Source organism: Oncorhynchus clarkii, chromosome 27 (genome assembly GCF_045791955.1).
Source record: "Oncorhynchus clarkii lewisi isolate Uvic-CL-2024 chromosome 27, UVic_Ocla_1.0, whole genome shotgun sequence".
Taxonomy (NCBI): Eukaryota; Metazoa; Chordata; class Actinopteri; order Salmoniformes; family Salmonidae; genus Oncorhynchus; species Oncorhynchus clarkii.
In genome coordinates this window covers 29441283-29502230 of record NC_092173.1, presented here as the reverse complement: position 1 = coordinate 29502230, position 60948 = coordinate 29441283, and the positions used below count along the sequence as shown (strand labels likewise).

Sequence of the window (60948 nt, the reverse complement as noted above, 5' to 3'; positions counted from 1 at the left end):
CACCACAATTCGTGAGGCTAAAACCAGGTATTGGACTATCGACTCCGTAATGAATTTACTCCCTCGCGGAAACGTAGGATCAAATCAGGATAAAAACTGAAGTTGTTTGACCTGTTTAAAAGGGGCTTATCCTTGATACAGCCTGTTTCTTGAGTGTGTTGTGGCAGCTGCACTGCTATGATTACAATTGAGCTCTAGTCTATCCAGTTGACTGGGGTATAATCTAACAACAGTGGCTATTGGCTCTCTCCTTTCTGTAATCTTCCCCCTCTCCCTACTCAATTCATTTCGCCCCACTACTCACCCTCTCCAAGCAGCTTTCCATCATCCATATTATTACTGTCTGCACTCTCCTCCTTTTTCTCATGCCTGTTCTTTCCATCACTTTCATAATGAAAGGTGTAATCTCTCCCCTCACCTGTCTATTCTACTGCATTCACACTCCATGATGTCCTATCAACATTCCTCCTTTACCTCCCTCTCATCCTGTAGTGAGTGACATGTGGGGGGGAGAATGTAGCGGTTGAAGGGCTGTTGTCTTGCATGGAGGGAAGATGAAATGTATACTCGTTTAGTTATTTTCTTCTGCAGAGCGTGGTGTAAAAGTTCTCTCTAAGGCAGATCCAATGAATGAGTGCTTGACTTCTCAAAGCTAAACTTCTCTTTACCTGTTGTTTAAAGATCATTAAAATAGGTCAGACTCCTCGTAGTCAGCCCTGTAGACAGGACACACCACAGGAGGTTGGTGGCACCTTAATTTAGGAGGACACGCTCATGGTAATTACTGGAATGGTATCCAGGTGTTTGATGCCATTCCATTTGCGCCGTTATGGACATTATTATGAGCCGTCCTCCACTGACACACAAATAGCCCTTTACTTACTGTAGGTAGCTGTCATTCACATTTTAAATAGCTGTGAATGTGGTGAGTGCAGGCATGGATTACAACTGTCAGAACCACTAACACGAGGTTGGCTGGATGGTACCTCGTCTTCCCAGAGCTGTGGTGTGGTCACAACACACTGGCCTGTGAATGGACCTGGGGGCTTGTCAATTAACTAAAGCAGAAAATCACATCTACTGAAGTAGTGTTAGTATGGACTGGGGAGAGAAGGACCATTGCCCTTTTCAACAACATTACAATACATTGTTGCTGCGACATCAATGACAACCATATGAAGAATGGAAAGAAAGTAGACTTTATTGAAAGACAAATGAGCAGCTCACTGCCGTTCCACGTCCACCGTGTGGTAGAGGGTATTGTGTGAAGGTAATTCCTCTGAAAGGACATGTATGGAGTTGTAGGAGGGTTGTTTTTCTGTTCAGTGTCTGGCTGACAACATCAGTAGACCCATGAGTCATTCTTTTAGCACCACTTCAACACTCTTATGATCGCTAAATACTGCACTATTTAAACACCTGCCCCTCAAACACATATTGGACTATAAATTGTGCCTTCCTGTATTATACTTATGATCAAATATTTTACAGAGCCATTTACTTTATGTTCCTGGCACTGAAGAAAGAACCTGCACGTAAGCATTTAGTTGGATGGTGTATCCCGTACATACCACTAATACAAATGGACACTTGGGTGTGTTATAAGGGACTTGGTAGTTTGCTGCAGGCACCTGAAGTCAATACTGCCATCTGCTGGTTATAAAAACTAGTGAACTGTTTCTTTCCTTGCCGGTAAAAGTTAGACATTTTCTGGAAACAATCAAATCACACATGACCCGAGCAGCCTTTCCCATTTATGGAAATTTGTTTTACAAACCAGGAGTGTGAGAAGAATGCATAGTCAGCCACGCATCTAGGAGGCTCGTCAAAGACCTCATGAGCAAATACAAAACACAAATTAGAGGAAACAAATGGAAAAGGAACAACAGTTAGTCCATTAATGACAGCGCATACTTCTGACACACACCTACAAAACAAAAGAGGGCATGACAAGAATCATATGGAACGGAAACACGCTCTCGAACACACAATTCAGACATTCAGGGGCAAGATGAGAACAGAGCCATGTGAAAGAACAGTGTACCAAATGTCTCTGGTTATTGGCACACACAGACCCAGAGTAGAAACATGCACATGTCAGGGATCAATTAAAAAATATATTAATTATACAGGGAGCTCCAAGTACTGGGACAGTGACATGTTGTTTTGGCAGTCTCCCCATTTTAGGGGACTAAAAGTATTGGGACAAATGCACTTAGGTGTAGTAAAAAGTTCAGTATTTGGCCCCATATTCATAGCACGTAATGATTACGTTGAGATTATAACTATAAATGTGTTTGATGCATTTGCTGTTTGTTTTGGTTGTGTATCAGATTATTTTGTACCCAATAGAAATTAATGGTAAATGTATTGACATTTTAAAGTCAATAAGAATAGAATGTTTAACATCATGAATTATGACAAGTGAGACAGACAGAGGAATACAGGTGCAACTTAAAAATGTGGTTGTGAAACCCCTCTCTTAAGGTACAGTAAGCATGTTATGAACCTAATTCTTATTTCTAGCATTAGTGTGACCTGTGGATATTTGACTGAATGGCTGCAGTGATGCTTACATGTGCTGGGAAGGCTCTTTGTGCTCATATCATGTGAGTGGGGAAAGGTCAGTAGGTAAGGTCGTCTCTATGGTTACACAAGACTGAATGTAAACAAGGAGATGAACATTGTCATTTTGAAACTGTGAGAACAATCAGAAAATAACAGGAAAACCAGCTAAATAGAGTCGAAAGAAGTAGACAGCAAGCATCTTTCTGTTTAAGGCAAGGCATCAAAAAACTGTAGTCAACTTGTAAACACACATATACTGCATAAAGTATGGGGATAGACAACACAGGGTCTCCTTATCGTGTAGCATTTCACACACGTACACAAGAGAATTCCATCTATTCCCAAAGTGAACACCGGACAGAGTCTCATCGGTAACACGTGGATTCTGAGGCAGGGAAAGAAGAGATGCAACTGGAGGTCGGAGAAGGTCTATAGAAAAGTGCCGAAAGAGTCACACAATACTGTATGTCAAAGGGGAAACCTTGGGGTTCAGAGGTTCACCCTCCAATCTCCCAAAAAACAGTTTAAACTCCCATGACTGGGTAGAAAAATGCAACAATGTTACATCTTATGAAGACATTTATACGATTTCATATAATTGTCTTGTTAAGTTTGTAAACTTTTTATGCATTTTCTCTTAGAATATTTACACAAAGTTGCCATCTGATGTGAGACAATGCTCCCATAGTTATTCCTTGTGTAGTTTAAAATGGCGGATGATTCTGGTCAGTCTGGGTGGTATGAGGGAGTGGGTCAAAAGGTTCTTACTATCACCCACTTTACAGAACATCCACACAAAGAGAACACTGTAAAGACTGCTGTATGAGTCAGTTTCAAGCCTTCTAGTGTTAGTCAAGGCCGGCCGGCCAGCCAGTCACAGAGGTTAGGTTAGACCTGGCTGTAGGGATGACCTGTGAGCTTGCTGACCTGGGGTGGAGGGGACCAGGCTTGGTCCTGAGTGCAAAGCGGACCCGACCAGCACTGTGTGTGGTTCTGAATGCCTGCGGTCCAACTGTGGTTTAATGAGATCCAGAAACAAGGGCTGATCTGACCTTTGCTCCTCTTCCTCATCACTATTGTGCATCTATACCGGTCAGTTGAAGTTGTCACGCAAGGCAAGGCAGGTCCCCTATCCACCACGCTCAAACCTTCAACCCAATTCTTAAGACCTCCCTGCACTCAACAGGCCTCTACTACCTCTACTCTACTGCCCCCTTGACACACAAACCAGAGAAATGATTAGCATTGTTAGACTAAAATGTTCTCCCACTGTACCTGCTCCAGTAAGCTATGCTCTTGTAAAGAAGCTTATTTAGGAGACAATAAGAGAGGGCAAGAAAAGGAGAGCGAAAGGGCTCCTAAGAAATCATTTTCAATGACACTGCTTCTTTTTAAACACCTTTAAAAGGTGATTTCCTGTCTACCAACCCCTCTTCCTGTGTCGTGCACCCCTGAAAACAACCCAACCCCCATCCCAAAACAGGGTGCTTTTGGGACAATTTGCTTTCGTTTTAGACAGGATGGAGGGACTGGAGGTGTGAGAGATGAGTACCTGGTCCCTCTCCTGTTTCTTGGGGGTCTCTTTGTGCCATTGGTCCAACGTGGGGCGTAGACCCATCTCTCTCTAGGGTTTAATCTGGGGTCGTAGGTCAAGGGACAACGTTTAACCGTTTAGCATGTAGACCACTAGTTCGTAGGTACACATCATAATGGCGGTGTTAGGGATCTGGCGCACCAGGTGGGTGGTGAGGCCGCGGTACAGTGCCCGGTAGCCCTCTTCCTTGGGCACCGTGGTCAGAGTCTGGAAGAAGGAACGGTACTTGGTGCCTTCCTCCCGTAGCCGGGTCCTGATCACTTCTGTAAAGATGGGAAAAGGAGAGGAGCACGCTCATTTCCTGGTACATTTAAAATTAAAATAATTTCCCAGTACTAGATTCCATACTGGAACCAATACTAACTACAGGTTCTAACTAGTCTAAGGACTACAAAACACATGACGGACTATAAACCCCCCCATCACTCCCACCCTCCTGCTCCCAGGATGCAGTGCCCTCACCGTGGGGGTAAGCGATGGATGTGGCACAGGTCTTGGAGGTGGCAGCGGCGAGCATCATCCCCACAAAGTCTGAGGCATCCTTGGACGACTCCTCCTCCTCGTCCATGTGCTGCGTGGCCTTGGCCTCCAGGATGCGCCGCTTGATGCTCTCGTAGATGACAAAGTGGATCACAGTCTCTGAGATTCCAGCGTAGGACGCTGACATTCCCCGGTAGAACCCTCGCAGGCCTTCTGTCTGGTATACCCGCCGCAAACACTCAAACGCATTCATGGGCTTCTCCCCGTGGTTCCTATGAAAGGCAGGCGGAAAAGGATTTACTAATGGTACAGACGAAAAAAGGCGCTGTACACCGACACCACATCCTAAATCCACCTCTAGCCACTACTGACTCAGACCTGTGTGTTTACCTGGAGTCCAGCTGCATGCGAGTCTTGATGAGCCAGATAGGGTTGGTAGCTGTGATGGCTGTGAACCCTGAGAGGAAGGACAAGAGCTCTGATGATTCAGACAAACACCACCAACACCAGGAGTGTCTGTCTACCAAGCTGTAGAACAAAACTGTCCAAATCTTCTCTGGGCCATCAGCCCTAAAGGGAATTTAAAACCATCAGAAATGAAGAACTGTTAACCTGGTCAACACGTTTTTAAGAGAGAGACGAGCTCATGAACATACCACAGTATGACAAGGCCTAGGATATCTGTGTTATGACAGCATGTTAGTGTGTGTAAAGGTTACACTTCCATAATTTCAGTGTTCGACTGCTTTAGCCGGGCAGTCATGTTGACACTGATCTCAGGGTTATTCCTAGCTCTGCCGATGCCACTTGGCTACACAACCCTCTGTAGCACATATCTACGATGTACCAATGAGCTCTCTGTATCACAACTCTCTCTAATGGCAAACAGGCTTCTTTTCTCACCAGCCTATCAACACACCAGTCTCATACCAGAGCCAGTCTATTCCCCTCCCTGAGCTCCTGCATCACAGAGAGAAAGAAGCCTGTTGTGGCTAATACTGGTTCTACAGGTAGCTGCACCTCATGGAGTTGCCACTAGAGGGAGTATTTGGGCAGACCTTGATTTGACTGGTGGAAGGACCGAGCCATGCTGCTCAGAGGGAAAGGGTGTTAACGTAAACCTGTCAAAAACACCTGGAGGGATCTGGATCACGTTCCTCCCCGGTCCTCTATTACAGAAACACGCAGTGCTCTTTAAAAGCCCAGCTTGCTTGACTGACCTAAATTCTAAAAGGGAAGAAGCCAGGAGTCTAGGCTACATAACATATTGCTCCTAGGATCACTGACACTGGGCAGAAATAATCATTTAGAGAATGTATTTCCTCATCTAGAAAAGGCCAGTGTGTGTGTGTGTGTGTAATACTGTACAAGTTGGAGTTTTACAATATAATTTTATGATAATAGGCAGAATCTACCACACTTTTGCTGGAGGCAAAACTGGAGAAAAAGGGAAAAGGTCTCTGCATACTTCATCAGGACATCTCATGTCACCAACATGTATGAAACCAGCTCGCGTCTAGGAAGGCTGTTTAGTCGATCTTCCAGAAAAAGGTTTTACCATCTCTAGTACTGCTTACATCAGCCTGCCAGGGAGTTGCTCTGCCTGCATCAGCATGATATGCCAGGTTTAACATGGGGTTGTCACTTTGAAGCAGAGGTGCATACTGGCCAGGGGGAAACAGATGATTCAGTGTGTGTACAGGAGGCCTAGGGAAGTGTCTAGGTTTGAGCTCTTGCATTATATTAGGCCTAACTGAGACTTGTCTTGAAAAAGGCTTTGTAGACAGAACCTCAACAATAAATAGACTTTATTCTACTCCCTTGCCTTTGAAAAATCAACAATGTCCTAACAAAATGCAGATGGAAAGACAGAGGGACGCCTCGTGTCAAACTAGTTTAGCCACTATGCTAGAGAATTAGGTCATATGAGGAGCTGTCACAGGAACCAACAGGCTGAGAGCTGCTGGGCAGATATACTGTAGCATGAGACTAGAATATAGAAACCTAACCCTAGAATAGGAAGGTATGGTAGGGGACCTCTACAGAACTAGTCAGTCTGGGTTTGACTGGACTTACCACCACTGACCCGGTCAGGTGCAGCTCTCTGGCATGTCTGACCAACACCTTAGAAGTGGTCACATCACATGACTCTCCAGGTTAGCTTATCATCCAAAATGACTAGCTACAGTTTACTGAATACTCACAGAAAAATGGATGATTGAAAAGTATACCTACCAATGAAAAATCTAAAAAAAAAAAAAAAAGACTACATGGTATAGTGTTAGAAAGTGGGTGTGGTTACCTGCCAAGCCAGCAGACACCATGTGGACCTGTGTAGAGTCCGGCTGAAACACTCCATTCATTCTCTCTTTTGCACTGGAGTATGCAGCAAAATAGATGGCTCTGGAGGAGACAGAGTGAGAACATGATACATACTTTACAGCACAGGAATCACCATCTTCACCGTCCCTGGTGGGGAAACCCTTGTCCTGCCAAGGAACTTACAGAATACATGTATTCATACCGAACCGCTCGGTATTGGGGACTTCGGTTCGGTCCGCACTGTGAACCCGAATGAATACATGAAAAATATATAAACATAAAAACCACTAGGTCTATATGCTATGTCTATGCTGTGTTGTATGCCTGGAGTAAATCTGTTTCAGGCTATTCTGTTGAAACATAGAGCCTATCCGCACATTGTAATCAAATTTGAGTCTTAATATGCCGCATTTAAAAGTCGTTTTTTGAGGCGGAGCCGGGAACTAGTTCTGTACGATGGCGAGTGGTAGGGTCGATAAACCAGGAGGATTCTCCAACGTTTAAAATCTACAGTTTGGGAAAATGTTGGTTTCTCAATAGATTACAACAGCAATGGACAGAGAGTTGTGGATAACACACTAAAAATGTGCCCACTGATCAACAATAGCTTATGCAGCTGCCAACATCTCAAACTTTCACGACATAACTTCAGTATTCCTACAACCGGAGCAAGACGGAAATGCAAAATAACAACTTTGTCTCCCCTCTGCATTCAAGTAGCTATTCGTAGTCGATTCTGACCGGGCAACATAAATGACAAGAGTGATCGGTATGTTAATGGCGGTGGATATGAGCCATTCTCGGTGGTTGAGAAGAATAGTAGGTTTCAGCACCTCGTGAAAGTTCTCCAGCCACAATCTACACACAATACCCCAAAATTACAAAGCAAAAGGTTTAGAAATTTGCGCAAATTTAATACAAATAAAAAATGGAAATATCACATTTACATAAGTATTCAGACCCTTTACTCACCTTAGTCAGCGATTACAGCCTCAAGTCTTCTTGGGTATGATGCTACAAGCTTGACACACCTGTATTTGGGGAGTTTCTCCCATTCTTCTCTGCAGATCTTCTCAAACTCTGTCAGGTTGGGTGGGGAGCGTTGCTGCACAGTTATTTTCAGGTCTGTCCAGAGATGTTCGATCGGGTTCAAGTCCAGGCTGTGGCTGGACCACTCAAGGACATTCAGAGACTTGTCCCGAAGCCACTCCTGCGTTGTCTTGGCTGTGTGCTTAGGGTCGTTGTCCTGTCGGAAGGTGAACCTTTGACCCAGTCGGGGGTCCTCAGTACTCTGGAGCAGGTTTTCATCAAGGATCTCTGTACTTTGTTCCGTTCATCTTTCCTTTGATCCTGACTAGTCTCCCAGTCCTAGACTCTAGAAAACATCCCCACAGCATTATGCTGCCACCACCATGCTTCACAGTAGGGATGGTGCCAGGTTTCCTCCAGATGTGACACTTGGCATTCAGGCCAAAGAGTTCAAGCTTGGTTTCATCAGACCAGAGAATCTTGCTTCTCATGCTCTGAGAGTCTTTAGGTGCCTTTTGGCAAACCAAGTGGGATGTCATGTGCCTTTTACTAAGCAGTACCTTATGTCTGGCCACTCTACCATAAAGGCCTTATTGGTGGAGTGCTGCAGAGATGGTTGTCTTTCTGGAAGGTTCTCCCATCTCCACAGAGGAACTCTGGAGCTCTGTCAGAGTGACCATCGGATTCTTGGTCACTTCCCTGACCAAGACCCTTCTCCCCCGATTACTCAGTTTGGCTGGGCGGACATTCCATTCAAGAATGGAGGTGTTTTGGTATCCTTCCCCAGATCTGTGCCTCAACACAATCCTGTCTCAGATCTTTACAGACAAAGCCTTCGACATAATGGCTTGGTTTTTGCTGTGACATGCACTGTCAACCTTGGGACCCTATATAGACAGGTGTGTGACTTTCCAAATCATGTCCAATCAATTGAATTTACCAAAGGTGGACTTCAATCAAGTTGTAGAAACAACTCAACGATGATCAATGGAAACAGGATGCACCTGAGCTCAATTTCAAATCTCATTGCAAAGGGTCTGAATACTTACGTAAATAAGATATGTTTAACATTTTTAATAAATTAGCAAACATTCCTAAATAGCTTTTTTGCTTTGTCATTATGGGGTGTAGATTGATAAAAAAAATATATATCCTCATCAATTTTAGAATAAGGCTGTAATGCTACAAAAGTCAAGGGGTCTGAATACTTTCCAAATTCACGGTAAGAAGCCAAAGCTGAAGTTGTCAATGAATTGGCCAACACACCCTGTGTTGTGCTTACTACTGATGGATGGACCTCCAGGGTTACAGCGAGATACTTCACAGCGACAGCCCATCACATTTCCACGGACTGAGAGATGAGAAGTACGTGCTACAGAGTCACACAAGTGCCCATATTTTTCTGTTTGTAAGAAAGTATTATAGCATAGGCCTATACTATGTCTTTCAAGCGCACATTGAGTAATCGTGTTTTCATTTAAGAAAATCCAGTGTTATTTTTGATGGTGCTCTCATCGGGCATTATGACTCATGATCATATATAGAATCAGGAATACCAAGACTTTAGATTTTCTTAAACAAAAAAAGCTTATATAACTTTTTTAAAAGCTGGGGTTAGGTTTAGAGTTAAGTTTAAGGTTACGTTTTTGGGTTAAGGTAAGAGTACGGGTTAGGGAAAATAGTACTTTGAATGGAACTGAAATGTCTGTCCCTACAAGGTTAGCTGTATAAGACTGTGTGTGTGTGTCTAGCCTAGGCTATATACACACACACACACACACACTACTTGACCAACATTTTGTGGACACCTGCTCGGCAAACATCTCATTCCAAAATCATGGTCATTAATATGGAGTCCAATGGCGGTGAGCTTTACACCACTCCAGCCGACGCTTGGCATTGCGCATGGTGATCTGAGGATTGTGTTTGGCTGCCATGGAAACACATTTCATGAAGCTCCCGATGAACTGTTCTTCCAGAGGCAGTTTGGATTAAAAATATATATATAATAAAATCGGTAGCGAGTGTTGCAACTAAGGACAGTCGATGAGTTTGTGTGGCCTATCACTTTGCTGCTGAGCCGCTGTTGCTCCTAGACATTTCCACTTCACAATAACAGCACTTACAGTTGACGGGGCAGCTCTAGAAGGGTAAGAAATATTACAAACTGACTTGATGGAAAGGTGGCATCGTATGACGGTGCTACGTTGAAAGTCACTGAGCTCTTCAGTAAGGCCATTCTACTGACAATGTTTGTCTATGGAAATTGGATGACTGTGTGCTCGATTTTATACAACTGTCAGCAACGAGTGTGACTGAAATAGCTGAATCCACATATTTGAAGTGGTGTCTACATACCTTTGACCATGTAGTGCATTTCGTGTTACATCAATTTGACTTGTCTACCCTCGTCTACGTGTCTACCCTGACAGTGTCAACAAAGCACTCCACATACACTTAGCACAAGCTCTTGTTAGACATAGCATTAGCTAGCCTCTACCATTAGCTACCACTTAACCGCATCATCATCAGCAGGCCAGGGGCTAATTAGCATTAGTAGCAATTTAGCAACAAATCTTTTTTCTCACTCCTACAGATGGTTAGCTCACTGGCTGGCTACAGTACAGTGCCACTGAGCCCTGATCATAGTAGCTGTGATCGGCTTCTCTCTCACTCAGAAACCCTAGTTTGGTTGTTCTCTCCTTTATCCTCCACAGTGACCGACAGTGTTATGTAACAGCATTAAGACTGTGGGATGGACAGCCTGATGCAGTGCATTAGTGCTGTTTGTCCAGTCTAACACGGAACCCAAACTGGCTGCACGGTGCGCCATCGTGTATAAATTTATTTTGTCCCCCCACACACCACAACAATACGCAGGTTAAAATATCAAAACAAACTCTGAACCAATTACATTCATTTGGGGACAGGTAAAAAGCCAATTTAGCTAGTTAGCTTGCTGTTGCCAGCTAATTTGTCCTGAGATAAACATTGAGTTGTTATTTTACCTGAAATGCACAAGGTCCTCTACTTTGACAATTAATTCACACAAAACCGTCAACCGAATCGTTTCTAGTGATCTCTCCTCCTAGGCCTTTTCTTCTCTTGACTTTATATTGCGATTGGCAACCATCATAAATTACGTGCATTACCGCCACCGACCTCATTCGTCTTTCAGTCACCCACGTGGGTATAAATAATGAGATGGCACGTGGGTACCTGCTTCTATTTTTAGCCCTTGGCAACACAGACGCTGGTTGGCGCGAGAGTAGTGTGGGTGTAATAATTTAATAAAATAGGATTTTGACATTTATTTTGCGATGCGAGCGTAGTCAGCCTGTAACAGATGGACAAGGAATGAGATAATCACTACGACAGTGACTGATTCACAACTCCTCTCTGTAAAAGTACAACTGTAAGATGTAAAAAGGACCCACGTCAACTTGACACAGTAACCTCCCGGAACCATTTGACTATTAACCATGACAACAAAGTGACCCCTCAGACATTCCTACACAACAACTGAGAACGCAGACTCCAGTGCTAACATCCACTGTGTGTGTGTGTGTGTGTCCGCAGTTGGCCTCCAGTGGGTCAATGTCAGAATGTTAATAATAGCTCCTTCCACGTAGGATAGGCTAGATTAGGGGTGTCAAGGGAGGGGATATTACTGGAAACATTTGGAGTTTACCAGTAAACTACCAGATTTTTGGTATCTTCCAAGGATTTTTTGTGATCTATCACAGGTCATCTAGTGGCCGTTTTGCGCACTTCAGATTAACACAGGTGTAATAGTCTCTGGGCCTCTGAGTGGCCTTATCACATGTAAAGCATATGAACAAACTTAATGAGATGATTTAAAAATAAAATAGCTCTAAAACATTCTAAATATAAACCATCAACTTAGTGAATTCCATTGATGTTTGAAGGTAGACTTTTGACGTAGATGCAGAAAGTAAACAGTGGCTCAATTTCTGCAACAACTAAGTGTTGAAGCGTGAGGATGAACTTTTTCAGCTGTTTTGGTACCCTGGCTACCATGCTGTGAACAGCGTGAAACAAACCCATGCGGAGATACCATGTGTGACAGAGCGAAGTGTTGCATCTCGCTCATCTCAAAATCTCTGGCGCTGCTTGTGGAATCGGAATTTCACAGTCTTCCTTCAATATGAGGGTTTCAGCATGAAATATCTTTAATATTTTATTTTTATTCTGTCAATATGTATTCGTTGTCAATGTATTGTCATCAAACTGGTGGCAGTTGTGAAAAAAGTCCATCGCTGGAAGAGTTGCAGAGTCAATTGTAAATCATGCCATTGTTGGTTAGATGTTTTTTTTTTCTTCAATAATTAGGCAATTTTTTCTTGAAACATATGGTCTATCTACTAGAAACTCGTGGACACAAATATAATAGATATAATTAATTATGAATTAGGGCTGTCTATCAAAAAAAATAAACAAATATTGGTCAACCAAGATTAGTCTTTTCTTTCGACCAATCAATTGGTCGACATTTTTAAAATGTGTATTTTTCCATATTAGTTTCAATAAAGACATCTAAACTCAGCAAAAAAAGAAACGTCCTCTCACTGTCCACTGCATTTATTTTCAGCAAACTTAACGTGTGTAAATATTTGTATGAACATAAGATTCAACAACTGAGACAAACTGAACAGGTTCCACAGACATGTGACTAACAAATGGAATAATGTGTCCCTGAACAAAGGGGGGGGAGGGCCACTGGCCACCAGCTGCACTAAGTACTGCGGTGAATCACCTCCTCATGGACTGCACCAGATTTGCCCGTTCTTGCTGTGAGATGTTGCCCCACTCTTCCACCAAGGTAGCTGCAAGTTCCCGGACATTTCTGGGGGGCATGGCCCTAGCCCTCACCCTCCGATCCAACAGGTCCCAGACGTGCTCAATGGGATTGAGATCCGGGCTCTTGGCTGGCCATGGCAGAACACTGACATTCATGTCTTGTAGGAAATCACACACAGAACGAGCAGTATGGCTGGTGGCATTGTCATTGTGGAGGGTCATGGGGAAGGGTACCACATGAGGGAGGAGGATGCCTTGCCTGTAACACACAGCATTGAGATTGCCTGCAATGACAACAAGCTCAGTTTGACAATGCTGTGACACATCGCCCCAGACCATTACAGACCCTCCACCTCCAAATCAATCCCGCTCCAGAGTACAGGCCTCGGCGTAACGCTCATTCCTTCGACGATAAACGCAAATCCGACCATCAGAGCACTTTTTAACAGTCCCGTCTGGTCCAGCGACGGTGGGTTTATGCCCATAGGCAACGTTGTTGCCGGTGATGTCTGGTGAGGACCTGCCTTAAAACAGGCAAACAGCCTTTCTCAGCCTATTGCAGACAGTCTGAGCACTGATGGAGGGATTGTGAGTAACTCGGGCAGTTGTTGCCATCCTGTACCTGTCCCGCAGGTGTGATGTTCGGATGTACCGATGCTGTGCAGGTGTTGTTACACGTGGTCTTCTGCCGCGAGGACGATAAGCCTATAGCGTGGTCTTAGGCGTCTCAGCACAGACATTGCAATTTATTGCCCTGGCCACAGGCCCTCATGCCTCCTTGCAGCATGCCTAAGGCACGTTCATGCAGATGAGCAGGGACCCTGGGCATCTTTCTTTTGGTGTTTTTAAGAGTCAGTAGAAAGGCCTCTTTAGTGTCCTAAGTTGTCATAACTGTGACCTTAAGCTGTTAGTGTCTTAACGACTGTTCCACAGGTGCATGTTCATTAATTGTTTTATGGTTCATTAAACAAGCATGGGAAACAGTGTTTAACCTTTTTGGGATAGGGGGCAGCATTTTCACTTTTGGATGAATAGTGTGCCCAGAGTGAACTACCTCCTACTCTGTCCCAGATGCTAATATATGCATGTTATTATTAGTATTGGATAGAAAACACTCTGAAGTTTCTAAAACTGTTTGAATGATGTATGTGATGTATGGCAGGCGAAAACCTGAGAAAAATCCAACCAGGAAGTGGGACATCTGAGGTTTGTAGTTTTTCAAAGCTTGGCCTCCCGAATACACATTGAGATATGGATAAAGTTGCACTTCCTACGGCTTCCACTAGATGTCAACCGCCTTTAGAAACGTGAAAAAGGATTCTACTATAAAGGAGAGGCTCATGAGACCTCTGAGTCAGTGGTCTGGCAGAGTGCCTCGCTCCCGACAGAGTTACCTCTCGCTCCAGTGCTTTTCTGAAGACAAAGGAATTCTCCGGTTGGAACATTATTGATGTTTTATGTTAAAAACATCCTAAAGATTCATTCATTGTTTGAAACATTGTTTGACATGTTTCTAAAGGACTGTAACGGAACTTTGAGTTTTTGTCTGGATGAAGTGCCTGCGCCTCATGGAGATGGATTACTGGGCTGAACACGCTAACAACAAGTGGCTATTTGGACATAAATTACAGACTTTATGGAACAAATCAGTCATTTATTGTCGACCTGAGATTCCTGGGAGTGCATTCTGATGAAGATCAAAGGTAAGTGAATATTTATGGTGTTATTTCTAACTTTGTGGACTCCAAAATGGCGGATATTCCTCTGGCTGTTTTGGGTTCTGAGCGGCGTTCTCAGATTATGCTTTTTTGAAATCTGACACAGCGGTTGCATTAAGGAGAAGTATATCTTTAATTCTGTGAATAACACTTGTATCTTTTATCAATGTTTATTATGAGTATTTCTGCAAATCACCAGATGTTTTGGAATCAAAACATTACTGCACGTAAGGCGCCAATGTAAACAGATTTTTGGATATAAATATGCATATTATCGAACAAAACATACATGTATTGTGTAACATGATGTCCTAGAAGTGTCATCTGATGAAGATCAAAGGTTAGTGATTCATTTGACCTATATTTCTGCTTTTTGTGACTCCTATCTTTGGCTGGAAAAATGGCTGTGTTTTTTTGACTTGGCTCTGACCTAACAATCATATGTGGTGCTTACGCTGTAAAGCATTTTTGAAATCGGACACGATGGGTAGATTAACCTCTTGAAACTACCCCTCCCGGATCCGGGAGAATTGTCATCAACTGACACTAATTAGCATAACGCAACTGACAAAAAATCTTACTAGAAAATAATCATATTCATGAAATCACAAGTGAAATACAGTGAAACACAGCTTAGCCTTTTGTTAATCACCCTGTCATCTCAAGCAAGACAAGCATTTGTGTAAGTTTATCGATAGCCTAGCATAGCATTATGTCCAGCTAGCAGCAGGAAGCTTGGTCACGAAAATCAGAAAAGCAATCAAATTAAATAATTTACCTTTGATGAGCTTCGGATGTTTTCACTCACGAGACTCCCAGTTAGACAGCAAATGTTCCTTTTGTTCCATAAAGATTATTTTTATAGCCGAAATACCTCCGTTTCTTGTCCACGTTTCGTTGAGAAATCCACTGGAAATTGCAGTCACGACAACGCCGTAAAAAACTCTAAATTAGATCCATAATAATCGACAGAAACATGGCAAATGTTTTTTATAATCAATCCTCAAGGTGTTTTTCAAATATCTATTCGATAATATATCAACCGGGACAATTGGCTTTTTAGTAGGAGCGAGAGGAACAATGGCCGCATTTGTCTATTACACACAAATCACTCTGAGAGCCACCACCTAACCACTGACGCAATGTTGTCGTTCATGCTTATTTTTCAAAATAAAAGCCTGAAACTATGTCTAGTGGCTGTAGACACATTAGGGAAGCCATAGAAAAAGGAATCTGGTTGATATCCCTTTCAATGGGCAATAGGGATGCATAGGAACACAGGGGTTTCAAAATAAGAGTCACTTCCTGATTGGATTTTTCTCAGGCTTTCGCCTGCAATATCAGTTCTGTTATACTCAGACAATATTTTGACAGTTTTGGAAACTTTAGTGTTTTCTATCCTAAGCTGTCAATTATATGCATATTCTAGCATCTGGTCCTGAGAAATAGCCTGTTTACTTTGGGAACGTTATTTTTCCAAAAATGAAAATAGTGCCCCCTAGACTTAAGAGGTTTTAACAAGATGTTTCTTTCATATTGGACATGTTAATGTGTAAAAGTTACATTTCGCGCACTGCCTTTTCAGCGGAATGTTGTCGAGGGGTTCCGCTAGGTTAAACCCTTTACAATGAAGATCTGTATTTTAATGAATTATCTTTGAAAGACAAGGAAAATGGAAGTTTCTTTTTTTGCTGAGTTTATATATACACTGAACTTCTGATGCTTTGAGCATACTGTTTGAATAAATAATAAGACAAATGACTCAAGAGGGAGCTAGCGATCAACCAGAGGAAAAATAACCTGCTCTTGACCCTCCTCCTCCTGGCCGCGGCAAAATAATCTGCCATTATGCTCCTGAAGATGCCTGTAATAGGCTACTCCAGGGGTTGGCATCCTTTTCCATTTGGAGTGCCAATTAATATGATCATGTCTACCGATCTGCGTGCCAGTTATGATTTTCATATGCACATGTTCGTGGAACAGTTTCATTTAATTTATAATACAAAGTATACCTCAAAATAATTGTCATGTAGTTAATTTGAATTATTTCTAAATGAAAATTATACAAATCTAAAAGTGACTTCTATGCCATAGCCTAGTTCGCTAGCACAAGTTGGCAATGACCTAACATGCCAGTCAGGTCAGACACAGCTGTGGGGTATTTGTTCAAGGGATGAGAAGTAAATCAGGTATTTTATGACGTTTCCACTGGATCAGGTTTATAGGCCTACATTTGCTCACAGGCCAGGTAGCCTATATGCTTAATCAGGTGCGTGTCCTTCCTCAACATTGACAGGAGCTCTCCAAACAAAAGACAATGAATAAATTGACAAAACTCAAATGGAATTAAATAAACCAAAACATATTCCTCACAAGTGTAGCATAGGTTGTGAGTTCTGCAAACAAGGTGCCCACTCCGACAATGAGAACAGTAAACTGTAATAATATATTGAATGCATGAACAGAAATTGTAAACAATTGTGTGAATTAATGGTAAAAGTAGGCTACTACTGGTGATCTATGTAATGGGGAATTGATAGACTAACAATCAAGGGCAAACAATTCACACAAAGTTATGAACCAATGAACGGGCACGAAATAGCGGAAGAGAGCACATTCAGGAGAGACATGCATTATGCATCTTAGCCACACTCTCCTTCTTGGACCGTGGCACCCCCGCTGCCTCCTCAATGGATTAGTCCTCTGAGACAGGTGCAAATCAGACCGGTGTCTCGGGTGCCATTCATTTTTAGATCTGCGATTGAGCAACTAAAATAATCTTGGTCAACCAACATCGACCAATCGACTAAATGGGGTCACCCCTAATATGATATTTATTTTAAGTTATTCAAGAATCAATTACCAAAGTTACGTTGGATTATGTTAAGATTCAAGTAACTTTAGTAAATTACCGGTAGCTTTGCAACCATAGGGCAGACACTGCGTAGAGCACACATACAATGAGCTCTAAAAGTATTGGGTTAGTGTTGTTTTGGCTTCGTACTCCAGCACTTTGGATTTGAAATTATACAATTGCTAAAAAGGTTAAAGTGTAGACTGTCAGCTTTAATTTGAGAGTATTTTCATCCATATCAGGTGAACCGTTTAGAAATGAAGACTTTTTATGCATCAGGTAACTCTGCATGAAATGTTTGGATGGAAACGTGGTTAATTATATTGTTTAGCCTGAAATATGAAATGATCATACAATAATATCATTTCATTAAGCTAAAATGTTTTAAGTAATGTTGGGTGCTTACCTGGAGGGGGCCACGCCCACTAGGTTAGGCCCCAGGCCCCTGAACAGGGAGCGGGCTCCTTCTTTCTCAAGAATCAACCTGAAGACAAAAACACATTTTACCCACCACTCACAAATATTCACATTATTTTCACTTAAACTTCAGTGGAGTTCATAACAATGAACTAGGAATAGGGTCTGCTGAAAGCCTTGCTGGGTTGTAACAACTTGTAGAAAGAAAAACATGAAGTATGATTGTAGTTGGATACGATGTGATATATCCTGCTGCTGGGGTATGCTACAGATCCCCAGACAGGCCTTTCCCTGAAGGTAGGTGAGAGAGAAACAAGCTCTAGGAGTTGGATTTCAGTCCACATGGCACTGCCTGCCGAGTAAACATGAGCCTGAGCAAACAACATGGGGTTTCGTGAGGAGGGAGGGATCCTGCTGCCAAACCCCACAAGAGGACAGGGGGTAGAGCGGAGGGCGTGTAAACACCAGCTCATTTTTACTCTGGTTTCTTGAGACTTCTACACATTAGGCTACTTAGGACTGTTTACTGTGAAGTTTAATGTGCAAAGCTAGAGGGCAATGACAGTAATACATCCCAAACTATCAAAACCAATAACACAAGCATAGAGTATTGTATTTGTACAGTTTGATGGTTAACAAACATAACTAGACATTGGAATATAGGCCTATGTCTGTTTGATCTTCTGAGCTGATAGTCTACGTTACGATGACAATTAGGGCTGGGCGATATGGCCAACATTTCTTATCCCGATAAAGATAAATACAGTTGAAGTCGGAAGTTTACATACATTGGTTGGAGGTTGGAGACATTCAAAATTGTTTTTCAACCACTCCACTAATTTGTTGTTCACAAACTATAGTTTTGGCAAGTCAGTTAGGACATCTACTGTGTGAATGTAGCATGTGCAGTAATTTTTCCAACAATTGTTTACAGACAGATAATTTCACTTATATCACTGTATCACAATTCCAATGGGTTAGAAGTTTACATACACTAAGTTGACTGTGCCTTTTAAACTACTTGGAACATTCCAGAAAATGATGTCATCACTTTAGAAGCTTCTATTAGGCTAATTGACATAATTTGTGTCAATTGGAGGTGTACCTGTGGATGCATTTCATGGCCTACCTTCAAACTCAGTGCATCTTTGCTTGACATCATGGGAAAATAAAAAATAAAAATCAGCCACGACCTCAGATTATTTTTTTATAGACCTCCACAAGTCTGGTTCATCCTTGGGAGCAATTTCCAAATGCCTGAAGGTACCACGTTCACCTGTACAAACAATAGTACGCAAGTATAAACATCATGGGACCACGCAGCCATCACACCGTTCAGGAAGGAGACGCGTTCTGTCTCTTAGAGATGAACGTACTTTGGTGTGAAAAGTGAAAATCATTTCCAGAACAACAAAGGATCTTGTGAAGATAATGGAGGAAACATGTACAAAAGTATCTATATCCACTGTAAAACAAGTCCTATATCGACATAACCTGAAAGACCGCTCAGCAAGGAAGAAGCCACTGCTCCAAAACCGCCATAAAAAAAGCCAGACTACAGTTTGCAACTGCACATGGGGACAAAGATCATGCTTTTCATACTTTTTGATGAAACAAAAATAGAACTGTTTGGCCATAGTGACCATCGTATGGAGGAAAAAGGGGGAGGCTTGCAAACCAAAGAACACCATCCCAACCGTGAAGCACGGGGGTGGCAGAATCATGTTGTGGGGATGCTTTGCTGCAGGAGGGACTGGTGCACTTCACAAAATAGATGGCGTCATGAGGCAGGAAAATTGTCAGATGTTTCTTCAATATATCCACATCAGTCAGGAAGTTAAAGGTTGGTCGCAAATGGGTCTTCCAAATGGACAATGATCCCAAGCATACTTCCAAACTTGTGGAAAAATGGCTTAACCCTGACCTCAATCCTATAGAAAATTTTGGGGCAGAACTGAAAAAGCAAGTGTGAGCAAGGAGGCCTACAAACCTGACTCAGTTTCAGCTCTGTCAGGAGGAATGGGACAAATGGGACAAAATTCACCCAACTCATTGTGGGAAGCTTGTGGAAGGCTACCCGAAACGTTTGACCCAAGTCAAAACAATTTAAAAGGCAATGCTACCAAATACTAATTGAGTGTTTGTAAACGTTTGACCCACTGGGAATGCGATGAAAGAAATAAAAGCTGAAATAAATCACTCTACTATTATTCTGACATTTCACATTCTCATAATAAAGTGGTGATCCTAACAGACCTAAGACCTAAGCATTTTTACTTGGATTGAATGTCAGGAATTGTGAAAAAACTGAGTTTAAACGTATTTAACTAAGGTGTATGTAAACTTCCGACTTCGACTGTACATATCACGATATAGCACATTTTCTGTAAATTCAATGAATAAATAGTTTCATTAAAATGACCACATGCAAAGGCCTATTTCTTATTACATTTGAATTATACTCAAATAAAAAGGTACTTACTCATATTTGATTATTTCTCCTTTTATTTAGAACCCTTGTACACATTTTTAATTAAGCACGTAACAAAATATGAATGTATAAAATCTAAAAAAGGTAAATAGAAAACACTTAAACTATACTTGCAAACAATTTATTTACGCCTAAAATATCTATATTTTTGGGGGCGTGCCTGTTTTGCATGTCATTTTGGCATTAACACGTGTCATATCAATTCTCATTTGGTAACCTGGGTCGAGTGTTAGCACCAACTCGTGAAACTGTGTAAATTGGGGCCATATCTAGCAGATGTATGTTGTAACGGCAGCTGTTCTCTCCTTCCATCTTCATGGTTCTTTGCCATATGGTGTGCCGCGGGCAAAAGCCTCTTGGAACGTATAAGTCAGGGGTTTGTTTTGAGCACTCGACTGTACTTTTTGGGGTCTCATCCATAGACAACAAAATAAACAGAGCACAATATGAAACGATAAGACGTTTTTCTATATCTTCCCACAATATAAATCACCACATCGCCCAGCCCTAATGACAATGCTAGAAAATCAAGTTGTGCAAGCTGAATATAATACCCACTTGAGGCAGTGCAGAGGTCCTGGAGGGGACATGCGTGCTACGCTGGGCACATTGACGGTACTGAGCTGCACCTCAGACACGTAGAGAGTGATGTGGGATGACTGTAGTCTGGTCTTCACCACCTCCAGGGGACAGGTCAGGATTGCTCCTACCGTTCCCCCACACCTAGAGGAAGAGAGAGAACACAGTGGGGAAGAAAAGAGGGATTTTCTGAAGTGGCAGCACATATCACTCAGCTGCTCGAGAAAAGCAGCAGACAAACTGGCTGTCTGGATGGAAGGTGCTGATTCCATTACAGAAATACACTGTGGATGGAATCCAGAGGATCTGCGGCTTGTGGAGACTAGGGGAGGCTTGTTGAGGCATGTGGGGCAGCGTGGAGACTAAGGGAGGCTTGTGGAGACAAGGGGAGGCTTGTGGAGCAGTGTGGAGACTAGGAGAGGCTTGTGGGGCAGTGTGGAGACTAGGAGAGGCTTGTGGGGCAGTGTGGAGACTAGGAGAGGCTTGTGGGGCAGTGTGGAGACTAGGAGAGGCTTGTGGGGCAGTGTGGAGACTAGGAGAGGCTTGTGGGGCAGTGTGGAGACTAGGAGAGGCTTGTGGGGCAGTGTGGAGACTAGGAGAGGCTTGTGGGGCAGTGTGGAGACTAGGAGAGGCTTGTGGGGCAGTGTGGAGACTAGGAGAGGCTTGTGGGGCAGTGTGGAGACTAGGAGAGGCTTGTGGGGCAGTGTGGAGACTAGGAGAGGCTTGTGGGGCAGTGTGGAGACTAGGAGAGGCTTGTGGGGCAGTGTGGAGACTAGGAGAGGCTTGTGGGGCAGTGTGGAGACTAGGAGAGGCTTGTGGGGCAGTGTGGAGACTAGGAGAGGCTTGTGGGGCAGTGTGGAGACTAGGAGAGGCTTGTGGGGCAGTGTGGAGACTAGGAGAGGCTTGTGGGGCAGTGTGGAGACTAGGAGAGGCTTGTGGGGCAGTGTGGAGACTAGGAGAGGCTTGTGGGGCAGTGTGGAGACTAGGAGAGGCTTGTGGGGCAGTGTGGAGACTAGGAGAGGCTTGTGGGGCAGTGTGGAGACTAGGAGAGGCTTGTGGGGCAGTGTGGAGACTAGGAGAGGCTTGTGGGGCAGTGTGGAGACTAGGAGGGGCTTGTGGGGCAGTGTGGAGACTAGGAGAGGCTTGTGGGGCAGTGTGGAGACTAGGAGAGGCTTGTGGGGCAGTGTGGAGACGAGGAGAGGCTTGTGGGGCAGTGTGGAGACGAGGAGAGGCTTGTGGGGCAGTGTGGAGACTAGGAGAGGCTTGTGGGGCAGTGTGGAGACTAGGAGAGGCTTGTGGGGCAGTGTGGAGACTAGGAGAGGCTTGTGGGGCAGTGTGGAGACTAGGAGAGGCTTGTGGGGCAGTGTGGAGACTAGGAGAGGCTTGTGGGGCAGTGTGGAGACTAGGAGAGGCTTGTGGGGCAGTGTGGAGACTAGGAGAGGCTTGTGGGGCAGTGTGGAGACTAGGAGAGGCTTGTGGGGCAGTGTGGAGACTAGGAGAGGCTTGTGGGGCAGTGTGGAGACTAGGAGAGGCTTGTGGGGCAGTGTGGAGACTAGGAGAGGCTTGTGGGGCAGTGTGGAGACTAGGAGAGGCTTGTGGGGCAGTGTGGGGAATAGGAGAGGCTTGTGGGGCAGTGTGGGGAATAGGAGAGGCTTGGCTTTGGAGAGTCAGCACAGTAATGCCCCGTCTGTGGCAAAAACTGTTCTCGCCTGGAATTAATCAATGCAATAACAAACACTTTGTGCAGGTACCCTTCACCCCCCCAATTTGACCTAATACTTCCCAAAAGCACACAGATGACCAGGCTACCAGAAATACTATCAGACATCCACAAATGTATATGACTGAGTCTACGCTTCTTCATATGAACTCATGAATACAACATGGTTTTGACCGCAATGGAAGTGGGATGATTTGAAAGAAGAAGCCTACATTCTACGAATCCTTTGGGGGCAATATGGCAAGTAGAAAGTATGTGTTTATAACCTAGCCCTGAGCAATTGCCCTGTGTTGTATCATAAAATATTTTTTACAAAATCAGTTTATAAAAGATATGAGGGAATCTTTTCAGCCAAACCCCAGTAAATGACAGATACGGTGGTTGATCATTAATCCATACTTCTATTGAGGGAGATGGCCACAGTAAAAAGACAGAGGGAAGCCCACCTGCTAAACATGCACGCCTGGCACATGTGGACTGCGCATGTCTACACATGCAACAGAGCATGAGCACCGTGGAGGACATTAGCAAAGGTAAACAATGGGAGGGTGCAGTGCTAAACTCTCTCTTCCAATAGTCCTATGTCAAGCTACTGATGTTATTTTGAAAGAAAAGGAGAACATGTCTAGGCCTTTTTCGCAATATGTCTGCCATGCGTAATGAAACAAACTTGTGTTTTTATTATGAAGTCAATAAAAAGATAGAAAACGATTTGAGACGCAACCGAATGTTACGGCGACCCGCAAGACACAGTTACAGGGGAAGGGGCTAGCCGCAAGACACAGTTACAGGGGAAGGGGCTAGCCGCAAGACACAGTTACAGGGGAAGGGGCTAGCCGCAAGACACAGTTACAGGGGAAGGGGCTAGCCGCAAGACACAGTTACAGGGGAAGGGGCTAGCCGCAAGACACAGTTACAGGGGAAGGGGCTAGCCGCAAGACACAGTTACAGGGGAAGGGGCTAGCCGCAAGACACAGTTACAGGGGAAGGGGCTAGCCACAAGACACAGTTACAGGGGAAGGGGCTAGCCGCAAGACACAGTTACAGGGGAAGGGGCTAGCCGCAAGACACAGTTACAGGGGAAGGGGCTAGCCGCAAGACACAGTTACAGGGGAAGGGGCTAGCCGCAAGACACAGTTACAGGGGAAGGGGCTAGCCGCAAGACACAGTTACAGGGGAAGGGGCTAGCCGATTAAACTCAACCATTTACGATGGAGTTCCCGACATCACATTACGTTTATATTAAAAACTACAGATCTCAGCACCCAAAGAATAGCCGGCATTTACACATGACATTGTCCTGTGTAAATGCAGGCTATTCTTTGGGTGTTGAAATCTGTTTATGCAAAGTCGGGACTCCAGTCTAGTCACATATCAACTCCATTGGAAATTGTGGAGTTTAGTTTAGTCGGCTAGGAAGCAGAAAAACCCAGCCCTGTTGATTAGGCTACTGCCCATCATAAACTAACGATTACCTCTATTCCTTCCAGAATGGTTCAAACATGTCGTGGTGTGGGGGCTGTGCTTGGCAAAGTGGTCAGGGAAGTTATGTATCCGGTGTTCTGTATGAATTTAAGTCTCTTTCTCTCTCGGAGGAGGACCTGAGCCCTAGGACCATGCCTGAAGACTACCTGGCACGATGACTCCTTGCTGTCCCCAGTCCACCTGGCCATGCTGACCTGTTGCACCCTCGACAACCACTGTGATTACTATTATTTGACCATGCTGGTAATTTATGAACATTTGAACATCTTGGCCATGTTATGTTATAATTCTCCACCCGGCACAGCCAGAAGAGGACAGGCCACCCCTCATAGCCTGGTTCCTCTCTAGGTTTCTTCCTAGGTTTAGGCCTTTCTAGGGAGTTTTTCCTAACTACCGTGCTTCTACACCTGCATTGCTTGCTGTTTGGGGTTTTAGGCTGGGTTTCTGTACAGAACTTTGAGATATCAGCTGATGTACGAAGGGCTATATAAATACATTTGATTTATTGGTGTCAAGTCACCCTCATACAGTAGTGGTCTTCCAATACTCCCTGACATATTTCACAATTGGTAGTCTGAGCTGAAATTGGCCATTTGCAGACTTCCGGCGACGATGTGGTGAGGAGCAGCAGCTAACTAAAGAGCTCCAACCTGATTTTAACTAATTACTCAACATCTAGTTACACATTTTGTTTACTAATTGTCCAAAATATTGGTTACATGGGGAAACAAAAGTGGTCTACCTGCAGCTACTGCTAGCAAGGAAAATGGTGGAGAAGAACAGCCTGTTCTAGAGGAGATTCGCAAAATTAACAAAAATCTCAGAGAAAATTGCAAAAGTGGGTGAAGATTTGGCTGAAATAAAACATACAGCGGACACACTCGACAACCAAGTTAAACGCCGAAGAAAGGATATCAACATTGGAGGACAAGAACACACACCTAAACCACACTGTTGAAAAAAATGGAGACTGTGCATGAAAAACTGGAAGAATGACTTCAATACCAGGAAACTCTGAGAAAGTTGGAAAAATGCACTTCGGAACAGAGGGGTTCCCGAAATCCACATAAATACGGACATCGGACACTGACCAGCCCCACGTAACCCCCGGCCTATCCTGGTGAAATTCTTACTATAAAGCCGACAGGGAGAAGTTCTGGCTCAAAGCAAAATAACTCAGGACTTTTCGCTGCAAAGGGACAAAGGTGGAGTTTTTCCCTGACTTTTCCAAGGACAAGAGAAATGCGTTCACGGAGATAAGACGTATGTGCATGAAAAGGGGACTAAAATACTCCTTGCAATACCCTGCCGTGTTCTGGGTTACTGCGAGAGGATCACTACGTCGTTCTTACAGACCCAAAGAAGGGTGTTGTGGACGTCAATGAGGCTGAACAATCTGAGTAGCGTGGTAGGCTATGGAAGATCCACATGATGGGTCGTTCATCAGGGATGGACTACCATTTTTCTCTAAACTGAGAACTTCCTATGTTGTAAGCAGTCTTACGGAGTGTTTATGCTGTGAATGTTGCCTACAATGTATCTTTCTGGTTAACAGTTGATATCATTATAGTACTAGATTGCGCAGGATTATAGATTTACGGTCATAGTAGGGAAAAACATATATATTATTTTAAGTTCACTCTTATCATGACAGCAATAGTTGGTCAATATAGGCCAAAACAGGCGTGTTTTTGCCATGCATGATGGGCACAACCCAAAGTGTACGTTTATTTTATCATTATTATGACCTATACAAGTCGCCCTTCGGTGTTTATTCTCTGCTTACATTGCTGCCTTATGGAATTAGACCGTTCATGAGAATGGTAATATCTTCTCTTTGTGAGTATAATGATCAGCCTGTCTTTAGGTTCAATGTTTTTTCTATGACATGTCATCGCTGTCGTTTCAAAATGGATATGGTCATAAAATGTTGTTATTCTGGTTGGAGCGTCAGTGCTGGGAAGACCTCGGGACACTTCACACGAATGAAGGCCTGGTTTAGGGGGAGGGTGATTAAAAAAAAAAAAAAAAAAAAGTTGTATCTTGTGGGTTTGGGATATGTTTATGACATTTGTTCAATGGGAAGTTTAGTGTTCTATGTGGGGTGCACTAACAGTCGCTCACTTTCTTTGATTCTATAAGCATCGATTTAAAATATTCTAACAGTCGTCACATTTTGGTAGTAGTATATTTACATTATAAATCAGAATTATAAAATCAGGCCCCTGGTGCATTTTTGGTTAAATTCAAAACTGTTGTAACCAGGACCTACAAAACTCAAGAAGCAATTAAAACACTGTAAGGATGCTAGTCTTTATGATAAATGGAGACTGATCAATCCAACCACTTGTGATTACACATTATTTTCTAATAGGCACACTGTTTATTCACGCATCGACTATTTTCTGATCTCACACGATAACTATGACAGATCACACTCCCATTGATCTGACTGTTGGAATAGGAGAAGGAAGAGAAAAATTTTAATGTTGCTGAATGAACACCAGCCTCTTACATGACAAGGTGTTTTGTGAATTCCTTTGTGCCAGTACACACTACAAAACAGGCACATGTGCGAAACATGTGCAGGTCATTCACTAGGTCACCCCCGTGTGGTTCTGGGATTTTTGCTCACCGTTCTTGCGATCATTTTGACCCCACGGGGTGAGATCTTGCGTGGAGCCCCAGATCGAGGGAGATTATCAGTGGTCTTGTATGTCTTCCATTTCCTAATAATTGCTCCCACAGTTGATTTTTTCAAGCCAAGCCGCTTACCTATTGCAGATTCAGTCTTCCCAGCCTGGTGCAGGTCTACAATTTTGTTTCTGGTGTCCTTTGACAGCTCTTTGGTCTTGGCCATAGTGGAGTTTGGAGTGTGACTGTTTGAGGTTGTGGACAGGTGTCTTTTATACTGACAATAAGTTCAAACAGGTGCCATTAATACAGGTAACGAGTGGAGGACAGAGGAGCCTCTTAAAGAAGGTCTGTGAGAGACAGAAATCTTGCTGGTTTGTAGGTGACCAATTACTTATTTTCCACCATAATTTGCAAATAAATTCATTAAAAAATCCTACAATGTGATTTTCTGGATTTTAAAAAATAATTTTGTCTGTCATAGTTGAAGTGTACCCATGATGGAAATTACAGGCCTCTCATCTTTTTAAGTGGGAGAACTTGCACAATTGGTGGCTGACTAAATACTTTTTTGCCCCACTGTATATATTGCCACCTTATAGGTGGATTTAATGGAACTTGTAAGGGTTTGAAGGCCGTATGGGAAAAAGACCTGGAGGTAATTTTAGAGAGGAGGAATGAGAGATGCCTGGTTCAAACTGATTCAATTTAAAGTGTTCAATAGGATTTACTGGACTCCTCTACAAGTTGCGCTAACCACAACCAAGAGTCACATTGAGACACTGGAGGGAGAAGGACCCTCCCTCATATCAGGAATGGTACATAGCCTTGGCAGATTTATAAAATTAATTGTCAACTCAATCATTTTATTGATATCTGGAGACATTTTCTCTCAGCGATAGAAAGAGAAAACTATCTGTAAAGGCCTGATAGACTACAGACATGACTGGTAGTGGTAGGGATTTTTGTTTTGTTTTTCCTTTTGTTATAATAGTTATGCATGGGGGGGGGGGTAAGATTGTTTCCTCTTTTTTATTGTATGTGTGGTGCCGGTCGGGATTTGGACACACCATTCAAATAAGTGTGCGGGTGAGTCCAGGCTTTTGACTGGTACTGTATATTAATGTTTGGGGCGGCAGGGTAGCCTAGTGGTTAGAGCGTTGGACTAGCAACCGAAAGGTTGCAATTCTAAATACCTGAGCTGACATGGTACAGATCTGTCGTTCTGCCCCCGAACAGGCAGTTAACCCACTGTTCCTAGGCCATCATTGAAAATAAGAATTTGTTCTTAACTGACTTGCCTAGTTAAATAAAAGGTAAAATAAAATACAAATGTCTGCCAATTTATTGTTCAGTGATAAATGTAATTCAATAGCATTGCTATATTGTGAAAACAAAAAAACTATCAAAAATAATAATAATAGGCCATGTGCCTTTGTTTACAAGAATTAAGGAGAGCTCTTGCTCTGTATTGATCCACCTTGGCCTTTTTCCATGAGTCTGAGGAACACATGCAGGAATGCTTCTTGCCCTGCAGCCTCAAGCTTGACATGCGCCTTCACACACAACAGCGTCCCAGCTGAAATGTGAGTCCTGAAATCTTCAACATAATCTTGAAAGCATCTCATCTGTTGTTTCACTCTATTGACCATACAGCCCTTGTATGTTGCAGTTATTTATAAATAAAATCCTCATCTAGCCCTTGATCATGACTAAGTTCAAGTTCCATTACACATAACAGTCATTGGAAGAAGGGTCTTCTGTATGTGGAAATTTTGTTAAGAGCCCTGGGGCTTGGTCTGAACAATAGCACACATCGCTTGCGGTATGGTTTTAGAAGCATACGGATCTTATCTTTCATATCAAAGAGAAATACTTTTCTAAAAACAAAAGGTTGAATTGATACCTTTATAGGGTTTGTGTTCCCACACCACCATATCTCGATGTTACAGCGCGTGTTTACGGAAGACAGAAGGACTGCCTGTGCTAATTCGCGTTTGTGCATGCTCCAAACACCTGGGTGTAACAGAATAAGGCTGCCAGAAATGTGCTGTCACTGAAAAATACTTTTGGCTGCAACTGTGATAAAGCCAGTTGAAACAGTGAACAGTAAGTGTGCATTTTGCATTTGTGGAATTATTTTGATGTGATATGAAAGTAGAGGGATTTAAGTTTGTAGAACCGTATGGCAATTTAGAATAAATGTATGTTTAGGTGGAGTATTTGGTTGTTTTGGCTGCCAAAGCAAGTGTACCTCTGAAAATAGCATACCTTGGACCTTAATTAACATTTAATGGTAACGTTAGGCACCTTATGAGCACATCTTGGTCTAGTATTCATACTATCAGTCATGGCTCGCTTCAATGTGACACGGACAGTGTGGGCATCATGACTACTTACCATTACAACCTTGGGCTGTATAGGTTTAATTGGAGAAGAGTTCCCCATCGGCTGCGGCGGTTCAGGTAATGTATAGCTAGCTGGCCATGGCACGACCTTGGAGAACATTTGTTTTGGTTCTGACGCCGCATCTTGATCAGATGCCACTATGAGATACAATTCTTATACCTCAGTGAGAGAAAACGGATAGTTTACAGTTTACCAGAATATTAGACGTCCTCTTTTGAGCGTTAATGGTGCATTAGCTGCACGAGTAGCTAAATAATTTGATAGTAAGGGCTGACAGGAAACGTTAAGATTAGCTAACGTTAGAATGTGAAATAAGGTCAAAACAATGGCATCCGAGCGCACGTGCTAAAACTAGTGTATCGGCGTGGATTATGGCTAATAGTCTGACAATATATCAAGTTAGTATTTAGAGAATAGCAATAGAAAAACTCATATACAATAGAACAGCTGGCCATGTTGATTTGGGCGCAAAACTTCTACATAACGCCGCAAAATAAACGGTCCTACCAAAACCAGACAGGGTCAGTTATGACATTGAATTTAGCTAGCTAATATTAGCTAGTTAACAAGCTAGCAAAACATCTGTTACAGGCACATCATCAGGAAGGAGTCCAGACTAACAGCAACTAATAGATAACTAGCTAACTATACATATTTGAATTGTATTGTTTACTAGCTAGCTTCATCTTCCATTCCATTATGTTAAGTACTGTTACAGTGGACTGTATTACTAGCTAGCTATTAGCCATGATACTCACCCTCCAGCAAACAGATGAACCAGGGTATCTCTCTGACTCATTCTGTCTCATATTCACAGGACCCGTACGCAGGGCACCACTTTGGGTTGGTAGGAGGGCTGACGACAAGGAATGTGTAACTTATTAACCACTAGTCCAATGCGCCGTGTTGTGGTAGAGGTCAGTTGCAAAAACGAGTATATGTAACGTTAGCTTCACAAGCTAATAGTTGCCCTCCCCCGATTAAAAACCTCGCGGTCTCGACAGTGACTTTGCGGCTCTTCTGTGTTAACAGGGATACTATTTTGCCATAGTGAATGTATTTTTCTAGTGAATAAATAAAAATCGTTGTGATATACTTATACCCCGACACATGTTTCGCATGTTTGTTACATTCCTCGCCGCCAAGCAGTGCCACACTGAACGCTACAGCGACATGACAGAATGGTTTTCATCGAAAGGGAAGTCGCAAAACAAAGGCTGTGATTGGCGGATGTGTAGAAGTACGTCATTAAATCCCTCCCCGTCACTACTTTTTCACGTGATCAGACTTGAATGGAAGCTTTGCAAGCTGGTGATACAGCAAGCTTAAATCAAATCGAATAATATTTTTATTGGTCGCGTACACATACAGTATTTTGCAGATGCAGCGAAATACTTATGTTTCTAGTTCCAAAAGTGCAGTATACCTAACATACAAAACAATACACAGAAATCCAAAACATTGAAATAAAGATATTAAGTAATATCCGAACGAGCAATGTCAGAGTCTGGAATAAATATGTATTTGATGGTGTGTATAGACAGTAGGCTGTTAATTTCCGGTCACAACTTGTAGACTTGTTTACGTGCTGCTGTGCGTTTTGTTGCTAACCTTACTTTGCTACCTGCCAACTCTACGGTTTTTACTTTTTAATTACGTTTATATTTTTTGTTTTTCCCTCGCTTGACTTTTTCACTCCGGACGCTTTATCTGGACTTGGTTCGTAGGGACCTCCAACAGCCGAAGCTAAATAGTAACATTAACATATACAGGAGAACGTTCGCCTTACGGCAAGGATAGCTGTGCTGCAAGCCCAGCTTCAGACGCCATCGTTAGGCATGGGCAATTTAAGTGTAGGAAGGATGAAACAGCGTCTGTGCCACCAGTAAGTACAGATAGTAGTATACATCCCCTCGCACAGTCCCCGCATCCGGACAACTTTCTCGTGGCCTCTGGAGGGTAATGCTGTAGGAATGCTCAACCGGTGTCGCTCATTCAGCCCACATAAACTTCCAACTGGTTCTCCCAACTTAAGCAGCGAGTCGGAGTCTGAGGCCGAGCCTTCTCTGGTCTCTACACCTACCGTTACTGGATCCGAGAATCCGAAGCCTCCCACCATTAGCTCGAACAAATTGAAAACCATGGTCATTGGCGACTCAATTACCCGCTGTATTAGGCAGGGCTAGCGATGTTAAAGCTAATCTGAAGATGGTGCTGGCTAAAGCTAAAACTTGCAAGTGTAGAGCATATAGAGATATTGTTATCCACGTCGGCACCAACGATGTTAGGATGAAACAGTCAGAGGTCACCAAGCGCAACAGCTTCAGCGTGTAAATCAGCTGTCGACATCGAGTAATTGAAGTTTGCACCCTTACAGTTAGGGGGAGCGATGAGCTCCACAGCATAGTCTCACAACTCAATCGCTGGTTGAAAACTTGTTTTCTGCCCCTCCCCCAAAAATATAATTTGTAGATAATTGGCCCTCTTTATGGGACTCACCCACAAACAGGACCAAGCCTGGCCTGTTGAAGAGTGACAGACTCCATCCTAGCTGGAGGGGGGCTCTCATCTTATCTAAGAACATAGGATGCTGCTACCTAGCCTGCCAGCTTATTAATGGAGTCTGCACTAGCACAGTCAGTGTAGTCAGCTCAGCTATCCCCATTGAGACCGTGTCTGTGCCTCAACCTAGGTTTGGAAAAACTAAACATGGCAGTGTTCTCCTTAGCAATCTCACTGGAATAAAGACCTCCTCCATTCCTGCCAGTATTGAAAGAGATTGTGATATCTCACATCTCAAAATAGTGCTTCACCTTCTGGTTACACTAGTGCCCATATCCCCCGCACATCCCGCAAAGGCGGAGGTGTTGCTAACATTTACGATAGCAAATTTCAATTTATAAAAAAACACAGACGTTTTCGTCTTTTGAGCTTCTAGTCATGAAATCTATGCAGCCTACTCAATCACTTTTTATAGCTACTGTTTACAGGCCTCCTGGGCCATATAGTGTTCCTCACTGAGGTCCCTGAATTCCTATCAGACCTTGAAGTCATGGCAGATAATATTCAAATTTTTGGGGACTTTAATATTCACATGGAAAAGTCCATAAACCCACTCCAAAAGGCTTTCGGGGCCATCATTGACTCAGTGGGTTTTGTCCAACATGTTTCTGGACCTACTCACTGCCACAGTCATACTCTGGACCTAGTTTTGTTCCGTGGAATAAATGTTGTAGATCTTAATGTTTTTCCTCATAATCCTGGACTATCGGACCACCATTTTATTACGTTTGCAATTGCAACAAATAATCTGCTCAGACCCCAACCAAATATCATCAAAAGTTGTGCTATAAATTCTTGGACAACCCAAAGATTCCTAGATGCCCTTCCAGACTCCCTCCACCTACCCAAGGATGTCAGAGTACAAAAATCAGTCAACCACCTAACTGAGGAACACAATTTAACCTTGCGCAATACCCTAGAGGCAGTCGCACCCCTAAAAACAAAAAAACATTGGTCATAAGAAGCTAGCTCCCTGGTATACAGAAAATACCCAAGCTCTGAAGCAAGCTTCCAGAAAAATGGAACGGAAATAGCGCTACACCAAACTGGAAGTCTTCTGACTAGCTTGGAAAGACAGTACCGTGCAGTATCGAAGAGCCCTCACTGCTGCTCGATCATCCTATTTTTCCAACTTAATTGAGGAAAATAAGAACAATCCAAAATACATTTTTGATACTGTCGCAAAGCTAACTAAAAAGCAGCATTCCCCAAGAGAGGATGGCTTTCACTTCAGCAGTGATAAATTCATTAACTTCTTTGAGGAAAAGATCATGATCATTAGAAAGCAAATTACGGACTCCTCTTTAAATCTGCGTATTCCTCCAAAGCTCAGTTGTCCTGAGTCTGTTTTTTAGTAGTATATCTCTTGACAAATTGATGAAGATAATCATGGCCTCTAAACCTTCAAGCTGCATACTGGACCCTATTCCAACTAAACTACTGAAAGAGCTGCTTCCTGTGCTTGGCCCTCCTATGTTGAACATAATAAACGGCTCTCTATCTACAGGATGTGTACCAAACTCACTAAAAGTGGCAGTAATAAAGCCTCTCTTGAAAAAGCGAAGCCTTGACCCAGAAAATATAAAAAACTATCTGGTATCGAATCTCCCATTCCTCTCAAACATTTTAGAAAAATCTGTTGCGCAGCAACTCACTGCCTTCCTGAAGACAAACAATGTATACAAAACGCTTCACTCTGGTTTTAGACCCTATCATAGCACTGAGACTGCATTTGTGAAGGTGGTAAATTACCTTTTAATGGCATCAGACCGAGGCTCTGCATCTGTCCTCGTGCTCCTAGACCTTAATGCTGCTTTTGATACCATCGCTCACAACATACTTTTGGAGAGATTGGAATCCCAAATTTGTCTACACGGACAAGTTCTGGCCTGGTTTAGATCTTATCTGTCTGAAAGATATCAGTTTGTCTCTGTGGATGGTTTGTCCTCTGACAAATCAACTGTAAATTTCGGTAATTTGTCTACACGGACAAGTTCTGGCCTGGTTTAGATCTTATCTGTCTGAAAGATATCAGTTTGTCTCTGTGGATGGTTTGTCCTCTGACAAATCAACTGTAAATTTCGGTGTTCCTCAATGCTCCGTTTTAGGACCACTATTGTTTTAACTATATATTTTATCTCTTGGTGATGTCATTCGGAAACATAATGTTAACTTTCACTGCTATGCGGACACACATTTTGATGAAACATGGTGAAGCCCCAAAATTGCCCTCCCTGGAAGCCTGTGTTTCAGACATAAGGAAGTGGATGGCGGCAAATGTTCTACTTTTAAACTCGGACAAAACAGAGATGCTTGTTCTAGGTCCCAAGAAACAAAGAGATCATCTGTTGAATCTGACATATTAATCTTGATGGTTGTACAGTCGTCTCAAATAAAACTGTGAAGCACCTCGGCGTTACTCTGGACCCTGATCTCTCTTTTGACGAACATATCAAGGACAGCTTTTTTCCATCTACATAACATTGCAAAAATCAGACTCTTTCTGTACAAAAATGATGCAGAAAAATTAATCCATGCTTTTGTCACTTCTAGGTTAGATGACTGCAATGCTCTACTTTCCGGCTACCCGGATAAAGCACTAAATAAACTTCAGTTAGTGCTAAACACGGCTGCTGGAATCTTGACTAGAACCAAAACATTTGATCTAGCTAGCCTTTCTACACTGGCTTCCTGTTAAGGCAAGGACTGATTTCAAGGTTTTACTGCTAACCTACAAAGCATTACATGGGTTTGCTCCTTCCTATCTTTCTGATTTGGTCCTGCCGTACATACCTACACGTACGCTACGGTCACAAGATGCAGGCCTCCTTACTGTCCCTAGAATTTCTAAGCAAACAGCTGGAGGCAGGGCTTTCTCCTATAGAGCTCAATTTTTATGGAATGGTCTACCTATCCATGTCTCAGGATGGTAAGTTGGTGGTTGAAGATATCCCTCTAGTGGTGTTGGGACTGTGCCTTGGCAAAGTGGGTGGGGTTATATCCTGCCTGTTTGGCCCTGTCCGGGGGTATTGTCGGACGGAGCCAAAGTGTCTCCGGACCCCTCCTGTCTCAGCCTCCAGTATTTATGCAGCAAAAGTTTGTGTGTCGGGAGGCTAGGGTCAGTCTGTTATATCTGGAGTATTTCTCCTGTCTTATCCGGTGTACTGTGTGAATTTAAGTACGCTCTCTAATTCTTTATCTATCTCTATCTCTCTCTGAGGAGCTGAGCCCTAGGACCATGCCTCAGGACTACCTGGCCTGATGACTCCTTGCTGTCCCCAGTCCACCTGGCTCTGCTGCTGCTCCAGTTTCAAATGTTCTGCCTGCGGCTATGGAACCCTGACCTGTTCACCGGACGTGCTACCTGTCCCAGACCTGCTGTTTCAACTTTCTAGAGACAGCAGGAGTGGTAGAGATACTCTGAATGATTGGCTATGAAAAGCCAACTGACATTTACTCCTGAGGTGCTGACTTGTTGCACCCTCGACAACCACTGTGATTATTATTATTTGACCCTGCTGGTCATCTATGAACATTTGAACATCTTGGCTATGTTCTGTTCTAATCACCACCTGGCACAGTCAGAAGAGGACTAGCCACCCCTCATAGACTGGTTCCTCTCTAGGTTTCTTCCAAAGTTCTGGCCTTTCTAGTGAGTTTTTCCTAGCCACTGTGCTTCTACACCTGCATTGCTTGTTGTTTGGGGTTTTAGGCTGGGTTTCTGTACAGCACTTTGTGACATCAGCTGATGTAAGAAGGGCTTTATAAATAAATGTGATTGATTGATTAATATGAATAGCAAAGGTGTGCACCGCAGTAGTTATTTAGAATGAGCCTTGATGAGAATACAGTATATTTATGTATTTATTAGACATTTTGCATGATGAAATATCTTGAGACGCAGCTCGTTTTTAACAATGCAAATGAAAAAATTAAACAAGCAATACTTATTGTTGCTATGGCAACTACTGTTTATTAATAATAATACCAATTCAATTATACAAAAATACACTTACATGAATAGCATGAAAAGTTTTGCATAACTACTAATAGACCTACAACTAATAAAAACTACTGCTACAACTACTAATATAACTAATAAAACTAAGTACCTATAATATGCTGCAAGGACAGTCGCTGGGAGACGAGAAGCAAGTACAGGGAGTGAAAATGTAATAAAACCGACAAGAAACAAACAAGGACAGCGAAAACATAACAACCTCAATGCTGACACGGGGAACAAACAGAGGAGCAGACAGACCTCAGGGGTGCCACCCAGCCGGCATCCCACCTGACGGGCCGGCTGAGGCATGGAAACCCAACAGGCCGGCTGAGGAGTGGAAGCCCAACAGGCCGGATGTGGCGTGGAAGCCCAACAGGCCGGCTGAGGCGTGACGTGGGATGGGAGCCTGATGGCGTGCTCTCTCTGCTGTCTCCTGAAGTCCATGATCAACTCCTTTTTTTGATGATGTAGAGGTTATTTTCCTGGCACCACTCTGCCAGGGCCCTTACCTCCTCCCTGTAGGCTCTCTCGTCATTGTTGGTAATCAGGCCTACTACTGTTGTGTCGTCAGCAAACCTGATGATTAAGCAAGCACCCTTGTGGAGCCCCCATGTTGATGATAAGCATGGTGGAGGTGTTGTTGCCTACCTTAACCACCGGGGGTTGGCCCATCAGGAAGTCAAGGACCCAGTTGCACAGGGCAGGGTTCAGGACCCTGAGCTGTAGTCGACGGTATCCGTCATGTCCAGATGGGATAGGGCAGTGTGCAGTGCGATGGCGATTGCGTCATCCGTGGATCTGTTGGGGCGATATACAAATTGAAGTGGGTTTAGAGTGTCCATTTAAAAACAAGTATATATATTTCACCTTTATTTAACCAGGTAGGCCAGTTGAGAACAAGTTCTCATTTACAACTGCGACCTGGCCAAGATACAGCAAAGCAGTGCGACACAAACAACAACACAGAGTTACACATGGAATAAAGAAATGTACAGTCAATAACACAATAGAAAAGTCTATATACAGTGTGTGCAAATGAGGTAAGATTAGGGAGGTAAGGCAATAAATAAGCCGTAGTGGCGAAGTAATTACAATTTAGCAATTAAACACGGGAGTGATAGATGTGCAGAAGATTAATTGGCAAGTAGAGATACTGGGGTGCAAAGGAGCAAAAAAAACAATATGGGGATGAGGTAGCTGGATGGGCTACTTACAGATGGGCTATGTACAGGTGCAATGATCTGTGAGCTGCTCTGACAGCTGGTGCTTAAAGTTAGTGAGGGAGATATGAGTCTCCAGCTTCAGTGATTTTTGCAATTCGTTCCAGTTATTGGCAGCAGAGAACTAGAAGGAAAGGCGGCCAAAAGAGGAACTGGTTTTGGGGGTGACCAGCGAAATATACCTGCAGGAGCGCCTGCTACCCGTGGGTGCTGCTATGGTGACCAGTGAGCTGAGATAAGGCGGGGCTTTACCTAGCAAAGACTTATAGGTGATCGGGAGCCAGTGGGTTTTGCAACAAATATGAAGCGAGGGCCAGCCAACGAGAGCATACAGGTTGCAGTAGTGGGTAGTATATGGGGCTTTGGTGACAAAACGGATGGCACTGTGATAGACTGCATCCAATTTGCTGAGTGTTGGAGGCTATTTTGTAAATGTCATCACCGAAGTCAAGGATCGGTAGGATAGTCAGTTTTACGAGGGTAAGGATACTTTGTTGCGAAATAGGAAGCCGATTGTAGATTTAATTTTGGATTGGAGATGCTTAATGTGAGTCTGGAAGGAGAGTTTACAGTCTAACCAGACACCTAGGTATTTGTAGTTGTCCACATATTCTAAGTCAGAACCGTCCAGAGTAGTGATGCTGGACAGGCGGGCAGGTGGGGGTAGGGATTGGTTGAAGAGTATGCATTTAGTTTTACTTGCATTTAAGAGCAGTTGGAGGCCAGGGAAGGACAGTTGTGTGACATTGAAGCTTGTCTGGAGGTTAGTTAACAAAGTGTCCAAAGAAGGGCCAGAAGTATACAGAATGGTGTCGTCTGCGTAGAGGTAGATAAGAGAATCACCAGCAGCAAGAGCGAGATTATTGATGTATACAGAGAAAAGAGTCGGCCCGGGAATTGAACCCTGTGGCACCCCCATAGAGACTGCCAGAGGTCCGGACAACAGGCACTCCGATTTGACACACTGAACTCTGTCTGAGAAGTAGTTGGTGAACCAGGCGAGGCAGTCATTTGAGAAACCAAGGCTGTTGAGTCTGCTGATAAGAATGTGGTGATTGACAGAGTCGAAAGCCTTGGCAGGACCTTGAGCGTGGCTGAGGTGCACCCATGACCAGCTCGGAAACTTTAGGTTAGCAGTAAATTTTCGAAGACCTTAGAAAGGAAGGGTAGGATAGATATAGGTCTGTAACAGTTTAGGTCTAGGGTGTCTCCTACTTTAGAGAGGGGGATGACCACGGCAGTTTTCCAATCTTTGGGGATCTCAGACGATACGAAAGAGCGGTTGAACAGGGTTGCAACAATTGCAGCAGATCATTTTAGAAAGAGAGGGTCCAGATTGTCTACCCCAGCTGATTTGTAGGGGTCCAGATTTTGCAGCTCTTTCAGAACATCAGCTATCTGGATTTGGATGAAGGAGAAATGGGGGAGGCTTGGGCAAGTTGCTGTGGGGGGTGCAGGGCTGTTGACCGGGGTAGGGGTAGCCAGGTGGAAAGTATGGCCAGCCGTATAAAAAGCTTCTTGAAATTCTCAATTATTGTGGATTTATCGGTGGTGACAGTGTTTCCTAGCCTCAGTGCAGTGGGCAGCTGGGAACAGATGTTATTCTCCATGGACTTTACAGTGTCCCAGAACTTTTGAGTTTGTGCTCCAAGATGCACATTTCTGTTTGAAAAAGATAGCTTTTGCTTTCCTAAATGCCTGTGTATTTTGGTTCCTAACTTTCCTGAAAAGTTGCATATCGCGGGGGCTACTCGATGCTAATGCAGTACGCCACAGGATGTTTTTGTGCTGGTCAAGGGCAGTCAGGTCTGGAGTGAACCAAGGGCTATATTTGTTTCAGTTTCAACATTTTTTTAATGGGGCATGCTTATTTAAGATGGTGAGGAAAGCACTTTTAAAGAATAACCAGGCATCCTCTACTGACGGAATGAGGTCAAGATCCTTCCATGATACCCGGGCCAGGTCGATTAGAAAGGCCTGCTCACTGAAGTGTTTTAGGGAGCATTTGACAGTGATGAGGGGTAGTCGTTTGACCGCAGACTCATTACGGACGCAGGCAATGAGGCAGTGATTGCTGAGATCCTGGTTGAAGACAGCAGAGGTGTATTTGGAGGGCAGGTTAGTCAGGAGGATATCTATGAGGGTGACCGTGTTTACGGATTTGGGGTTGTACATGTTAGAGGTCCTTAACTGATCTTTAACTAGCCTCTCAAAGCACTTCATGGTGACAGAAGTGAGTGCTACAGGGCGATAGTCATTTAGTTCAGTTACCTTCACTTTCTTGGGTACAGGAACAATGGTGGACATCTTGAAGCAAGTGGGCCAACAGACTGGGATAGGTAGAGATTGAATATGTCCATAAACATTCCAGCCAGCCGGTCTGCACATGCTCTGAGGATGCGTCTTGGGATGCCGTCTGTTCCGGCAGCCTTACGAACGTTAAATGTCTTACACACGTCAGCCACAGAGAACAAGAGCTTCCTCGTGAGCGTCAGTGGCCCGTGTCAGCGGCTCAGTGTTTTCCTTGAAGCGGACGAAGAAGGTCTTTAACTTGTCCGGGACTGAGGCGTCGGTGTCCGCGACATGGCTGGCTTTCCCTTTATTTATTTATTTATTTATTTTTTATTTCACCTTTATTTAACCAGGTAGGCTAGTTGAGAACAAGTTCTCATTTGCAACTGCGACCTGGCCAAGATAAGGCATAGCAGTGTGAACAGACAACACAGAGTTACACATGGAGTAAACAATTAACAAGTCAAAAACACAGTAGAAAAAAGGGGAGTCTATATATACATTGTGTGCAAAAGGCATGAGAAGGTAGGCAAATAATTACAATTATGCAGATTAACACTGGAGTGATAAATGATCAGATGGTTATGTACAGGTAGAGATATTGGTGTGCAAAAGAGCAGAAAAATAAATAAATAAAAACAGTATGGGGATGAGGTAGGTGAAAATGGGTGGGCTATTTACCAATAGACTATGTACAGCTGCAGCGATCGGTTAGCTGCTCAGATAGCAGATGTTTGAAGCTGGTGAGGGAGATAAAAGTCTCCAACTTCAGCGATTTTTGCAATTCGTTCCAGTCACAGGCAGCAGAGAACTGGAACGAAAGGCGGCCAAATGAGGTGTTGGCTTTAGGGATGATCAGTGAGATACACCTGCTGGAGCGCGTGCTACGGATGGGTGTTGCCATCGTGACCAGTGAACTGAGATAAGGCGGAGCTTTACCTAGCATGGACTTGTAGATGACCTGGAGCCAGTGGGTCTGGCGACGAATATGTAGCGAGGGCCAGCCGACTAGAGCATACAAGTCGCAGTGGTGGGTGGTATAAGGTGCTTTAGTGACAAAACGGATGGCACTGTGATAAACTGCATCCAGTTTGCTGAGTAGAGTGTTGGAAGCAATTTTGTAGATGACATCGCCGAAGTCGAGGATCGGTAGGATAGTCAGTTTTACTAGGGTAAGTTTGGCGGCGTGAGTGAAGGAGGCTTTGTTGCGGAATAGAAAGCCGACTCTTGATTTGATTTTCGATTGGAGATGTTTGATATGCGTCTGGAAGGAGAGTTTAGAGTCTAGCCAGACACCTAGGTACTTATAGATGTCCACATATTCAAGGTCGGAACCATCCAGGGTGGTGATGCTGGTCAGGCGTGCGGGTGCAGGCAGCGAACGGTTGAAAAGCATGCATTTGGTTTTACTAGCGTTTAAGAGCAGTTGGAGGCCACGGAAGGAGTGCTGTATGGCATTGAAGCTCGTTTGGAGGTTAGATAGCACAGTGTCCAAGGACGGGCCGGAAGTATATAGAATGGTGTCGTCTGCGTAGAGGTGGATCAGGGAATCGCCCGCAGCATGAGAAACATCATTGATATATACAGAGAAAAGAGTCGGCCCGAGAATTGAACCCTGTGGCACCCCCATAGAGACTGCCAGAGGACCGGACAGCATGCCCTCCGATTTGACACACTGAACTCTGTCTGCAAAGTAATTGGTGAACCAGGCAAGGCAGTCATCCGAAAAACCGAGGCTACTGAGTCTGCCAATAAGAATACGGTGATTGACAGAGTCGAAAGCCTTGGCAAGGTCTATGAAGACGGCTGCACAGTACTGTCTTTTATCGATGGCGGTTATGATATCGTTTAGTACCTTGAGCGTGGCTGAGGTACACCCGTGACCGGCTCGGAAACCAGATTGCACAGCGGAGAAGGTACGGTGGGATTCGAGATGGTCAGTGACCTGTTTGTTGACTTGGCTTTCGAAGACCTTAGATAGGCAGGGCAGGATGGATATAGGTCTGTAACAGTTTGGGTCCAGGGTGTCGCCACCTTTGAAGAGGGGGATGACTGCGGCAGCTTTCCAATCCTTGGGGATCTCAGACGATATGAAAGAGAGGTTGAACAGGCTGGTAATAGGGGTTGCGACAATGGCAGCGGATAGTTTCAGGAATAGAGGGTCCAGATTGTCAAGCCCAGCTGATTTGTACGGGTCCAGGTTTTGCAGCTCTTTCAGAACATCTGCTATCTGGATTTGGGTAAAGGAGAACCTGGAGAGGCTTGGGCGAGTAGCTGCGGGGGGGGGGGGAGCTGTTGGCCGAGGTTGGAGTAGCCAGGCGGAAGGCATGGCCAGCCGTTGAGAAATGCTTGTTGAAGTTTTCGATAATCATGGATTTATCGGTGGTGACCGTGTTACCTAGCCTCAGTGCAGTGGGCAGCTGGGAGGAGGTGCTCTTGTTCTCCATGGACTTCACAGTGTCCCAGAACTTTTTGGAGTTGGAGCTACAGGATGCAAACTTCTGCCTGAAGAAGTTGGCTTTAGCTTTCCTGACTGACTGTGTGTATTGGTTCCTGACTTCCCTGAACAGTTGCATATCGCGGGGACTATTCGATGTTAGTGCAGTCCCCCACAGGATGTTTTTGTGCTGGTCGAGGGCAGTCAGGTCTGGAGTGAACCAGGGGCTATATCTGTTCTTAGTTCTGCATTTTTTGAACGGAGCATGCTTATCTAAAATGGTGAGGAAGTTACTTTTAAAGAAAGACCAGGCATCCTCAACTGACGGGATGAGGTCAATGTCCTTCCAGGATACCCGGGCCAGGTCGATTAGAAAGGCCTGCTCACAGAAGTGTTTTAGGGAGCGTTTGACAGTGATGAGGGGTGGTCGTTTGACTGCGGCTCCGTAGCGGATACAGGCAATGAGGCAGTGATCGCTGAGATCCTGGTTGAAGACAGCGGAGGTGTATTTGGAGGGCCAGTTGGTCAGGATGACGTCTATGAGGGTGCCCTTGTTTACAGAGTTAGGGTTGTACCTGGTGGGTTCCTTGATGATTTGAGTGAGATTGAGGGCATCTAGCTTAGATTGTAGGACTGCCGGGGTGTTGGGCATATCCCAGTTTAGGTCACCTAACAGAACAAACTCTGAAGCTAGATGGGGGGCGATCAATTCAGAAATGGTGTCCAGGGCACAGCTGGGAGCTGAGGGGGGTCGGTAGCAGGCGGCAACAGTGAGAGACTTATTTCTGGAGAGAGTAATTTTCAAAATTAGTAGTTCGAACTGTTTGGGTATGGACCTGGAAAGTATGACATTACTTTGCAGGCTATCTCTGCAGTAGACTGCAACTCATCCCCCTTTGGCAGTTCTATCTTGACGGAAGATGTTATAGTTGGGTATGGAAATCTCAGAATTTTTGGTGGCCTTCCTGAGCCAGGATTCAGACACGGCAAGGACATCAGGGTTAGCAGAGTGTGCTAGAGCAGTGAGTAAGACAAACTTAGGGAGGAGGCTTCTGATGTTGACATGCATGAAACCAAGGCTTTTTCGATCACAGAAGTCAACAAATGAGGGTGCCTGGGGACATGCAGGGCCTGGGTTTATATTCCGTGATTGTCTGGAGTCCCTGCCACATACATTGAATTACGACTCCACTTTGTCCATGTGTTGTTGTTTTGCCTCGTTGATTGCCTAATGGAGGGCATAGCTGGTCTGTTTGTACACATCCATGTTACCTGAACTGCTGCAACTCCTATTCTTTGTAAGTGTGTAACTGACATGAACATTGAAGGTGAAATGCAGGGTAGTTCTTATTTAGAATGAGTAAGTATCAGGCTTGTGATGCCTATGATTTAGAGGTAGGTGAAAGCAAAGAGAACTTATTGAGTAAGGAGAAAGATCACTGAAGTGAAATGTTATGCATGTCAGTGTTTTGCAATGTAATATCCTTCTTACCGCATTCTTGAAGTTAGTGGTTGGAAAGTAAGTCTGACTGTGTAAACATTTCAGCTGCACTACTACCAACCAAAACAACATGGCCACCTTGAAAAGGTCCTTGTTGTAGTGTCCAGTGAGAAAAAAAGACAACCTTGGCATCATTTACCAAGAGTTCAGCTCAGAGGGAGTGTCAATCACACTAACACAATAATATTGACCTCCCTCATGGAATGCTGTTATGTAACCAACTAGGATCTTTTGCACATAAAACAAAACAAAAAACAAAAACACAAAATGGGCTTTGGGAATAAGTATATGCTGGTAGCATACAACTTATGCATGTGTAGGATGAATTGGGACATTGGTGACCACAACGTTGGTATAGCATGCTAAAATGGATTTAGCCTCTATTTGTTTGTTTGTGTGCATGCATATGTTTGGAGGTTAACTGTATCTGGGAGGTGACTTGAGCCATCCTGGCATTAAGGAGAAAATGCAGTGTTCTCATTTGAGCTAGAAAATAAAATGAATACGCCACTTGGTTTTATAACACAGGCCAGATCATGTGCCTTATGGTGCTCTATGCTAATCACCTTACTGACTGACTGCTTTCTGTATGAGAGAGAAGAGAGGAGAGAGAGAGAGCAAGAAGGGCCTTCTATGCTATCAAAAGGAACATAAAATTTGACATACCAATTAGGATCTGGCTAAAAATACTTGGTTTCTATAACTCAGTTATAGAACCCACTGCCCTTTATGGTTGTGAGGTCTGGGGTCATCTCACCAATCAAGAATTCACAAAATGGGACAAACACCAAATTGTGACTCTGCATGCAGAAATCTGCAAAAATATCCTCCGCGTACAACGTAAAACCTCTGTAATGTCTGATTACAACTCACACTCTAAAAACACGTAGATCCCCTGAACGCAGCTCACTTTCCAGCTTACACTCCCAAACACATAGATCCCCTGAACGCAGCTCAGATCCCAATCACCTGAATTCTGAACACCTGTTAACACGCCTGTATGTCATTATCACACAGTATTTAGTTCAGTTCTTTGCACTCCGTCGTTATGAGGTATTGTTTGTTTTGTGACACACTTCTATTTGGAGCGGTGGTTTTCCGTGAGTTACGCCTCATGTGTATGATAGTTTTTGCCTGCCTCACTAAGGACGCCTTTTGCCTCTTCACTGCCTGTACTTTAGCCTATTGGATATCCTGTTGTCAACCTATTGCATGATCTCCCAGATGACGTTACTAGCCTTTTCCTGGGGCTCTGTTCACAAACACAAACAGAGCCCCAGGACAGCAACATAATTACACAACCAAATCATGAGAAAACTAAAAGATAATTACTTGACACATTGGAAAGAATTTACAAAAAAACAGAGCAAACTAGAATGCTACTCAGTGGCAAAATACCTAACCACTGTGACTAACCCAAAATGAAGGAAATATTTGATGATGTACAGACTCAATGAGCATAGCCTTGCTATTGCGAAAGACCGCAGAAGGCAGACCTGGCTCTCAATATAAGACAGGCTATGTGCACACTGCCCACAAAATGAGGTGGAAACTGAGATGCACTTCCTGACCTCCTGCCAAATGTATGACAATATTAGAGACATTTTTCCCTCAGATTACAGCAGCCGAAGGCACTGCTTCTCAGTGCTTGAGGTGTCACTACAGACACCCTGGTTTGAATCCAGGCTGTATCACAACCGGACATGATTGGGAGTCAGATAGGTTGGTGCACATTTGGCCCAGCGTTGTCCGGGTTTGGCCGGTGTAGGCTGTCATTGTAAATAAGAATTTGTTCTTATCTGACTTGCCTGGTTAAATAACATTAAATACATATGTCATCTGCCATATCGAAAAAATGTATCAACCCCTACAAAATAATATCCATTAATTATAATCCAGATAATAATTAACATTTTCTGTTGCTGCAGGATTATTTTCCTGCTGTAACAAACTGGCTCAAATTTAGATCCTACATCTGTAGATGCTCTAATAACACTGAGTCCTTATGGAATTACTCTGCAGTGATTTTGACCGTGTGGATGTCCATTACCACTTTTTATATAATAGTTCTTTCCTTGTAGGCTTAGCGAGGTAGGGAGGTGTATTCTGACTTTCTTATGCTGTGTGTGAACATCAAACATCCTCTGGACTTGTAATACAGTCCAAAACTGGCATAGAGCCAAAGGGAGAGCTTGAGAATTTGTTCCCTTCATCAGAATAAGATTACAGCTTCCTAGTCTTTCTGCCAAGACTCACTACGATATCCCATGATCTTCCCCAGTGTTTTGGGAATACACTAAAACCAGTGTGTGGATGTGGGTACAGTGTAGTAGTTCTCTTAGGGCTCTTGGCCATTTTGGCCATTCCTCTGACACCACCTGATATTATTTTTAATTTAACCTTTATTTAACTAGGCAAGTCAGTTAAGAACAAATTCTTATTTACAACGATGGTCTACCGGGGAACAGTGGGTTAACTGCCTTGTTCAGGGGACGAACGACCTTATCAGCTCACAGATTCAATCCAGCAACCTATTGGTTACTGGCCCAACACTAACCACTAGGCAACCTGCCACACCTAAATGATATAGATGTCCTGACAGGGAGCTCAGCCCTAGTGATGTACTGGACTGTTCGCACCACCCTCTGTAGTACTTAGCGGTTGAGCGCGGTGCAGTTGCCATACCAAGCGGTGATGCAGCCAGTCAAGATGCTCTCAATGGTGCAACTTTTTGAGGATCTGAGGGCCCATGCCAATTCTTCTTAGCCTCCTGAGGGGAAAGAGCTGTCGTGCCCTCTTCGCAACTGTGTGGGTGTGTGTGGATCACTTGAAGCTCTTGACCTCTTCCACTACAGCCCTGTCGATGTGGATGGGGCGTGCTCGCCCCCCTATTTCCTGTAGTCCACGATCAGCTTCTTGGTCTTACTGACGTTGAGGGAGAAGTTGCTAAAATAAAGCAATGCACTGTTAAATGCCATTACAGTACTGGATAGAGTAAATATACACGTAACTCTTCACTCAATGATTAAACAGATGCATCTGGATGTAAAATAGCAATCTACAGTATTGTCACCAAAAGTATTGTCACATAAAGTCATGTGCTTATATTGATCTAGTGTCAGACACAACTTGGCAGGGACGACCAGTTTGTTTCGAAAGTCAAAATAATCAAAACAGATGTATCATGAGAACCCACAGCTGAGAACCCACAGCCCAGTGTTGGCCGGGGTAGACTGTCATTGTAAATAATTTGTTTCTAACTGACTTGCCTAGTTAAATAAAATTCCCTGAACCAGTGTTGTTGGTCTAGACACGTTACTCATAATCTACTCATATCTGTTTAAATAGGATCTTTAGCTCTCTGTCCAAATCAAATTTTATTGGTCACATACACATGGTTAGCAGATGTTAATGCGAGTGTAGCAAAATGCTTGTGCTTCTAGTTCCGACAATGCAGTAATATCTAACTAGTAATCTGACAAATTCACAACAACTACCTAATACACACAAATGTAAAGGGATGAATAAGAATATGTACATATAAATATATGGATGAGCGATGGTCGTGCGGCATAGGCAAGATGCAGTAGATGGTATAGAATAGAATACAGTATATACATATGAGATGAGTAGTGTTGGATATGTACACATTATTAAAGTGGCATTATTTAAAGTGACTAGTGGTACCTTTTTTAAGTCCGATTATTAAAGTGGCCAGAGATTTGAGTCAGTATTTTGGCAGCAGCCACTTAATGTTAGTGATGGCTGTTTAACAGTCTGATGGCCTTGTGATAGAAGCTGTTTTTCAGTCTCTCGGTCCCAGCTTTGATGCACCTGAACTGACCTCGCCTTCTGGATGATAGTGGGGTGAACAGGCAGTGGCTCGGGTAGTTGTTGTCCTTGATCTTTTTGGCCTTCCTGTGACATTAAGTGCTGTAGATGTCCTGGAGGGCAGGTAGTTTGCTCACCGAGTCAGCGTATACATCAATATTATCGTCCGAAGCTAAAAGGAACATATCCCAGTCCACGTGATCGAAGCAATCTTGAAGCGTTGAATCCGATTGGTCAGACCAGTGTTGGATGGACCTGAGCATGGGCGTTTCCTGTTTTAGTTTTTGCCAATAACCGGGGGAGCAATAAAATGGAGTCATGATCAGATTTGCCAAATGGAGGACAGGGGAGGGCTTTGTAATCATCGTGGAAGTTAGAGTAGCAGTGATCCAGAGTGCTACCAAATCGTGTCGCGCATTCAATGTGCTGATAGAATTTAGGCAGAATTGTTCTCAGATTAGCTTTGTTAAAATCCCCCAGCTACAATAAATGCCTCACATAATTATGTGTCCTCACATAATACAATGTCTTTAACTGAAATAAAACGACATTTGAATGATAAACAATGCTCTAAAATTGGTTTGCCAGAAGTTAGTTTCAGTTCACTATGGTTGACGTTCCTCCAGCTGACTGAAGAGAAGGGAACGTCTAGTAGGTTCCTTTTCCCGCTATATTTGGGAGAGGTGAGTTGTGTCAGCTTGTCGACCCGTATTAGTGTGCTCTGCCATGTTAGGGTGGTCCCTTACAAAGATTATTGATTTGGGGAATACCTGGGAAGGCCCATGTGTGTAAAGTAGCTGAGGTGTGTTTGTGTCACATCCACCATATAAGGAGACTGTCATGGCATGGAGGGATATCCTTACAGCCAGTGGAGGGATCCTCATATTTTACAGGTATGTCTTTGTTCATGTAAACATGTGGATATGCTTAGGACACTAATAACGTGCATTTATGTTAAAAATGTCGTCTAGGCCTAATACTGAGCTGAATCATCCTTATACTGTGAATTATATATTGAACTCCTTACCATTTCACCAAATTTGGAACTTAACCTTTCACCCAATTCTCTATATTACCACCTCAGCTCAGTATGAACTAGCCTGTACCTTCAAGTACATGTTGATTTGGAAAACTTAACTGATCACTTACTCTTTTAAAATGTGTTTTTCTTGAACCAGAGATATGTCTGCAGAGACAATGATCAACTAATATCTCTAGCCAGTTGGCTCCTGAACCTCTCTTTGAACTGACCTTTATACCAAGCAGCTGCTATTAATATATCTGTGTGTATTTTACAGTGTGTGTTTGTGTGTGCACCAGTGGCAATGTTAAACTTTAACCCTTCGCAGGTGCTGGGTTTTTCCTCATGCCACGTATGGTACTGGTTGACCTGGAAGAAATTGGTCCTTTCCCAGCATTCCCTGCTGCTCATCTGTGTGTGTGGGCACCCAGACACAGACTGAACCACAGTGACATGAGAGTTAAAATTACACACTGTAGTTTGAAGAACTTGTGGAGGCCTCCAAATGATTAAAAAAATAAAACGGTCACGGCAATTCCATGGTAACGGAATTACACTGAGACTTAGAAAACATTGATTCTTCATTTTAAAGTGAAGAAACAGAGTCTCAGCGTAACTCTATTACCATGGAAAATGACCTTGGTAAGATGTCAAGTTAATGCATTCTAATGGTAAGAGATATCTAGGCAAGATGAGCCCAGACCTGACACAGACCAGAAACGGTTTTGCCGCCTTGGATCCAGAGGTTCCAGGGCTTCCCATTCAAGATTGGATCCGGAGGTACCTACTTCTTCTTCCTCTGTTCTGTCTCCCTCTCCGGTGGCTTCTACCTCGAGTTCAGATCCTCAGAGCTCCCAACCTTATCAGACCGTGAGGCTGCCTGAGAAACCGACCCATTCAACATCACCAGCTGTCATCATAGGCGAGAATGGTGAGAAACATCTATGGTGAGAAACATCTCGGTCCCCAAGGCAAAAACCCTGTGCTACCCAGGAGCACGAGTTCAGAACATCACATGGCTGCTTCCTACTGTTCTACGACACATGCTGGGAGCTGACACTGTCGTAGTCCATGTGGGGTCAAACGACATCAGGAGGGCTAGCTCGGAACATCTGAAAATTGATTTTAAAGAACTGATTTTAGCATTAAAAGACTCCAAAAAACTGCCAATAATTTCAGGTCCAGTACCATCGTTGGGCCGCGGGTGTGAAAGATTCAGCAGGCTACTGGCATTACACATCTGGCTAAAAGACTACTGTACTCTGCTGGAGTCACTTTTATAGATAACTTTGACACCTTCTAGAAACAGAAGACACACTACAGGAATGACGGAGTCCATCCAAATCATCTTGGCTCCTGGACTCCACACATTTCAAGGCTGCATTGAAACAATACTTATCAATGACCCAAGACCAACTCAGTTAATCTCTACCAATGTGACAATGAGTCGTCATAATGCTGCATCAAATGTACATTATCCTAGGGGCGTTGGCATACACAATGTAAATAACTTCATTTATGTCCACCTAATTGCCCTGAATACCACTGTTTATCCTACAGCTATTGTAAGCAGTAATCATGAGCCAATAAACCAGAGTTACACTGTTAGCACTGAGGCGGTGTGCCCTAGTAGGAAGACCACTTTATGCAGCTCACCCTGCACTATCAGCTCTAATATAAATAACATGAGCAAGTCTACTTCTGATAAGCTTCCCAGAAAGCATTAAAAACAATCAAGCAACCCAGAAAAGTGCTAAAAATAGCCCATATTATATGAACATATGCAGCCTGAGAAACAAGGTCCATGAAGTCAATAACTTGTTTGTAACAGATGACATTCATATTCTCTGAAACTCACTTAGATAATACCTTTGATTATACAGAAGTAGCAATACATCGTTATGACATTTACCGAAAAGACAGAAATGTATGTGGGGGCGGTGTTGCGGTCTATATTCAGAACCACATTCCTGTAAAGCTTAGAGACGATCTAATGTTAAATTCTGTCAAAGTAATATGGCAACAGGTTCTTCTGCCTCACCTAAAGCCCATTCTTGTGGGAAGCTGCCATAGAACGCCACGTGCTAACAGTCAGTATCTGGATAATATGTGTGAAATGCTTGATAGTGTATGTGATATCAACAGAATAGTATATTTTCTGGGTGATTTAAATATTGACTGGCTCTCATCAACCTGCCCAATCAAGAAATAACTTCAAACTGTAACCAGTACCTGCAACCTGGTTCAGGTTATCAGTCAACCTACCAGGGTAGTTACAAACAGCACAGGAATGAAATCATGAACATGTATTGATTACATTTTTACTAACGCTTTAGATATTTGCTTTAAAGCAGTATCCAAATCCATAGGATGTAGTGATCACAATATAATAGCCATATCTAGGAAAACCAAAGTTCCAAAGGCTGGGCCTAATATAGTGTACAGTGGCAAGAAAAAGTAGGTGAACCCTTTGGAATTACCTGGATTTCTGCATAAATTGGTCATCAAATGTAATATGATCTTGATCTAAGTCACAACAACAGACAAACATAGTGTGCTTAAACTAATAACAGACAAATTATAGTTTTTTTTCTTGTCTATATTGAATACATAATTTAAACATTCACAGTATAGGATGGGAAAAGTATGTGAACCCCTAGGCTAATAACTTCTCCAAAGGCGAATTGGAGTCCAATCAAAGAGACAAGATCGGAGATGTTGGTTAGAGCTGCCCTACCCTAATAAAAACCCTCACAAAATGTGAGTTTGCTGTTCACAAGAAGCATTGCCTCAAACAAAAGAGATCCCAGAAGAATGGTTGACTTGTATAAAGCTGGAAAGAGTTACAAAAGTACCTCTAAAATCTTTGATGTTCATGAGTCCACGGTAATACAAATTGTCTATAAATGGTAAAAGTTCAGCATTTTTGCAACTCTCCCTAGGAGTGGCTGTCCAGCAAAGATGACTGCAAGAGCACAGCGCGGAATGCTCATTGAGGTTAAGAAGAATCCTAGAGTGTCAGCTAAAGACTTACAGAAATCTCTGGAACATGCTAACATCTCTGTTGACGAGTCTACGATACGTAAAACCCTAAACAAGAATGGTGTTCATGGGAGGACACCACGAAAGAAGCCACTGCTGTCCAAAAACAACATTGCTGCACATCTGAAGTTTGCAAAAGTGCACCTGGATATTCCACAGCGCTACTGGCAAAATATTCTGTGGACAGATGAAACTACAGGTGAGTTGTTTGGAAGGAACACACAACACTGTGTGGAGAACAAAAAGCACAGCACACCAACATCAAAACCTCCTCCCAACTGTAAAGTATGGTGGAAGGAGCATCATGGTTTGGGGCTGCTCTGCCTCAGGGCCTGGACAGCTTGCTATCATCAACGGAAAAATGAATTCCCAAGTTTATCAAAACATTTTGCAGGAAAATGTTAGGCTATCTGTCCACCAATTGAAGCTCAACAGAAGTTGGGTGATGCAACAGGACAAAGACCCAAAACACAGAAGTAAATCAACAACAGAATGGCTTCAACAGAAGAAAATAAGCCTTCTGGAGTGGCCCAGTCAGAGTCCTGACCTCAACCCGATTGAGATGCTGTGGCATGACCTCAAGAGAACAGTTCACACCAGACATTCCAAGAATATTGCTGAACTGAAACAGTTTTGTAAAGAGGAATGGTCCAAAATTCCTCCTGACCGGTGTAGGTCTGATCCGCAACTACAGAAAACGTTTGGTTGAGGTTATTGCTGCCAAAGGAGGGTCAACCAGTTATTAAAGGGTTCACATACTTTTTCCACCCTGCACTGTGAATGTTTACACAGTCCGTTCAATAAAGACCTAAAAATGTATCATTGTTAGTGTGTTATTAGTTTAAGCAGACTGTGATTGTCTATTGTTGTGACCTAGATGAATATCAGATCAAATTTTATGATCAATTTATGCAGAAATCCAGGTATTTCCAAAGGGTTCACATACTTTTTCTTGCCACTGTATAAGAGGTCATTCAAGAAGTTTTGTAGTGATTCATATGTTGATGATGTAAATAATATTTGCTGGTCTGTGGTGTGTAATGAGGAGCAACCAGACGCTGCACTTGGCACATTTATGAAATTGCTTATTCCAGTTATTAATAAGCAAAGTGACCCATTAAGAAAACAACTGTAAAAACTGTTAAATCCCAGTGGATTGATGAAGAATTTAAAAATGTTATGGTTGAGAGGGATGAGGCAAAAGGTATGGCAAATAAGTCTGGCTGCACAACCGATTGGCAGATGTACTGCAAATTAAGAAATCATGTGACTAAGCTAAGTAAAAATGCAAATAAACTATACAATGAAACAAAGATAAATGATATAAATAATGATAGTAAAAAGCTTTGGAGCACCTTCAATGACATTTTGAGAATGAAAGCCAACTCGGCTCCATCGTTAATTGAATCAGATGGCTCATTTATCACAAAATGTCATGATCGTTTGTAGAAACGGACCAAGGCGCAGCGAATGTTGAGTTCCACATAATTTATTATTGGGTGAAACTTAACAAAAAACAATAAACAAACAACGAACCGTGACTACAGAGGTGCTACATACACTTACACAAAATACAATATCCCACAAACACTACTTAAGTATGATCCCCAATTAGAGACAACGATTACCAGCTGCCTCTAATTGGAATCATACAAAATCACCAAAATAGAAAACAAAACTAGAACCCCACATAAAAAATAATAAACTAGACTAACCCCCCAGTCACGCCCTGACCTACTCCACCATAGAAAATAAGGACTCTCTATGGTCAGGATGTGACACAAAACCCACTGATATTGTCAATTACTTTGAGTTTTTCATTGGCAAGATAAGCAAACGTAGGGATAACATGCCAGCAACAAACGCTGACACTACGCATCTAAGTATATCTGACCAAATTATGAAAGACAAGAATTATACTTTTAAATTCTGTAAAGTCAGCGTGGATGAGGTGAAAAAATTATTGTTGCCTATCAACAATGACAAGCCACTGGGGTCTGACAATCTGGATGGAAAATTACTGAGGATAATAGCGGATGATATTGCCACTCCTATTTGCCACATCTTCAATTGAAGCCTACTAGAAAGTGTGTGCCCTCAGGCCTGGAGGGAAGCTAAAGTCATTCCGCTACCTAAGAATAGTAAAGCCCCCTTTACTATCAGCCTGTTAACGCCCTTAGTAAACTTCTGGAAAAATTGTGATTGTTTCTGGTCAATGCTATTTCACAGTAAACAAACTGACAACAGACTTTCAGCATGCTTATTGGGAAGGACACTCAACAAGCACAGTACTTACACAAATGACTGATGATTGGCTGAGAGAAATAGATGATCAAATGATTGTGTGGGCTGTCTTGTTAGACTTCAGTTCGGCTTTTGACGTTATCGATCATAGTCTGCTGCTGGAAAAACATGTGTGTTATGGCTTTACACCCCCTGCTATGTTGTGGATAAAGAGTTACTTGTCTAACAGAACACATAGGGTGTTCTTTAATGGAAGACTCTCAAACATAATCCAGGTAGAATCAGAAGTTCCCCAGGGCAGCTGTCCATAATAAAGCGCTGCTCTGCCTTCTTAACAACACTATCAACAAGGTAGGTCCTGGTTTTGTCACACCTAGACTACTGTTCAGTAGTGTGGTCAGGTGACACAAAGAGGGACTTAGGAAAATTGCAGTTGGCTCAGAACAGGGCAGCACGGCTGGCCCTTAAAAGTACATGGAGAGCTAATGTTAATGACATGCATGTCAATCTCTCATGGCTCACAGTGGAAGAGAGATTGACTTCATCGTTAGTTGTTTTTGTAAGAGGTGAATGTAATGAGCTGTCTGTTTAAAATACTAGCACACAGCTCGGACACCAATGCATACCCCACAAGACATGCGACCAGAGGTCTCTTCACAGTCCCCAAGTCCAGAACAGACTATGGGAGGCGCACAGTACTACATAGAGCCATGACTACATGGAACTCTATTCCACATCAGGTAACTGATGCAAGCAGTAGAATCAGATTTAAAAAGCAGGTAAAAATACATCTTATTGAACAACGGGGACTGTGAAGAGACACACACAAAAGTACAGACACATTGTGATATTGTTGTATGGTGGTATTGAACATTTTGTGTTGTGGACACGTGGTGGTGTAGGGATGTTATATGATGTACTGTTTTATCTTTAGCTCATTCAGTACAAACATAGTTCACTGTTTTATATGTTGTTTTATATGTAATGTGGGTGCTTTGGACCCTAGGAAGAGTAGCTGCTGCCTTGGCAGGAACGAATTGGGATCCATAATAAATCCAAATCCAAAACATTTTTTTGCAGTGCATATAACAAACAGTGTGACAGCAGTCATAAAACTAAACATCTGTGTCATGATGCAGATATATTCTCAATTAAAACAATTATTAGATACCGACTAGGCCTATATAAGAAACACACACACACACTACTTCCAATCACACACACCCTCCCCATCCCATGACTCTTATTGCAGTATGGGCCTGTGGAAGAGGCCTCTTTAAGTCGAGGCACGTTTAGCAGGCAGCCTGGCTCATGTGACTGTCATACCTTCAGATATTACTGCAGGAACAAACCCAGGAATTTGAGACAGACAGGCCAGCCCAGGACAGCCTGGGATCCTCCACTGAATCAATGCCTAATTCAATCATCAATAATCAGAGACCTGCTTGCTGCATTCTGTACCCTGGCCCCAGGACACAGGAAGGGGCCACGAGGAGCCATCTGAAAGCCACGAGACTGCAGGGATGCTCCTTAGTTAGGGGTCCTACCGGGTCAAATGGATGGGCTGTTCAAATCACACGATAAAAACAGCAAGAAATAAATCAAGAATTTGCATATTTTATACTATAACCAGCAATGAGATCACCAACATGATATGCATGAAGTGGTTCAGTGAAACAGGCCTAGTGTTATCAGACAGTGTTTCATTTTCAAGAAGCGATATGGTATGATCAATAGACACTCAGTGACCTCAGTACTTAGATATAAGGTATTTAAGCTGTGGAGGCTGCTTAGCGGAGGACGGCTCATATTAATGTCTGTAACGGAGTGAATGGAATGACATCAAACAGATGGAAACCATGTGTTTGATGTACAGTATTGGATACTATTCCACTCATTACCACGAGCCCGTCCTCCCCAATTAACGTGCCACCAACCTCCTGTGTATTTAAGTATGACTCAGAAGTATTTCTGTCTGCAATAAAGCCCTTTTTGGGGGAAAATTCATTCTGATTGGATGGGCCTGGTTCCCCAGTGGGTGGACCTATGCCCTCCCAGGCCCACCCATGGCTGCGCCATTGCCCAGTCATGTGAAATCCATAGATTGGGACCTAATGAATTTATTTCAATTGGACTGATTTCCTTATACACTGTAACTCAGTAAAATCTTTGAAATTGTTGCATGTAGCGTTTATATTTTTGTTCAGTATATTTCTATGCGCCATCCAGCCACATAGGGAATGTCTAACTCCAGAGTGGGCATTCTTCCATTGCACAGATACTTTGTTTTGAAAACCAGAACTCAGAAGATCGTTGTAATCTCCCTTGTTTGAACCGCATTATAATAGAATAGAGAGTGATTAAAAACTTGGGGAACTAGCCATTGGAATGCACAATGGAAAGTTGCTCTGCCAAGCACAAGATAATCAGTGCTGTCGAAGTTCAATGTGTCCACAAGTTTGCGCTCTAACAAAGCAGTTCTCATTCAAAGGACTTCAAAATGAATCCTATCTTAAATCCCTTTGTTTCATTGTTTCCCATCCTTCACCTACCCTGATGTGAAAGAACAGAGCTAATTAAATAACATTTGTTTTTTTTGTCAGATCGGTGCTGTCACGGATTCGGATTAGCCTCGTACAGAATGTCAGGTTACGAGTTCCGGATTTTTCGTAGGAGGCTAGTCGCGGACAATATACCACTTAAAAATACTGATGCTCACTAAGTAGCCTCACTAGGTAGCCTACATCGTCTATCCACCCCTTATCTTTTTGCCGAAAAGTTGATTTGACAATGATGTTCTTCTAACCAGCCATTTAAAGAATGGAGTAGAAACAGTATACTTCTATATCCAACCTGCTGCTGTCTTGGTTGGACCAGGTCTCTCTTGAAAATGAGGTTTTATCTCAATGAGACTAACTTGTATAAATAAATAAAAAATATCTGCAAACAGATCAAGTCTGTGAAAACACACCAAAAGACGTAGAGGTCTGCAGGTCATTAGAAGAACAGAAATAGGACAGCACTCCTGTAAATAAATTTAAATTGACATTTAATTTCCGCACAAATGTTTTGGGTATGAGCCCTTCTTCAGCATGCAAGGCAATGGCAATCAATATCACAACAACTTTACCTCACAGGTGGGCATAATTATAAATTCCCAGTAAATATTGGCCAATTCAAGAGATCCCAGCAGAGGGAGCTGTGGGGTGCCCTGAACATCAAATAAAGACACAGTGTGAAAAACACAATACATATACATTATGATGTCATAACCTAAAAAATGTTTCAGGTCATTATAAAGCAGAGGAGGCTGATGGGAGGAGCTCATCTTAATGGAACAGAGTCAAACGTTTTTGATACCTTTCCATCCATTCCATACCAGCTATTACAATGAACCCATCCTCCTATAGCTCCTCCCACCAGCTTCTGTTAAAAATTGCCTCCAAAAGAAACAATCGCCTGTAGGTAGTTCTGCCTGATGGTGATATGTTGTGTCTACTGGTAGGTGATTAATTATCTGTAGGGTCAAGGTTGCAGGATATATATATATATATATATATATATATATATATATTAACCAGGAAAAACACATTGAGAACCAGAGTCTCTTTTTCAACGGAGACCTGGCCAGCAACAATCAACACATTATATAATTAGAACATACACCAATATAACAACATGATCCATCCTAAGAAAAGCATTTCCACTCCTCTGTAACAGAGTCTCCCATCAATATTTTAAGTTCATTCAGTGGCACTAACATATCTAGACGAAGCATGGATTGTAGACTATTCCATGCATCTGATGCACAAGAAGAAAAGGCAGTCTTGCCCAATACTGTGAATGTCCTGGGGACTTTAAGTAGCAACCACCTAGCTTACCGGCTATGGTAACTGCTGGTGGTGAAGGAGACCAGACTATAGAGGTAAAGTGGGAGTTGACACAAAAAGGCTTTGTAGAAGAACACATGCGTTCCCCAAGGCAAGGTCAAATACAGGGTCAACTATGACCCCTATTGGGAGAAACATTGAAATAACAGTCACACCCATAGAGAACAATAGCTATCCCATTATGGCATCTGTGAGCACACAGGCAGCGCCATTGAGGCCATCTCCATTTTGAAGTCGTCCATTTTCTTATTTTACTACTACTAAGAGTTGGTGAACAATCTGAAAAGGTGCATACTGACACCTGGAGTGTGTTTTCAAACAGGTATAAAGACCAGGTAGGTGATTTACTGCCACCTGCAGTTATGGAATGTTTGCTCACGAATGTAATTCATTGGCTAATCCCTCCTGATGACCTGGATGGAATTATGTGATCCTTCCTTAACCGATAGGAAGTCCCACCCAGTTGACCACTTCAAAATGGCTCTGCCCATGATAAAACTGGCTTTTGAGCACAAGAGGCATCTATCATTCTCTATGGTCATACCTTATCTCATTAACATGTTGATGAAACATAGTGTCTCAATAGCAAGGCAATGCTCACTGAGTCTGTACATAGTCAAAGCTATGTCCTTAAGTTTGGGTCAGTCACTCTGTTTAGGGCCAAAGAGCATTCTAATTTGCTCTGTTTTTTGTTAATTCTTTCTAATGTGTCAAGTAATTATCTTTTTGTTTTCTCATGACTTGGTTGGGTCTAATTGGGTTGTTGTCCTGGAGCTCTGTGGGGTCTGTTTGAGTTTGTGAACAGAGCCCCAGGACCAGCTTGCTTAGGGGACTCTTCTCCAGGTTAATCTCTCTGTAGGTGATGGCTTTGTTATGGAAGGTTTTGGGAATCGCTTCCTTTTAGGTGGTTGTAGAATTGAACGTCTCTTTTCTGAATTTTGATAATTAGTGGGTATCTGCCTAATTGTGCTCTGCATGCATTATTTGGTGTTTTAAGTTGTACACTGAGGATATTTTTGCAGAATTCTGCATGCAGAGTCTCAATTTGATGTTTGTCTCATTTTGTGAATTCTTGGTTGGTGAGCGGACCCCAGAACTCACAACCATAAAGGGCAATGTGTTCTAGAACTGATTCAAGTATTTTTTAGCCAGATCCTCATTGGTATGTCAAATATGATGTTCCTTTTGAAGGCATAGAAGGCCCTTCTTGCCTTGTCTCTTAGCTGGCTCACAGCTTTGTGGAAGTTACCTGTGGCTCTGATGTTTAGGCCGAGGTATGAATAGTTTTTTGTGTGCTCTATGGCCATGGTGTCGAGATGGGATTTGTATTTGTGGTCCTGGCCGACTTTACCTTTTTTGGAACACCATTATTTTTGTCTCACTGAGATTTACTGTCATGGCCCAGGTCTGACAGAATATGTGCATAAAATCTAGGTGCTGCTGTAGGCCTCCTTGGTTGGTGATAGAAGCACCAGATCATCAGCAAACAGCAGACATTTGACTTCAGATTCTAGTAGGGTGATGCCGGGTGCTGCCAACTGTTCTAGTGCACTCGTCATTTCATTGATATACAGTTGAAGTTGGAAGTTTACATGCACTTAAGTTGGCGTCATTTCAACCACTCCACAAATGTCTTGTTCAACAAACTATAGTTTTGGCAAGTCAGTTAAGACATCTACTTTGTCCAGGACACAAGTAATTTTCCCAACAATTGTTTACAGACAGATTATTTCACTTATAATGCACTATATCACAATTCCAGTGGGTCAGAAGTTTAAATACACTAAGTTGACTGTGCCTTTAAACAGCTCAGGAAATTCCAGAACATGATGTCATGGCTTTAGAAGCATCTGATAGGCTAGTTGACATCATTTGAGTCAATTGGAGGTGCACCTGTAGGCCTACCTTCAAACTCAGTGCCTCTTTGCATGACATCATGGGAAAATCAAAAGAAATCAGCCAAGACCTCCGAAAAAGAATTGTAGACCTCCACAAGTCTGGTTCATTCTTGGGAGCAATGTCCAAACACCTGAAGGCACCACATTCATCTGTACAAACAATAGTACGCAAATATAAACACCATGGGACCATGCAGCCGTAATACCGCTCAGGAAGGAGACACATTCTGTTTCCTAGAGATTAACGTACTTTGGTGCAAAAAGTGCAAATCAATCCCAGAACAACAGCAAAGGACCTTGTGACGATGCTGGAGGAAACAGGTACAAAAGTATCTACATCCACAGTAAAACGAGTCCTATATCGGCATAACCTGAAAGGCCGCTCAGCAAGGAAGAAGCCACTGCTCCAAAACTGCCATAAAAAAAATCCAGATTAAGGTTTGCAAATGCACATGGGGACAAAGATCAGACTTTTTGGAGAAATGTCCTCTGGTCTGATGAAACAAAAATAGAACTGTTTGGCCATAATGACCATCGTTATGTTTGGAGGAAAAAGCCAAAGAACACCATCCCAACCGTGAAGCACGGAGGTGGCAGCATCATGTTGTGGGGGTGCTTTGCTGCAGCAGGGACTGGTGCTCTTCACAAAATAGATGGTATCATGAGGCAGGAAATTATGTGGATATATTGAAGCAACATCTCAAGACATCAGTCAGGAAGTTAAAGCTTGGTCGCAAATGGGTCTTCCAAATGAACAACGACCCCGAGCATACTTCCAAGGTTGTGGCAAAATGGCTTAAGGACAACAAAATCAAGGTATTGGAGTGGCCATCTACAAATCCCTGACCTCAATCCTATAGAACATTTGTGGGGAGAATTGAAAAAGCATGTGTGAGCAAGGAGGCCTACAAACCTGACTCAGTTACACCAGTTCAGTTAGGAGGAATGGGCCAAAATTCACCCAACTTATTGTGGGAAGCTTGTGGTTGGCTTCCCGAAACGTTTGACCCAAGTTAAACAATTTAAAGGCAATGCTACCAAATACTAATTGAGTGTATGTAATCTTCTGACCCACTGGGAATGTGATTAAATAAATAAAAGCTGAAATAAATATTTCTCTGTACTATTATTCTGACATTTCACATTCTTAAAATAAAGTGGTGATCCTAATTGACCTAAGACAGGGACTTTTTACTAGGATTAAATCTCAGGAATTGTGAAAAACTGAGTTTAAATGTACTTGGCTAAGGTGTATGTAAACTTCTGACTTCAACTGTATGTTGAAGAGTGAGGCATAAGCTGCATCCCTGACTCACCCCAAGGCCCCTTGGAAAGTAATATGTGTGTTTTTTTGTCAATTTTAACCGCACACTTGTTGTTTGTGTACATGGATTGTATAATGCCATACGTTTTCCCCCCAACACCACTTTCCATCCATTTGTCTAGCAGACCCTCATGCCAAATTTAGTCAAAGGGTTTTTTGAAACCAACAAAGCATGAGAAGACTTTGCCTTTGTTATGCTTTGTTTGTTTGTCAATTAGGGTGTGCAGGGTGAATATGTGGTCTGTCGTACGGAAATTTGGTAAAAAGACAATTTGACATTTGCTCCGCACATTTTTTAAACTGAGGCAATGTACAAGTCTGCTGTTAATGATAATGCAGAGGATTTTCCCAAAGTTGCTGTTGACGCATGTCCCATTGGTAGTTATCGGCGTAAAATTTGTCTCCACTTTTGTGGATTGGCGTGATCAGTCCTTGGTTCCAAATATGGAAGTAGATGCCAGAGCTGAGGAGGATGTGAATGAGTTTAAGTATAGCCATTTGGAATTTGTTGTCTGTATATTTTATAATTTCAGTGAGGATACCGTCAACATCACAGGCCTTT

At 43.0% G+C, this 60948-nt stretch overlaps 1 protein-coding gene across 1 annotated transcript; it reads right to left on the bottom strand.

Annotated features, from left to right (window-relative positions):
- Positions 1-1183: 1183 nt before the first annotated feature.
- Positions 1184-30314, bottom strand: LOC139385653 (solute carrier family 25 member 36-A-like). Its single transcript, XM_071130893.1, has 7 exons — positions 29880-30314; positions 20853-21017; positions 17793-17870; positions 6945-7045; positions 5033-5099; positions 4625-4914; positions 1184-4425 (listed from the first exon to the last, which is right to left on the bottom strand). The coding sequence occupies exons 1-7, from the start codon at positions 29918-29920 to the stop codon at positions 4232-4234; spliced, it is 936 nt and encodes a 311-aa protein (XP_070986994.1). The 5' UTR covers positions 29921-30314; the 3' UTR covers positions 1184-4231.
- Between the last annotated feature and the right edge of the window lie 30634 nt (positions 30315-60948).

Bases quoted from the DNA above. Each gene is read 5' to 3' on its own strand.
- LOC139385653 (XM_071130893.1), bottom strand. From the start codon at position 29,920: ATGAGTCAGAGAGATACCCTGGTTCATCTGTTTGCTGGAGG. The intron at 21,018-29,879 runs GTGAGTATCATG...CTCTTCCTCTAG, and splicing joins GTTCATCTGTTTGCTGGAGG to GTGTGGGGGAACGGTAGGAG. The intron at 7,046-17,792 runs GTAAGCACCCAA...TGTCTCCTCCAG, and splicing joins GTGGGCGTGGCCCCCTCCAG to AGCCATCTATTTTGCTGCAT.